Here is a 72,089-nt window from a genome sequence, read left to right on the forward strand (position 1 = left end):
TCAAGTCATTGTTTAGACTGATCAGTTTCCAGTTGAAGTCATGTTAAATCCACTTTTTACAACTCTGTTTGGTGATATCGAATGGTTCTCATTCATAATATACTGCTTTTCCTCGCTTTTAGCTGTTTCTGATCGCATTTACAAGTACCAGTACCAAGCGGTCCCAATAATGTGGTTACTTCACTATTCTTCGAAATTTCAATGAAATGTCGGTCTTGGCCGTCTGGATCTCGTGTCATATGACTTGGTGCGAGTCATGCACAACGACCCGAGTCCAAGTCGAGTCAATGCACAGATTGACTCGAGTCGAGTCGAGTCATTTTCGTATTTTGAGAAAATAGTCATGACTCGAGTCATTACAACCCTACTCGCAACCGATCCAAAATTATTTCGTACATCAACATAAAATAGAGGCTTTTCGGGCAGATTCTACTCATCTTGGGAATATTTTCCGCGCTACGCGCGATTACTTGGAACTCGATGTCTTGATTATAATGTGAGAACACCCAATAGATTCATATCTTTGTAAATGGAAAATGTTTTTAAAAGATATGCATAATGTACAGAGATGAGTAAACCGTCTCAGCAGGTATGAAAGAAAGTTATTCGAATATCATATAAAACCATAGTGTCCTATATGGTGTCGACACAAGCAAATCTCACGGCTCACTGAAATTGTATCACGTCACAATTTCCATTTCGCTACAGGCAATTTGACGGTCATTTTTGACCGGCTTGCCGAGCATTAAATTTGGTAAAACGGGTATCAATGGAAAGCTGACTCTGCACTGATTACGAAAATATAAATTTTATTCCGCTCGTGGCCCTGGAACTCCCACAATCAGCATCGAATTTTTCATTGTTATGGAGATTGGCATTGGGACGCAACAATGCTGTCTGGCGAAACGAGAGAGAAGCTCATGACGCAACAATGCTGTCTGGCGAAACGAGAGTGGAGCTCAAGAAAAAAATGTCCAAAAAGCATTGTTGCGTCCCAATGCCAACCTCCATAACAATGAAAAATTTGAGGCTGATTGTGAGGGTTCCAGTGCCGCAAGCGGAGTAAAATTTATATTTTCGTCATTAGTGCAGAGCAGTGATGAGCATCGGACGGACTCGGATAGCATTCGGACCGGATATTAGGCGATTTTGCGGTAGTCGGATAGGACTAGGATATTATCACAGATTTTTTCCCGGATATAGTCGGATAGTTGTAACTTTTGATAGGATATTTCCGGATAGTTGTACCCAGATGTGCGATTTGATTACAGGCCTATAGAAAGAATTCATCAATTCAATAACCAAACATCGACAGCTGACACCTTGCGATATGACTGGTAGCAGTCTAAAAATGTTTGTCAAGAGTCTAAGATAATATAGATCAACTATCGCCAAGATCAGCCATGATATCAAATTTATTAGCTAAAACACATCAAGTATACCATACTTGCCAGTCTAACGATATATAATATGTGAACTGATAAAAGATGGTATGATTGGACATGGGCTCGCCTGACATGGTTTTATCATCAGTGCGGTATTCTCGCAGAACAGTGTCTGAAGTTCGCAAAATTGAAAGTATTGTTTCAACATCAGTCACAGGATTGCATTTGCTTCCCGCCTTGACATGCAGTTTTTGAACCCATTGCTGATGAATGTCACATTTGGGCATACAATTTCTAGAATCCTCAACGTTGTTGTTGTGGCAGTCTTCTGTAGATTAATATACCGGTAAGTCAAATCCCTCTTTGCGTACTTGTAGCATGACTGACTTTCAGGCTGTCACAGTAGTTGTATGATACCTTTTCGATCAGCACTATACAGCGGTGCTTGTGCTATGGCACAATCTTCAGCTACCATCAGCCTTCCAGCAGTTCATGAACGGAATATATCCTGATGACGTTCAACAATGTAATAATTTCATTCTGTGAGAAGGTATTCCCAGTGTGGACATGGACTTTGTGTCAGCTTGGCTGGTTGAGTTAACAGCTATTCACACACTTGCAGCCCGGCCAATCAAATAAGAATATGCATACAAACATGTACAAGTAACTTTCTGGAGTCAGATAATTATATAGAAAATTATGTAAGAAGATATATACACAGATAAAATGTATGATAATTAATATAATGATGCCTTGACCATGACCATACAGTAGCCTACCAGCCTCTTTGAAATCATTCAAGAGACATGCATATAATACTAAGGCAAACTAATAACATATAACAAGGCTATACAAATCCAGAATTCCTATATATACCGTTACAATGAAAGCAAACCTATTCAACTCTCCTGATTACTCTTCCTTCCTTCAGCAGCTATATTTTCTCAAATTTGATTGACGGAATCAATCATCCAGAACCATTGAGCCATACAAGAAAAAGCTGTTAGTTGTTTTTGTCAAGCATTGGTCTGTTCAAGTAAATTTGATTTCAGGTGAAGAATTGTGTAAAAAAGACTTTGGCGTGATTATGGTGCTTTTCCATATGATTTCAACGAGAGACCATGTAAACAGTTTGAAAGTCAACGCCAATGAGTGTTGATCAGTGCGTTAGTGATGCGTCATGTCTCTTGAGTGGAGCTCCATCAACTAGTGTATTGTATTATTTGAAGAGTATGAAGACCTTGAATGTTGTCAAACTCCTTGTCTGAGTGTCGATTTGAGTGAGCTATGATTCCGTACTGTCGTAGTTTCGTTTCTCCATGATAATGGATTGAAGAAAGTAGACGTTTTGAGAGATAGCACAGCAAGAGTGAAGTGTGGAGAGATTGCATCCGGATTTATGGGACACTGGCTCTGCTGAATGCTCTAATTACTATGTTCAAGTGAAACACCCCAAGTTTTCAAGTGGTACAATGAACCTTACAAACCATATCCGAAAGGCCAAGGATACAGCACAGTTGAAGATAAGTTTCTTCTCTTCCAATAAAGAAGTCGGCAAGACAACTACTGGAGAGGAAATTTGGACAGGTAGAGGGACATTCAGGATGGTGCTATTATTGACATTTTGGGTGACTCAACTATAAGCGTCATGCTCGAAGCTTTGAACTGATTGACCAAAGGTATTATAAGCATCAGCAAGTTGCTATTAAACAGGCCTTCACGCCTTGCAGCACTTGTGGGCAAAATGCGCATTATCTGCATCTACTATTGACCATCTCCGGATTGTAAAATTCCATGGTTACAACTTGCTACTATTACTTCTTGATATATATTGGGTAATATGGTTAAATGCCTGATTGTTATATATGGCCATGCCCTAATACTCTTTGTCATTTTTGATTTGCTTTTAATCCGAGATAGCACTTAAATTCGCACACTTACTTCAAATTAGTAGCGTTGTTTCATTGCGTTAACCTTCCTATAATTAAAATTCCAATTTTTGTTCATTCCATAGATACAATTCGTGATCTTCTAGTGCAGAACTGTAACTAAGCTCAGCTGTAAAATTGATATTATGCGATATCATTATTCGATATGGATTTTCCGGATTCTTCTAAGAGATTTCCGGATATATTCGGATAGTTGGACGAGATTATCCGGAGTCGGACGGATAGTTCCGCAGACACCAAAACTGTCGGACGGATTCGGATTCTCAAAATTCAACATCCGCTCATCACTGGTGCAGAGTCAGCTTTCGATTGATACCCGTTTCACGAAATTTAATGCTCGGCAAGCCGGTCAAAAATGACCGTCAAATTGCCTGTGGCCAAATGGAAATTGTGACGTATTACAATTTCACTGAGCCGTGAGATTTGCTTGTGTCGACACCCTATAGGATACTATGATGAAACAATTTGGAGTGTTCATTGTGTAGCCAACTTGAGCGCAAATTATGACCCGCATTCCGGCGGCGGTCATTTTCGCGCTATAGAAGACACGACCTGGACATAAAGGTTTGGACAACATGCGACCACGCGACTCCCGTGCGGTGTATGCGTTGCCAATATGATTGACCTTGAAACAAAATACCCGCCGCTTGCTGGCCAAAATGTTCGTCATTGATATGTCCACTGCCAAGGCGCCGAATTGACCAAGCGCTCAAGAGCACAGCGCCCGCAGCCTGAGTCGCACGTATCAAATGAGACGCGCCGAGGAAAATAATGAGTCCAGTGTCGAAATGCGAATTTGAGATCGTATTCGTCTTTCGGAAGGATATATTGTTTTAGTTTCGTCTAGTGTGCAAGCGATACCAATCAATGTTCCCTCTAAGCTGCGCACGTGCGCAAATGCGCAGTGCTGAAACGGTCTCTGCGCACAGAAAATCTACGCTGCGCACAGAAAATCAGAAATGATGTTTTTTTTATGGTTGTTGCGCACTGTTGTCCAATGGACCACACAGGCGCGCAGATTCGTTAAAATTAAGATGGAACATTGCTAGGGCCAAATAGTGAAGTCTGAAACCGAGGTACAAGTGTGCCCCGCAAAGACTATTGCGCACCGTGAAGAAATGAGAGTTCACAATCACCTGCGCCTCACGAAAGATATTTTTTAGTATGGCCTCGTACACGTGAGCGATACTGATATCATTTCTATAGCGCATTATTTTCTGGGAATGGCGAAATAACATGGAATAACAAAGTTATAAATAACAATGGGCTAGCACGAAGTTAATCTGCGAGAAACTAACGAATGATAGTTTTCTCCGCGTGGCATGAACATTGCGCAAGATTTACTCAGGACTTTCGCTCCCCAAACCCCCCAATTGGAGGGGCCGAGCCCGAAGGGGGTTCAAAATTATTTCGAGAATTAACATAAATCATGGTGTATTTTTTGAAATTTTTCAGGAATTTTTTTCGCGCTACGCGCGTTTTATTATTGTAAGATATCTGATTATTGGGTACCCTTTACCAACAAAAATTAGGCATGAATTATAGAAATGGGCAGTTGGGCGTCGGCCAATACCGCACCACGACGCGCCAAGACATATCAAGTTAAAGGCTATGTAACATGCGAATCCAAGAAGTGCGCCAGAACGATCAGCAGCGAGAAAACCTTGGGCGAAAAAGACTGCCTGCTGACCGAAAACCTCGATATATACAAATATATGTGTAATTGTCCATGTCCATGGGCGCCTGAATGGCTGGCGCCGAATGTTCCTGTCCTGGCAATCCGAGTCCCACAACAAGACAAATGCCATATCGAGGGAACATTATTTTCCAGTTAAGAAATACCAATTTGAAATCGTGCACGTTTTTTACTTTAGTACGTTTTGGCGATTTCAATATCTTTTGACATAGCAGATACGGGGTCACGAAATAGCATCATGTAACGAAGTCATTATATCAACGGGGACGACCGAAGATGTATTATTATTATTTAGAGGGCCTATCTATTCCCACACGCCTCACTGGATCAGCTCTACCGGTCAATCTGATTATGTGAGCAGGGAGAGGATAAAAATTGATAGCAATATATATGCAATCCCCGATCATATTGGCCGATGCAATCATGAATTATAGAAATAAAACGCGCTTGTGATGAGTGGCATTCTACAAAATCGGTTCTTATTGAATACACTTGGAATGGGGACTTCGCCGTAGTTATTCTCTCACGCTCCGTCTCAGATGCTTTCACTTTCGCCAGTTTGAAAACCTCTTCTCAAGTACCATACTTGTATTAAACGGTTGCATATACTTTCATCGTACTTTCTCGTCCCTAGATCAATGATGCCTGTTTCATCCTTTCTCTCCGAAAGCATCACTCTCCTAAGAATCAGTCACGCACCCGTTTGAAAAATGCCTGCGCAAGAAGATTAACGCTAACTTGGATACACTGTCTTGCTACATGCGGTGACTATACCCGTACCTCTGTTCTCGGCTCTGACATATGAATGGATCAATTCACATCGACTGATTTTTGAAATTGCATACAATATTAACATCATAAAATAAAGAAAGCAATGCAGTTGTCAAGCTTGTAGTTGTCCGGTAGCTGAGGGCTAGTTTCAGAGACGTGGCAGATATCACTGAAAGACACATATCTTTTTAAATGCGAATCCATTACATTCGGAATGAATACTGTATACGAAACGTGACGTGGCAAAAATTCTAATTACCGATCAAGTGTCAAATCCTTAGCCTATGAATTGCTTTATCACATGCGGCACATTAAGCCAAGACCCCTCACCTGCTTTTATTATTCTTGAATGGTATCTGGCTTTTTGCAGCACAACTCTCCAACGCCGTCACATTCTTTGCCTGGAGGAGAAAGAACAATACCTTTTCGCACCGCTAGTACAATACTCCGTTGGTCACCAACGACAGAATGGTCGGTAATTGGGATTGGGCACATTGGCCGTTTACACTTCGTTCGCTCTGGGTATGCTACTCACAAAAAATTGGAAATGCATCGTGTTTTGTTTTAATGACGATCGATATGCATTTGATATGCATTACGCTTGATTCGCCGTTCAGGTTGAAAGGTGCAAGGAAGGTGATATCTCCATTGGATTCAGATTGTACCATTCAGCAATCACTCTCATCTCTGACTCGCAAGCTGACAGTTACATTTCAGAATAAAACGTTTCCTTAGCCCAGCATCGCACTCTTGCGCAGCCTTGTAATACGCCCGACTAAATTTAAGGCATATGCAAAGCTTTGAATTAGTACAATCATCTCAATTCGCCACCGGGACTTCAGGTAACTTCACGCCGAATTATTTTATTTTATGAGCACTTTGTTTTTCATATTTAAAAAAGTAAGTTCAATCGCTTGTTGATAACATTTACGAACACGTTTTTAGGGTATTATTGTCTAAAATCTAGATAGATCAACACGGAAGTTGTTATTGGATGGGTATTGTGCGAATAAAATATCGGGAGTGGGAGCTGGAGTTTGTGGTAAAGGAAGACTACACTGAGCCCTGCTGCAAACTCACCGACGCCGTTTATCCATCCTTCGTTACATTTTGAGGTAGCGGCTTTGCAGGTTCCATGTCCATTTGCCTCGCAATTCGGTGTGGCGGATACTGAAAAGATGAATATCGACAGATATGTACGTTGTCGAACCTACTTCACATACGTCGTCACGACGAATGCACAATTATATTTACCTTGGTTGAACACGATCGACACGACCACGAGAAAGACAAAAATCTTGCAGTTCATGTTGCTCAAGTTGTCTCGACTATTTACTCAACAGAAGTAGAATACAGACGATGGGAAGTCAACGGCTTATATAGCACTCTGATTCATCCGATTTTAATCGGAGACAATGCAGCTAGCAGTAAGACGTGCATCACTGCAAGAACAGTTCTTCGTATCAACGCTAATTTTCGATAACTGACTTATTGAAACAATACATGAACACTGAAGTCATTGTTGTACGTTGTTATTCGTTGTGTTGCATTGTGTTCTGTTCTTTGCAGCATGTTTTACCGCCCTATTATGGAAGTTCGCAGAAATAGATGAAGATGCTAGCAAGGATTGGTGGATTTTCAAACATGTATGGTTATGTGGTAGCTGTTCACCTGAGCGCGTAGTGGTATTGGAAGGAAGCATCCGTCGAAATGATTCTGAAAACATCAATTATAATTTAATCCGGAAATTGGAACCAGTCTGAAATCACCGATGTACTCGAAGGTCAGCTTTGATCCGAAGAATCCAACTGTCCAACATGTCATATTTAGGGTCATTGTGTTGCAAACAACAAATAACAACAAACCTGTATCGAACAGTGCCGACTGCGGATTTTACGGTCAACAAAACCTAAAAAGCATTGGGCAAAACATCTAGGAGTCGTTTACGGGGTTTTCGAGACCCCTGATTACAAATATGAAATCGGTTTTGCCCGATTGTCTCTACTTTAGAAGATACGTATGCCGCCAAAAAGACCAAATTACTGCATTTACTCCCTAAATAATTCATTTGATAAAAAGTATATCGTGTGTTTTACTTTTATACCTAGCATGAATAGATAGTTGACTATGAAGAGCTCTCATGTCGTCCTCGGTTATTCTGTCAATATTAGCATGATCAGATGTGAGATCTTTGTTTGTGAAAAAGCAGTCTGTGAAGCCTAAAAATTGTGTATTTCCACAACGGAAATATATTTTCTCCGCCACCATATGGTCATTCCATCAAGATGAAAGAGGAGTGTAAAGCTATCAAATATGTCCTTGTGAAGCTTAACTAAAATACTCATATGCGTCTCTGCATTTTTGTCTTGTGAATGGAAAATTTTCTGCTCAGTCAACAAAGTGGGTAACACCCCACTGGGTATACCTATATCCCTATCAAACGAGAAGCTTAAAGCTGGTATCTTTGATGTACCTCAGATTCGATTACGTACGAAAGATTCCAATTTCATATCAAGGAGCTCATGGAATGGATTTTATACCAGGATGTAGTTAATACAACTTTTTTGAAGATCACAAAGCATCCTGCTACAAATAGTTGGTCCGAAAATTCGCACCTGCTTAGGGAGAATTTGGAGCATTAAAGCTCACTTCTTGCTCAGTCGTCTTGATATATTTCCTGATCATCTTTATGATTAAGGTGAAGAAGACGGGGAAGGTTCCGCAAAGACATCAAAACATCAACAAAAATGATAGCAGTATCGATGAGATGAACAGATTAACCTTTCGAGACACTGCACTAAATTGCTTAAAAGCGAAAATCATACGAGACACAATAAATTGTTTATATTCCAATTGATTATTTTGATTTTACAGTAGGTGTTTGACGTAAAACTGATTGAATTGATGCTATGTTATTTGGGTATTTAGATAGATAGTTATATCTATGATTGGAGTTTATTTATTTACATAATATATGTGAACGTCTCCGACTATGATAAATCTGATAACCCTAAATATAATGACGTTGCTGTATTTAGATTTGGGACAGTCTTCAGCGTGTAAAAATAACAAGTAGATTGACGGAGCCATTCTTTTATTTGGTCCTTTCAGCGAAAATGTGAGATTTTAGTCAAAGTAGCCCCATGGGTTATCTTGAAAAGCAGAGCCAATTTGAGCCAATGTTACGGAGTCATACTGAAGGGCCCTACAGTTTCCAAGACACCTCACTCAACTTTGCCGGTAAATCTGATTACGTGAGCAGAGAGGACAAGAAATTGATGGCGATAGATATGCAATTCCCTCTCTGTTTGACCGATTTCATCATGATTTATTGAAAATATTCGCGCCTCGCGCTGGCTCACTACACTACGGCTAATTTCGTGGCAAAAGCGAACAACGTGATTTGGGGTAGGTTTATCACCCTATGGTCGCCCAAGACCCAAGTTTTTTTTGGGGGGGGGGGGCTGACGAAGTTCTGTTTTGTTCCTACCAACGGGTATACGCCCGAAGGTGTTTAGGCTAATTATTATTGAGGGGCCCTACCTTTTCAAACACACCCCACCTGTAAATCTGATTACGTAAGCAGTGCGGGGATAAAAATTAATAGCAATATATATGCAATTCCCGATCATATTGGCCGATTCAATCATGAATTATAAAAAAAATCGCGTTCGTTTCATCATCATTATGTGGGGGCCAATGACCCACGTTTTGGGGGTGGCCTGACAAAGTGCTATTACGGCCCTGACTGCACCAAGTTAGTAAATTTAACATGAACGTATTCTAAACGAAGCTTGCATTTTATATAACGGTCACGTGAGCCAATACGGGTCATAGCACTTAACAGTATCATACTTTATGACACGAGGAAGAAATATTCTGATGATTTAATTTTGTAGCTCTCAAATAGAAGTATATTTACTTGATCATTTTGACCGAAAACCTTTAAAGCATCTTAAATGTACAAAAGGTTCTCACTCTCAAAAGTAGTAGGCTACAGTTCCTCGTTCTTCGAATTCGACACGCTTTGCGCTACGGGATGAAATAGGGGAGATGTGGTACCGATGGCTCAAAAATTGGAAAATGATCGCTGGCCCCAACATGCTCAGCCGAAAACAGCAGATCTTTTGCTGGCTCAGCACTTTGATACAAGCTCTACCTATCGCGCACATATACATGAATATCCGTCTTTTCAAAAAATATTTGTGGACGTTCAAAATTTGTTGCTCGAACGTATCATCGGTCCCCACCCGGTGGGTCCAATGGCACACGACCCGGGGACCTATGACACATATACTCTAAAAACTCAGATGTGACAACTTTTCTTGCTCAGTATTATAATCTAAGCTACAGCAAGCCAAAGAAGAATGTTTGGACGCAACCGTCAAAAAATAGAATAAATATTAACTCAAATGTTGTCATAAAATCACGTTTCGATTTAGGATCGAACTTATAAATTTGAGGGTACATACATATTGCCCGAAAATCGACAGTGTGACTTCCAAATACCTCGTTATAGCGATAAAACATCATATGCAGTTATTACATGAAGATTTTCTGTACGTAGGCATGTTTCATTTGTTTCATGATTAGTATGCTTGATTATTTTGCTTGATTTGGCTATTTTATCATCGGTCACCACCCTACTAATTTTATACATGAATCGAAAAAAATTCCACTCAAGGAAGGTAATGAAAAAAATAATAGGTGCCATTATATAGCCTGATACAAGCCCTACACTTCACAATCAAAACGATTGCTGGTTTGTTCGTGTTGAAGGTTACAAAGAAAAATGTATATGTCGATCTAAATTTAGTTTACACCCCCCAAAACAAAAAACATCTGTGAGATACCCCATAGCTCGCGCACGTTGAATTTTTTTGTATGTGAGGAAAGATTTTGCCAGCATGCAACTGTAGACAAGTTCACGGAATGTAATCATGGAATTATCATAGAGAATTTTTAAAGTATTTTCGGTCCCAGTGATCCATCGGTACCACATCTCCCCTACCTAGTTCGAAACATTTTGCGCTTTACTGCGAATCAATTTTTTCAGCTTCCCCCATATCGCTCCTCTGAGCTCAGCGCCCCTCATGTCGCCCACTGAGCGTTTTCGCCCCTTCAAAATCTCAAACGACCCTTGGGGACGCTGGGGACCGGCTTAAGAAAGACTGCTCTAAAATGTGATTTTTGATAAAATCAAATTTCTTTTCAAAGAATTGTGCTGATAATGCTGGCTGAATAGTATCATGAATTAGACGTTTGCATAGTAGTTGAGTATCCATAAAATGCTACCAATTGAAATTTTCCAATGCTTCTTCTTTGCATTTGCAGACCTGATTCGGAACACCGATGCGAACATGGACTGAAAAGAACAATTTCATTGGTCATGCTGCAACACGCAATTTGGTGTTTTCATAATATATTCAGATGGATGTTCATAACTTGAGATCAGTATTTAGGACATAAAATTGATCAAGCAGAATTCAAAGGCAGGAAACGAATGTGACATGACCTATACCAACTTCCTGTTACGCGTAATTATGTATAAATGAACCAGAGCGTCGGGACGTAACTTCTTCGGTATAAGAATCAACGAAGTCGTTACGTCACGCTGTTTTTCTTCTCCAAATACCTTGCTATAGTTGAGCGTCTGCGCCTATAATTCGTTTGAAGTAGTGACACGTCACTTATGACGACCACCGCAGTCACGATTTGACTACCGATCGGGCCTTTTAAGGTTGTAACCAATTCACCAGGTTTCGAGTCACAAGTCAATCTCACTTTTATAGTTTTGACTCGAGTCAAGTCGATTCAGTTGCCATTCACTTCCCACTCAAGTCCGATTCCAAGTCAGCGAGCAGAGGGTCGACTCCGAGTCATGGAGTCCGAGTTCAAGTCATTGTTTAGACTGATCAGTTTCCAGTTGAAGTCATGTTAAATCCACTTTTTACAACTCTGTTTGGTGATATCGAATGGTTCTCATTCATAATATACTGCTTTTCCTCGCTTTTAGCTGTTTCTGATCGCATTTACAAGTACCAGTACCAAGCGGTCCCAATAATGTGGTTACTTCACTATTCTTCGAAATTTCAATGAAATGTCGGTCTTGGCCGTCTGGATCTCGTGTCATATGACTTGGTGCGAGTCATGCACAACGACCCGAGTCCAAGTCGAGTCAATGCACAGATTGACTCGAGTCGAGTCGAGTCATTTTCGTATTTTGAGAAAATAGTCATGACTCGAGTCATTACAACCCTACTCGCAACCGATCCAAAATTATTTCGTACATCAACATAAAATAGAGGCTTTTCGGGCAGATTCTACTCATCTTGGGAATATTTTCCGCGCTACGCGCGATTACTTGGAACTCGATGTCTTGATTATAATGTGAGAACACCCAATAGATTCATATCTTTGTAAATGGAAAATGTTTTTAAAAGATATGCATAATGTACAGAGATGAGTAAACCGTCTCAGCAGGTATGAAAGAAAGTTATTCGAATATCATATAAAACCATAGTGTCCTATATGGTGTCGACACAAGCAAATCTCACGGCTCACTGAAATTGTATCACGTCACAATTTCCATTTCGCTACAGGCAATTTGACGGTCATTTTTGACCGGCTTGCCGAGCATTAAATTTGGTAAAACGGGTATCAATGGAAAGCTGACTCTGCACTGATTACGAAAATATAAATTTTATTCCGCTCGTGGCCCTGGAACTCCCACAATCAGCATCGAATTTTTCATTGTTATGGAGATTGGCATTGGGACGCAACAATGCTGTCTGGCGAAACGAGAGAGAAGCTCATGACGCAACAATGCTGTCTGGCGAAACGAGAGTGGAGCTCAAGAAAAAAATGTCCAAAAAGCATTGTTGCGTCCCAATGCCAACCTCCATAACAATGAAAAATTTGAGGCTGATTGTGAGGGTTCCAGTGCCGCAAGCGGAGTAAAATTTATATTTTCGTCATTAGTGCAGACTGCAGAGTCAGCTTTCGATTGATACCCGTTTCACGAAATTTAATGCTCGGCAAGCCGGTCAAAAATGACCGTCAAATTGCCTGTGGCCAAATGGAAATTGTGACGTATTACAATTTCACTGAGCCGTGAGATTTGCTTGTGTCGACACCCTATAGGATACTATGATGAAACAATTTGGAGTGTTCATTGTGTAGCCAACTTGAGCGCAAATTATGACCCGCATTCCGGCGGCGGTCATTTTCGCGCTATAGAAGACACGACCTGGACATAAAGGTTTGGACAACATGCGACCACGCGACTCCCGTGCGGTGTATGCGTTGCCAATATGATTGACCTTGAAACAAAATACCCGCCGCTTGCTGGCCAAAATGTTCGTCATTGATATGTCCACTGCCAAGGCGCCGAATTGACCAAGCGCTCAAGAGCACAGCGCCCGCAGCCTGAGTCGCACGTATCAAATGAGACGCGCCGAGGAAAATAATGAGTCCAGTGTCGAAATGCGAATTTGAGATCGTATTCGTCTTTCGGAAGGATATATTGTTTTAGTTTCGTCTAGTGTGCAAGCGATACCAATCAATGTTCCCTCTAAGCTGCGCACGTGCGCAAATGCGCAGTGCTGAAACGGTCTCTGCGCACAGAAAATCTACGCTGCGCACAGAAAATCAGAAATGATGTTTTTTTTATGGTTGTTGCGCACTGTTGTCCAATGGACCACACAGGCGCGCAGATTCGTTAAAATTAAGATGGAACATTGCTAGGGCCAAATAGTGAAGTCTGAAACCGAGGTACAAGTGTGCCCCGCAAAGACTATTGCGCTCCGTGAAGAAATGAGAGTTCACAATCACCTGCGCCTCACGAAAGATATTTTTTAGTATGGCCTCGTACACGTGAGCGATACTGATATCATTTCTATAGCGCATTATTTTCTGGGAATGGCGAAATAACATGGAATAACAAAGTTATAAATAACAATGGGCTAGCACGAAGTTAATCTGCGAGAAACTAACGAATGATAGTTTTCTCCGCGTGGCATGAACATTGCGTAAGATTTACTCAGGACTTTCGCTCCCCAAACCCCCCAATTGGAGGGGCCGAGCCCGAAGGGGGTTCAAAATTATTTCGAGAATTAACATAAATCATGGTGTATTTTTTGAAATTTTTCAGGAATTTTTTTCGCGCTACGCGCGTTTTATTATTGTAAGATATCTGATTATTGGGTACCCTTTACCAACAAAAATTAGGCATGATTTATAGAAATGGGCAGTTGGGCGTCGGCCAATACCGCACCACGACGCGCCAAGACATATCAAGTTAAAGGCTATGTAACATGCGAATCCAAGAAGTGCGCCAGAACGATCAGCAGCGAGAAAACCTTGGGCGAAAAAGACTGCCTGCTGACCGAAAACCTCGATATATACAAATATATGTGTAATTGTCCATGTCCATGGGCGCCTGAATGGCTGGCGCCGAATGTTCCTGTCCTGGCAATCCGAGTCCCACAACAAGACAAATGCCATATCGAGGGAACATTATTTTCCAGTTAAGAAATACCAATTTGAAATCGTGCACGTTTTTTACTTTAGTACGTTTTGGCGATTTCAATATCTTTTGACATAGCAGATACGGGGTCACGAAATAGCATCATGTAACGAAGTCATTATATCAACGGGGACGACCGAAGATGTATTATTATTATTTAGAGGGCCTATCTATTCCCACACGCCTCACTGGATCAGCTCTACCGGTCAATCTGATTATGTGAGCAGGGAGAGGATAAAAATTGATAGCAATATATATGCAATCCCCGATCATATTGGCCGATGCAATCATGAATTATAGAAATAAAACGCGCTTGTGATGAGTGGCATTCTACAAAATCGGTTCTTATTGAATACACTTGGAATGGGGACTTCGCCGTAGTTATTCTCTCACGCTCCGTCTCAGATGCTTTCACTTTCGCAAGTTTGAAAACCTCTTCTCAAGTACCATACTTGTATTAAACGGTTGCATATACTTTCATCGTACTTTCTCGTCCCTAGATCAATGATGCCTGTTTCATCCTTTCTCTCCGAAAGCATCACTCTCCTAAGAATCAGTCACGCACCCGTTTGAAAAATGCCTGCGCAAGAAGATTAACGCTAACTTGGATACACTGTCTTGCTACATGCGGTGACTATACCCGTACCTCTGTTCTCGGCTCTGACATATGAATGGATCAATTCACATCGACTGATTTTTGAAATTGCATACAATATTAACATCATAAAATAAAGAAAGCAATGCAGTTGTCAAGCTTGTAGTTGTCCGGTAGCTGAGGGCTAGTTTCAGAGACGTGGCAGATATCACTGAAAGACACATATCTTTTTAAATGCGAATCCATTACATTCGGAATGAATACTGTATACGAAACGTGACGTGGCAAAAATTCTAATTACCGATCAAGTGTCAAATCCTTAGCCTATGAATTGCTTTATCACATGCGGCACATTAAGCCAAGACCCCTCACCTGCTTTTATTATTCTTGAATGGTATCTGGCTTTTTGCAGCACAACTCTCCAACGCCGTCACATTCTTTGCCTGGAGGAGAAAGAACAATACCTTTTCGCACCGCTAGTACAATACTCCGTTGGTCACCAACGACAGAATGGTCGGTAATTGGGATTGGGCACATTGGCCGTTTACACTTCGTTCGCTCTGGGTATGCTACTCACAAAAAATTGGAAATGCATCGTGTTTTGTTTTAATGACGATCGATATGCATTTGATATGCATTACGCTTGATTCGCCGTTCAGGTTGAAAGGTGCAAGGAAGGTGATATCTCCATTGGATTCAGATTGTACCATTCAGCAATCACTCTCATCTCTGACTCGCAAGCTGACAGTTACATTTCAGAATAAAACGTTTCCTTAGCCCAGCATCGCACTCTTGCGCAGCCTTGTAATACGCCCGACTAAATTTAAGGCATATGCAAAGCTCTGAATTAGTACAATCATCTCAATTCGCCACCGGGACTTCAGGTAACTTCACGCCGAATTATTTTATTTTATGAGCACTTTGTTTTTCATATTTAAAAAAGTAAGTTCAATCGCTTGTTGATAACATTTACGAACACGTTTTTAGGGTATTATTGTCTAAAATCTAGATAGATCAACACGGAAGTTGTTATTGGATGGGTATTGTGCGAATAAAATATCGGGAGTGGGAGCTGGAGTTTGTGGTAAAGGAAGACTACACTGAGCCCTGCTGCAAACTCACCGACGCCGTCTATCCATCCTTCGTTACATTTTGAGGTAGCGGCTTTGCAGGTTCCATGTCCATTTGCCTCGCAATTCGGTGTGGCGGATACTGAAAAGATGAATATCGACAGATATGTACGTTGTCGAACCTACTTCACATACGTCGTCACGACGAATGCACAATTATATTTACCTTGGTTGAACACGATCGACACGACCACGAGAAAGACAAAAATCTTGTAGTTCATGTTGCTCAAGTTGTCTCGACTATTTACTCAACAGAAGTAGAATACAGACGATGGGAAGTCAACGGCTTATATAGCACTCTGATTCATCCGATTTTAATCGGAGACAATGCAGCTAGCAGTAAGACGTGCATCACTGCAAGAACAGTTCTTCGTATCAACGCTAATTTTCGATAACTGACTTATTGAAACAATACATGAACACTGAAGTCATTGTTGTACGTTGTTATTCGTTGTGTTGCATTGTGTTCTGTTCTTTGCAGCATGTTTTACCGCCCTATTATGGAAGTTCGCAGAAATAGATGAAGATGCTAGCAAGGATTGGTGGATTTTCAAACATGTATGGTTATGTGGTAGCTGTTCACCTGAGCGCGTAGTGGTATTGGAAGGAAGCATCCGTCGAAATGATTCTGAAAACATCAATTATAATTTAATCCGGAAATTGGAACCAGTCTGAAATCACCGATGTACTCGAAGGTCAGCTTTGATCCGAAGAATCCAACTGTCCAACATGTCATATTTAGGGTCATTGTGTTGCAAACAACAAATAACAACAAACCTGTATCGAACAGTGCCGACTGCGGATTTTACGGTCAACAAAACCTAAAAAGCATTGGGCAAAACATCTAGGAGTCGTTTACGGGGTTTTCGAGACCCCTGATTACAAATATGAAATCGGTTTTGCCCGATTGTCTCTACTTTAGAAGATACGTATGCCGCCAAAAAGACCAAATTACTGCATTTACTCCCTAAATAATTCATTTGATAAAAAGTATATCGTGTGTTTTACTTTTATACCTAACATGAATAGATAGTTGACTATGAAGAGCTCTCATGTCGTCCTCGGTTATTCTGTCAATATTAGCATGATCAGATGTGAGATCTTTGTTTGTGAAAAAGCAGTCTGTGAAGCCTAAAAATTGTGTATTTCCACAACGGAAATATATTTTCTTCGCCACCATATGGTCATTCCATCAAGATGAAAGAGGAGTGTAAAGCTATCAATTATGTCCTTGTGAAGCTTAACTAAAATACTCATATGCGTCTCTGCATTTTTGTCTTGTGAATGGAAAATTTTCTGCTCAGCCAACAAAGTGGGTAACACCCCACTGGGTATACCTATATCCCTATCAAACGAGAAGCTTAAAGCTGGTATCTTTGATGTACCTCAGATTCGATTACGTACGAAAGATTCCAATTTCATATCAAGGAGCTCATGGAATGGATTTTATACCAGGATGTAGTTAATACAACTTTTTTGAAGATCACAAAGCATCCTGCTACAAATAGTTGGTCCGAAAATTCGCACCTGCTTAGGGAGAATTTGGAGCATTAAAGCTCACTTCTTGCTCAGTCGTCTTGATATATTTCCTGATCATCTTTATGATTAAGGTGAAGAAGACGGGGAAGGTTCCGCAAAGACATCAAAACATCAACAAAAATGATAGCAGTATCGATGAGATGAACAGATTAACCTTTCGAGACACTGCACTAAATTGCTTAAAAGCGAAAATCATACGAGATACAATAAATTGTTTATATTCCAATTGATCATTTTGATTTTACAGTAGGTGTTTGACGTAAAACTGATTGAATTGATGCTATGTTATTTGGGTATTTAGATAGATAGTTATATCTATGATTGAAGTTTATTTATTTACATAATATATGTGAACGTCTCCGACTATGATAAATCTGATAACCCTAAATATAATGACGTTGCTGTATTTAGATTTGGGACAGTCTTCAGCGTGTAAAAATAACAAGTAGATTGACGGAGCCATTCTTTTATTTGGTCCTTTCAGCGAAAATGTGAGATTTTAGTCAAAGTAGCCCCATGGGTTATCTTGAAAAGCAGAGCCAATTTGAAAAAACTATAAGGTCATATTCGGAATCAGTGCCAATCAGAATTCCCAAGACCACTCATACTTTATCTGCCTAAAAATATGAACTGACCAGTGTAAGTTTGTATTATTTCGACCATGCCTATTTCATGGATAATAGTTTTAAAAAACACACAGTATATCAGGCACAAGATACTGCGGAAGTCCGTAAACCTCGATTGGTCGTATTCAGGGCTGTGGAGTCGGTTTAAGTCGGAGTCCCTTTTTTAGAACGCCTTGGAGTAGGAGTCGTGAAAATATTTCTGGCTGGAGTCGGAGTCGCAGTTTGTGAAAATGTTCCTGACTCCGGCTCCGACTCAACTTCTTTAGTATGAAAACAAAAAGATAAAATCGGATTTTTATGTATCAACAAATCATTGATATATTGGACATTTACTGCAAATAGCTTTAGAGGAAGAAAATTTCAATCAAATCTCGACCAACACAAAACTACTGATGTAGTCACAAATTGGTGGATTTTTCTGGACTTATAAGTTATAACATGATATTATACGAATGAGTAAATATGTCTTCTGGTTTTGTAAGTGGCAACATCACTTGTGAAATTGATGCAAAATATAACCAAATGCATCCCACTTGACAAAATCGAAAATATTTTCATCAAGTATAGCTCAGCCGTTTGGGTCGAACAAATGTGTAAAAAGAGTGCAAGCTTGCTATATGCTATTCAACTACTCCCTAAATTTACTTTCTGATCACCGTTTACTAGCATGTCATCAGTATAGTGTGTAATGATAGAATTTGTACATCTCTGTATTAGTTGTTGGCTCATACACTAGCTAGACCAGAGGTTTCCAACCTTTTTGTCTTTCTTCCCCACTTCAGATTTATTCCGAGCCTTAATCCCCCACCTGGACCGTAACAGCACTTCGTCACTCCCCCCCCCCAAAAAAAAAATAAAATTTTGGTCTTGGGCCCCTCACAGATTTATAAACCAACTTGTGGGGACCATGCCCCCTAGAACCCCCTCAGCCCTCCTTAGCCTGTACGCTTTCCCCCCGTTACTTATCAGCTACAGTTGGTCTACTGTTTCGAGCGTCGTCTTATTTCGACTAAAGCGCGAAAAATTTATATAATTCATCTTTGAATCGGTCAATATGATCGGGAATTGCAATTATTTTGCTATCGATTTTTATCCCCTCTCTGCTCGCGTAATCGAATTTACCGGTAGAGCTGAGTGAGGTGTGTGGGAAAAGGTAAGTCCCCTGCTGTAAGTCCCTGCTGTTCCCATATAATAATCGGGCATTTGAAATCTAGAGTCGAAAAGGTCTGGTACACAACAACATATGCTGTTCCCATAATCCAAGTTTAACACGACATTCGAAGCAAGTCTTAAATTCGAATCTTCAAACCCCTGCATATTATATACTCGACATTTTCTAAGCAATGCAATTTCAAGAATTACAGTGCGGGGTCACAAACGATTACTAACATGGCATCAAATTGTTCAAAAATTTGCTACTATGACTATATTCATCATACGCAGAAGCCATGGGTGTACACCAGGGTTGTAACCACGTCACAATGCTCCGAGTCACAAGTCAATCTCAGTTTTATAGTTTTGACTCGAGTCAAGTCGAGTCATTTTCAATTCACCACCGAGTCAAGTCCGAGTCCAAGTCACCGATCAGAGGGTCGAGTCCGAGTCATGGTATTATGACTCGAGTCGAGTCAAAGTCATTGTGCTGACTGCCCAGTTTCCAGTTGAAGGCTTGTTAAATCCACTTTTTGTAACTCTGTTTGGTGATATCGAATGGTTCGCATTTATAATATACTAATTTTCGTCATTTTTAGAAGTTTCTGGACGCATTTTCAAGTACCAGTACCAATAGACGAAATCCCAATAGTGTGATTACTTTATTATTCCTCGAAATTACAATGAAAGGTCGGTCTTGGCCGTCTGAGGCTCGAGTCATATGACGTGGTTCGAGTCATGCGCAATGACTCGAGTCCAAGTCGAGTCAATACACAAATTGACTCGAGTCGAGTCGAGTCATTTCAGTAATTGGAGAAATTGACTCGAGTCAAGTCGAGTCATCTGAAAAACGCGACTCGAGTCGAGTCATGACTCGAGTCATTACAACCCTGGTGTACACTGTACAATTCACAACTCATACCTCAATATAGTTTTTACGATTTTGATATAACGGGAAAGAGAACACGCAATACCAACCTGATATGAGTAATGGATAATCACCATATTGGCTCCAACTATTACCTTCGTCCAGTTCCGCGAAATCCCACGACACGTTGGCTGCAAAGAACATAACCGGTTACTAGTAAAAAGATCATATAATTCTTGGAAAATGTACTAAACAATAAGCTGGATTAGCTGTTCATATGTTGTTCTAATTTGTTGGTTATCAAACAAGAGTATTTACGCAGAACTGTTCATTAGGGCTGTTCAAAAATAACTTTTTTCCTCGGATTCCAGCCATTCACTGATTAAATTGTCAGGTTACCCTAAAAAACGCTGCACACCAAATTTGGTTCGATTCTAACAAGTATAGGACTCCGCAGATCCAATTAAAATTTTTAATTTATTATGGAAAATTAAAACAAAAATTTCCCAATTTTCCTGCCAACCCCATGAAATTGTTGAGCTGTCTTCAAAGACGTTGCAAAACAAATTTGAGTCAATTCCGACCAGTAGAAGCGGGTTTATGTGAGTTTTTCGTTGATAAATCGCGGATTATCCACCAATCAAGGATAATCCGAGAAATTTCAACGAAAAACTCCAATAACTCCGTTTCTACTGGTCGGAATTGACTCAAATTTGTTTTGCAACGTCTTTGAAGACAGCTCAACAATTTCATGGGGTTGGCAGAAAAATTTGGAAAATTTTTTTTTTAATTTTCCATAATAAATTAAAAATTTTAATTGGATCTGCGGAGGCCTTTACTGGTTGGAATCGAGTGAAATTTGGTGAGCAAGGTTTTCTACTGCAACCTGACGATTTAAGAGGTGACCGGCTTGAATCGGGCAAAAAAAGTTATTTTTGAACAGCCCTACTGTTCATACGCCAACGAGCGTCTGGCGTTTGGCTTCTAATGATATTGTTTTGTATTTAAATCGGAGTCAGCAGGTCACTATATAAAGCCGGTGACTTACGATCGCCTGTATTAGAGGCTATTTCTACTCAGTAAATAGTCGATCTAGGTTGAGCACCATGAGCTCCAGGATTATCGTCTTTCTCGTCGTGGTATCAATCGTGTTCAACCAAGGTAAATATCTTTCTTTCATTGACATGACCACCCTACCTTGTGTTAGGCCCATGTTAGTCGTTTTTCATCATTTTAGTATCGGCCAATCCGAACTGCGTGGCGAATGGACACGGGACCTGCAAGAGATATTCGGCCGGCTGTATGCAGGGATGGTTAGGCGGTATCGGTGAGTTTATATTATTATAGTCTAATGCCCAGTATAGCTTTATAGTCGAGACGTATAGTCTATTCCAGAGGTCTCAAGCACGCGGCGCGCGGCCAGCTTTCTTCTACCTTTCAGTCTGAATACCAAAGCAACTGTGATGCATGTCGGCTGCCCTAGTTCTTCAGAAGACAAATTACGATACATATCCGATCCAGATTTAGAAATCCCCGTCGTCGCTGGCAGAGGTGGTCAGTAACGAAGTACTTCTACTTTTTCTAAGTACTCAAGTAGTTTTCCTCTACTTCTGTTACTTACTCAAGTAGATCCGATTTTCGCTACTTCGACTTCTACTTCGTAAGATTTTGTGATCTACTTTGTGATCCTGATTGGAAGATAGCCTGATAAATTTTGGGGCTGTTTTCATGGAATATCAACATTTAATTTTCACAAAAGTTGAGTAAAGCCAAGAATTTTCGTCGCGCTTCGCGCCGAGTGGTTACGGGGTCACCAGTATGATTTTATGAAAGTATCGGTGAATATAATTTAGGTCGCGGGTTGGCGTGGTTTAGTTTACACCACATTGTTGCCCTTCGCCCATATGAAATAATTCATCACAGTAGATATGGCTCATCATAACGTTTGAAACTGATGTTTCGCAATCTAGCATTTACTTGTCATATCGTAATCTAGCATGTCCATGGCGTGTCCTAATCTGGAAACGTTGACTCTGACTTTTATTTTAGAGCTGTTTTAGCACACCACCTTTAAAACTTCCTGGACTAAAGGCATGAAATACAAGCTCCACCTTTAGAAGTAGTAGGCCCTATTTATATTTCACTTTTAATTCCTAGTATCATATACTTTGAGTCAAAATTAATATATGTTCTTTTGTCTGGATAACATACATTGTTGAAGTATAAAAGCAAGTGTAGTAATGCCTTTAATATCCGGAAATAATGCCAAACGATATGGCATTTTTACGGTCCACCATATTTTTTATTAACGTTTACTGATCGCAAAAAGTGTTTACACCGTATCCTATGCGACTTCTCCGTATTGCTCTTCGGCTAAACTACGGGCCTTACAATATGGGGGATGGCGTCGTACCATGGTATTTTCTAAAACATGCTATTCGAGAAAACAGAGGATTAGTATCGCATTTTCACAATACTATCATGATGTTGATGAATGCTTATTGCTTATGCTATCGAAATTTGGATACCTGTTGGTATGCATCAATATGAATCGAGCTCGTCACCTTTCGCATAGCTCAATTTGCACCTTTTTACAATCCATGTGAACGAATTAGGATCGTTTTCTCAACTACTTACTTACTTGAGTACTTTTAAAGTCAGTCAATTATACTTCTACTTCAAGTAGTTTAAAGTTGCTTATGGAAGAAGGACTTCTACTCGTACTTGAGTAGATTTTTTCGTCGCTACTTCTACTTCTACTTGAGTAGCTTTCTTGACTACTTTGACCACCTCTGGTCGCTGGATAATAGTCACTTCCAACCCGAACAAACGAAGGAAAGCGCGTACCGTTTCCCGTTCCCAATCGCCGGTTATTCAAATAGTGACCAGCACCGCATTGTACACGCGGCTCAATGAGTTTATTTTCCCTGTTTTCCAGGCCAAGAATGTCCACAACCGCTGCTGTGCTGCAGACATCTACCTACCATTGCCGAAGACGCAGAAAAGGTGCGAGGTCCTAGCTCAGTGGTTCTCAAACTTTTTTGAACACACCCCCCGTATCGTCGTATCACAAAATGCTACGAGAACGCTGGCAGTCCCAACGGATAGTTTGATGGCATGGGTTATGACTGTTGATAAGAGTTCTTAAATATGAAATTCGGACTAAACACACAGTAATAACTATAAATTAGAGGGAAATCGCGCCGGGCACGGAAACTTTTTCAGTAGATCGTAGCTTCGCCCCCCCCCCCCCCCTTCAGATGATTTCACGCCCCCAAGGGGGGGGCGCCCCCAGTTTGAGAAGCACTGTCCTAGCTTAATGTATCACATGTGACAAACCAATTTATAAAGATAGCGCTGCATGGTTGCCTATTGCTTATATACTTTGAATTTTGTAGTGGGGTGGTGCCGTATCGTAACGAATGCTCAATTTAGATGCAATTGAGTCATGTTTTGCAGCGTCTGTGTCTTTCAGTGATAACGGCCATGTCTCTGAAACCAGCCGTCAACTTTCGGACACCTTCACGCCTGACAAAGACAATATGTATACAACGTTATTTCAAGTTATTATTAAATGAAATTTCGAAAATCAAGCAAACTGAACTCATAATTACAAATATCAGAACAGAAAGAACACGGATGGTTAGTCACTACATGTCGCGGGAAAAAATATCCAGTTCAGGTTGATCTTTCTATGCCGTGGTTGTTAGAATAGGCAATGACCAACATTTATTTGGGGGGGGGGTCGGGTGGAAGGTGGGTGTATGGCGAAGCTATTGAAGATAATGATGAAACAGGCATTTTTGATCTGAACGAATTGTATAGTTGTGCTGAAGCTTCATTGTTCAACAGCGGCAATAATCATTATTTTAGTCAGATTTCAAGCCTAGTTCAAATGTTCCAGTATTCAAATTTGCCGATGCCTCATTTGACTACCATACCAACCCTTTTAAATCTGGAGCCATTGTTGGCGTCAAACACTGTTGGTGATTTATTTGCATTTCTACACGTCGTAGACAATTGGTTCGAATTATTATAAAAATCTGAGATTTTCTATTTCATTTGATAGACCTACCTTATTCATACTTACTAGTACACAGGCAAATTTTACGGAATTTTAAAAAGAGTGGTAATAATCTTAAATAAACGGTTATTTTCCGATTATAATGTAAATCTTTGCCTATTTACATGCGAGGATATATCGCAATTTTTCTGGCGCAAGTTTACAGACGTCAGCATCATTCATTAAATATCAACTATATCGACCGAAAAACTTTGGCTCAATCTGAAGAGTTTTACATGCTGATTCCAAAAATATACCTCATACCTTCTAAAATTAAGCAATACACCACAAGATTGCGATATAATGAAAAGATAGCGGCTGCCGTAACGACTTGGAGTAGTCCTTTAATCAGACACCCACTTTGGCCTACGGGATGTAAATAAGAGGTATGCACATTGGATTTCAGAAAGTCTAACACAAAGGGATGCGACAAAAGTGAATGCTGCATGTGTCGGTAGGCGAGGTTGATATGTTAGATTTTGGTCCGGTAATCTTCAGATCTGACTAGTATTCATTCAGTAAAAACTGCTTGTATTTCGATTTGAATGTGGTCACTGGTCATTGGACAATGGACATGTTCGATGACTGTCGGATAGCGCGCAAGATGCTGTTCGACACAGCAGGTTTGGCATACATAGATAGAGCAAGGCGTTTTATTGTGTTCCGTCCCGCCCCGTCCTTGTTCCATCAGCCTTGCGCATCTTGATTGTTGTGTATTATTTCAATGATATTTCGTGCTACCTAAACAATTTTGCGAAATCGTTCAAATTTATCATTCCTTATTGGATAAAGTTAAGGGACTGCAGAGCACTCATAAGCTGAGTCTGGAAATTAGGTATGATTTTTCTGCTTTTTGTAACATTCGCTTTGCTTTGTTTTTCTATCTTGTGCCTGCAACTACCAATGAAATTATTATCATCGTCACAAAAATCAAACCCAATCGTTTCTACTTTCCGAAAATAATGTCCTCGTTTGGGTGCTGAGAATATGGTAGGCGTAACCTAATGTCCAATGACTATCAAAAGAACGCGACGCCTACATTGACTCTACACTCTAGAGCAGGGGTCACCAACCCGGTGCCCGCGGGCACCAGGTAGCCCGCGAGGACTAGATGAGTAGCCCGCGAGCCCATTTTAAAAATAGGTGGAATAGCAGCATTTACCAATATTCGTCAGATTATTACCATTGAGCTTGTAATATATAGATTGATTGATTCAGCAATTCTTGTTTAAAACACACTAACATGTAACTTACACATATAAACACTTAAATATATCTTCAATTACAAATAGTAATATATAGATGTATGTGATAGAATCACCATAAACTCAAGATACGGCGCATTGCCTATACAGGTGACATGACGGAATGCCGTCCACGGTCTTCTTGAAATGGTGGGGGGTTCCGTTACGATAGCTCGACGACCAGGACAATGCCAAAGTAGTAAACAATATTTACTATTCGGACTCAGATAGCCGTGAAGTACTAGCAGATTTTCAGTATCTGTATACCCATTACGTATTGCATCTTTTGGCACAGCTTGTTTCTGTTACACTCAACGCAGTTTAATATACCATGTTTCTAACTTTCTGTAATCGTTGCTGCTGTCTGGTATAATGAAATCTTGTCATTTCTGGATGCTGAACAGTAGGAGATTGAAATTGTAACTCTGCAAAATGACCCCCACCTCACCGTGCAGCAAACGTTTGGTGCATTGTTGATACGGAAAGGTACAGTGGTGTATGCGCAGCAACTATGAAGGTTGCAAGCGTCTATGGTTCAACTTATCGTTGTGAATCAGCCTTTTCGGACATGAACTCCATCAAAAACAAACACAAAACACGCTTAATTATTGCACATCTGGAACACTCACTCAGAATTACAGTGTCAAGTTAAATACCAGAGTACAGCGCACTAGTTGATATCATACAATGTCAGGCTTCCCACTGACTGCTATAGAAACAGATAACATGATGTCCAGTCCTGCCCAGTGCTATAAATATCAAAGCGGAAATTCAGTGTGGTACGGGTAAACGGCGGGAGTAAATAGTAGCCCGCCGCCTCAATCATTACGCAAAAGTAGCCCTCAGTTGCAAAAAGGTTGGTGACCCCTGCTCTAGAGTCTAGACTCTGGACTCCAGATTAATTTTATTAAAAGCGGAAAATGAGTCGACTCGACTTGAGTCATTTAGTGCATTGACTCGAACAAATCATATGAATCGAAACATTCTCTATGAATTGATACAAGTCTCGAGTGGCAGGGCAGATACTTGAAAAATAGATTTCTACAGAGTTTCAAAAAGGTGAATTGAACCTGACTGGACTCGATAATGAACAGTGAAATTGGACTCGGACTCGAGTCTCAAACCATGACTCGGACCCGACCTGTTGTTTCCTGACTTGGACTCGGACTCTATTCGGTGGTGATTTGAACTTGACTCGAGTCAAGACTACAAAAAGAAGATTAGTTTAATCGTCGGTTCCGCCATTCCACGATCCTTCTCACAAATTCAAGCGCAGTCCGCTTACACTGTAGTGATGATCAGTCGCTGATAAATCATGTTCGCTTATGAGCTTTAGACCTTTGAACTGTGGGTTTAAAGATGGCGATGATCCGGAACCGACCACCGAAAAGGTTAAGAAAAAGTATACTGGCGGGAAGCAGTAGGCCGTGCGCATAGTCAAGGTGTTTATTGGAATCATCGGGACCCTTATAATTGGCGCCGCTGTGCTCGTCATTATAGAGGTCTTTCGTTCGCGTGGGATTGCTTTCTCGTATATCCGGGAAGAGAGAGAGAGAGACGATATTCTTTTTCGCCGGCACCATCGAGATGCTTTGACGACGGAGTTGCGATACGGCCGTGAGGTCATCTAGTCTGCGCCCCCGTTTTTTCTCCTCCATGCTATCTGTGATTGCTGAGCGCCTAGCGGATACCAATTTTCGAGGCTTTGGTATGACCCGGCCGATCGAACCCACGACCTACCGCTCGAGAAGCCGGCAGAGGTGGTCAGTAACGAAGTACTTCTACTTTTTCGAAGTACTCAAGTAGTTTTCCACTACTTCTGGTACTTACTCAAGTAGATCTGATTCTCGGTAGTTCTACTTCTACTTCGTAATATTTTGTGAACTACTTACTTACTTTTCGCTATTTTCAGTTTATCAAGTAGAAGTAGTTTAATCCCCTAATCAGGAAGATAGCCTGAGGAGTTTTGGGGCTGTTTTTACGGAGTATCAACATTTAGTTTGCATAAAAGTTGATTAAAGCCCAGACTTTTCGTCGCGCTTCGCGCGCAGTGGTTACGGGGTGACTAGTGTGGCTTCATGAAAATATCGGTGAATATAATTTAGGTAACGGGTTGGCTTGGTTCCGTTCACACCGCATTGTCGCCCTTCGTCCATATGAAATATTTCATCACAGTATAAATGGATCATCATAATGCTTGAAAATGATGTTTCGCAATCTAGCAGTCCGTGGCGTGTCCTAATCTGGACAAGAGGACTCTTACTTTTTTAGTTTCAGAGATGTTTTTTTCATCAAAGTATGGTCATATATGAATACAAATGCCACTGTGACAGTCGGTACGTGGGACGCACATCCCAACGCTTGCTAAAACGTATCAAACAGCATGTTCCCAAGGGGATAAGATCGGCATCGCAGTCTCCTGATTCTGAAAATGTCACTCAGCAACAGGGCTGTGGAGTCGGTAAATTTTACTACCGACTCCGGCTCCGACTCCGACTCTACACATTTTCAATATACCGACTCCGACTCCGACTCCTGAGTCTTTAAACGTACCGACTCCGACTCCGACTCCGACTCCGACTCCAACTCCTGGGTCTTTAAACGTACCGACTCCGACTCCGAGTCCCGACTCCGACTCCAGCATTATTACCAATATACTTCGAAAATTGTATGCCACATTGTCGGTTGAATGACTATCATACAACCATTAAACATATGCAAACATATGATTAACGGCGGCATGCTAAATTGTTTCATTGTGGAACAGCTCGAATTATCCACTATGCAAGTTTTTATAACATGGAATATCTAATATCCAGAAATGCATGATTCATTCAAATATGGCAGATATACAATCCTGTATAATAAAAAATGTAGATAAAAAATCCAAGTGTAGCTCTTGTGTATGAGTCAGCAACTAATAAAGAGATTGAACTTACTAATTTTGTCATTGCACACTATCCTGATTACAAGTGCACACACTCTTACTACTAAGACCCATTGGTCATAAATGGAATTTAGTTAAGTATCCAAAGACCATAGCCTATGTCTAGTCTACATGTACTTAATCAAGTATTCAAGGATTGGCACTTGCAGTCTTTCTTAATCATTTGTTCGACCCAAACAGCTAAGCTACACTACAAATATTTTTAATTTTATCAAGTGGAAAGCATCGTTTGGTCATATATACATCATTTTTACAATTTTACAAAACCAGCCGATGCATTTGCTCTGTCACAGTATCATGGTATAATTCCAAAAATTGCATCAATTTTGACTGCATCGCGAAAACGCATATTGCGATTTTCTTCCCCTGTGCAACTGAGTTGTAAGTTGCAAGTAATGTATAATTTTATCTATATCAGGGGTGGGCAACTTTTTCGGCCAAAGGGACACATGAGATTTACGAACCATTGCGCGGGCAACTGGAATGTTGATAACCTCTTTTCAGTCGTCCGATAGGAGCGAACCGAATTAGGTAACATTGCAAGCAAGACTTATATTAATACGCTCTAAAAGTGATAACGATATGTCATGCAACTGTGCAACGCGCAATCAGGTCCTGGTCGCGCCAAGCGCGAAATTTTTTTGCAAGATAATGACTGAATTATATCAATAAATATGTTGCTAACATACATCGGGGGTCGCATCTGTATACCAATGGGCTCATTTGGCAAGGACAGGATTATTCGACGTTTAGACATAGCAAAATCGACGGTATCAGTGAACAACTGAACATGCCTCTGTCATTTTGTGCAAATGTTTTGTCGACGATCTCGCTGCGAGTGCACAAGCAAGCCGCATGTTGGACGACACGTTACCTCCTATTGCGAATATAGTTAGACTCAATTCTGTGAATAATATGTATTTATAATTTTCAGAAGGGGCCTCAAATACTGAATGCAAGAAATCTAGTGACAATTAATCATGCGAAGTACCGAGCAAAAATTTCAAGTCAAACAAATCTGCTATGAAATATTCTACTTCATGGTCATATACGAAGATCTGGGATAAATGTGGCTGGCCCCTGGATACGTCAATGCGTCAGAACTGTTGTTTTAGTCATCATCAAATTTCGCGGTCATGCTAATCAAATTTTGGTTGGCCTTGCAATTGTACCTGATGTCATAAATAATTTCGAGAATTACCTCGCAGGCCACACCTAACCTTCTCGTGTGCCAAATTTGGCCTGCGTGCCACGGGCTGGCCGCACCTGATCTGTATGGTTATTATTAACAGTGATTGGTGGTACATAAAAATTCTATTGAAAATTCTTTGAAAGCAAATGTTTTCATGATAGAAAAGTTGGAGTTGAAGTCGGAGTCGGAGTCGAAGTCAGGGTCATTCCCACAAACTCCGACTCCGACTCCAGTCAGTATTTTCCCACCGACTCCGACTCCAGCTATTATAGTTTTCACGACTCCGACTCCGACTCCAACTCCATCAAGCGAAAATTACCCAGACTCCGACTCCACCGACTCCGACTCCGACTCCACAGCCCTGCTCAGCAATGTAAACAGAAACAAGCATCAAAATCCCAATCGTACAGCCAAGTGTTAGCATGCAGTTCTTCAATTGGCCAGCATTTGATCGACAACCCGTCTTGCGCCTCAAACTATTCAGACGACATGTTTTCAGTTTTATCCAAGGGTAGATCCATATTTCATTTAACAGCTTTGGAATCCACTTTCATCAAACTAAACAACCCGGTCCTTTGTCGCCAGAAAGAATTTTTGTATAATCTTAAAATCTCACACTAGTTGTCGTTGCTTAGCTGTTCGTCCGTATTTCTGTACAATTTCTTTTTCTGTGTTGCTGCATTGTCTCATTGTATTTGTATGTTATCCCTCACGGGCACTACTTCTTCAAGTTGCTTGTTGCTATATACGCCGCATTGTTGCTATGGTTGAATTTCCATTCATGTTATTTATAAATTTTCATTATTGCGTCACAATTCGCCATTTGGTTTTGAATCCATCTCTGTTCGTGCCGGTTGCTCTTGATAAGAGGCACGAGAAAAGTTCTTCGAGCCAATAAATATAAATTTACTGTTCAAAGCCGTGCTCAAGAGATGTTTTAGCATACCAAACTTCGAAACTTTCTGGACTAAAGACATGAAATGCATGTTTCGCTTTTAGAAGTAGTGATTATATTTCACTTTCAATTCCCAGTGTCTCATACTTTGAATTTTAATTAATATCAGTTTTTTTGTCTGGATAACATACATGTTGAAGCGTAAGAGCAAGTGAAGTAATGCCTTTAATTTCCGGAAATACAGCTACACAATATGGCATTTTTAGGATCCGCCATCTTTTTATTAACGTGTACTAATCGCACAAAGCGGTTACACCGTATCCTATAAAACTTATCCGTATTGCTCTTCGACTAAACTACGGGCCTTATAATAAGGGGGAGGGCGCCATACCATGATATTTTCTAAAACGTGCTGTTGGACTAAACATATAGGATTAGTAGCGCATTTCCATTCCAATACTATCATTTGCATCCCATGATGTGGGCGAATGCTTATGCTGTCGAAAATTGGATACCTCCTGGTATGCATCAATATGAATCAAGCTCGGCACATTTCGCATAGCTCGATTTGCACCTTTTGACAGTCCATGTGAACGAATTACGATCGTTTTCACAACTACTTTCGTACTTGAGTAGATTTAAAGTCAGTCAATTCTACTTTTACTTCAAGTAGTTTTAGGTTGCTTATGGAAGAAGTACTTCTACTCGTACTTGAGTAGATTTTTTCATCGCTACTTCTACTTCTATTTGAGTAGCTTTCTTGGCTACTTTGACCACCTATGGAAGCCGGACGCATCACCATTATACTATCTCCATCGGAAGACCCGTTCAAAGAAGGCAGTGACAATGCCGATCTGCTTTTGCTGCTCGACCAAGCCCCGGAAAGTGGCTGAGAGCACGGAACATGATTGAAGGGAATGCACAACGTTTCATACGGAATCGTTGATTTCTATCGACCTCCAATAAACGTGTGCGGGCTGCATTCTGGTGTAGCCTATGACTTGGCTTGTGGAAAGGCGTCATAATTAGATATGGGTAGCGATCGAGTGTAACATCCTGGTATATTCTGGCATTTTCTTGAAACCATCCATCTCTTCAGATGGCGCTTTGTAACAAAAAATGTCCCAGGAAAATAGTTGCTATATCATATTTGTCCACGCTTAAAATACGTGAAATATTTTAGTAGCTGTAGTACGTGCAACTGGGACTTTGTGCAATCAATCAACAAATAGATTTGAGTCTCCATCAAATTTGAGATATGCCTAAAAAATTGTCTTAAAAGATGGAAGTCTGAGTAAGTTTCAATTGAATCAATCAAATTAATTACAAAATTATTTTTCTAGTTGGCGCATGATAGAAAAACTATTTTCTGCTCACTCAACCGTGAGACTGAAGGGATTTTCAAAGCAGATTTGAAATGGTGTTTAAATGAGATATAAATTGATCCATTCTATCATCCAAGTGAAAATCAGTGATTCTTGTATGTAGTTCAAGCATTTGGTTCAAGTTAAAGGTCTTTACCTTCCAGTGATTTTTCCACTAAGTTCTCGTCGATATATATTACTATATATATCATAATTGAACTAGTAGCGAGGAGGAGAGCTGTCAATTTTTTAATATAGCCTGTAACAACACATTGACAAGGGGTTTTACGATTCGAGAATCTAGATATATTCTGCCCCGCTCGAATATTTTGAATTAGAAGTCGAAAAGATCCGCGAACACAAAAAGTTCGTGTATGTTACCGTAGATTAACCCAGGTTTCACACGACGTTCACAGTACGTCGAAATTCTAATCCCCATTATACCCATATATTTTATATCAGGTCCGCACCTGGTATGGGCGATGAATCTTCAATAAAGCAGCACGTCTGTCCCAGTCAACAAAACTGTGTACATTCAATGCCGAAACAGGCTAAGAAAGTGCAGGAGAGAGGTGAACGCAACCGTCTTGACACTACAGTGAGGCGGCACCTTTGATGTATAAAAACTGATCGCTTTCGAACAGGGCTGTGGAGTCGGTAAATTTTACCACCGACTCCGGCTCCGACTCCGACTCCACACATTTTCAATATACCGACTCCGACTCCGACTCCGACTCCTGAGTCTTTAAATGTACCGACTCCGACTCCGACTCCTGGGTCTTTAAACGTACCGACTCCGACTCCGACTCCCGACTCCGACTCCAGAATTATTACCAATTTACTTCGAAAATTATATGCCACATTGTCGGTTGAATGACTATCATACAACCATTAAACATATGCAAACATATGATTAACTGTGGCATGCTAAATTGTTTCATTGTGGCACAGCTCGAATTATCCACTATGCAATTAACATGAAATAAAGATTTGCTAAATATCCTTCCTCATTCAAGTTTTTATAACATGGACTATCTAATATCCTGAAATGTATGAATCATTCAAATATGGCAGATATCCAATCCTGTATAATAAAAATGTAGATAAAAATCCAAGTGTAGCTCTTGTGTATGACTCAGCAACTAATAAAGAAATTGAACTTACTAATTTTGTTATTGCACACTATCCTGATTACAAGCACAAACACTCTTACAACTAATAATAGACATTGATCATAAATGGAATTTAGTTAAGTAGTCAAAGACCATAGCCTATGTCTAGTCTACATGTACTGAATCAAGTATTCAAGGATTGGGACTTGCAGTCTTTCTTAATCATTTGTTCGACCCAAACAGCTAAGCTACACTACAAATAATTTTAATTTTGTCAAGTGGGAACCATCGTTTGGTCATATTTACATCATTTTTACAATTTTACAAAACCAGCCGACGCATTTTCTCTGTCACAGTATCACGGTATAATTCCCAAAATTGCATCAATTTTGACTGCATCGCGAAAACGCATCTTGCGATTTTCTTCCCCTCTGCAACTGAGTTGTAATTTGCAAGTAATGTCTAATTTTATCTATATCAGGGGTAGGCAACTTTTTCGACGAAAGGGACACCTGAGATTTTTAAACCATTGCGCGGGCAACTGGAATGTTGATAACCTTTTTTAGTCGTCGATAGGAGCGAACCGAACTAGGTAACATTGCAAACAAGACTTATATCTAATATCTAATCATACGCTCTAAAATTGATAGCAATATGTCATGTAACTGTGCAGTGCGCAATCAGGCCCTGGTCGCGCGAAGCGCGAAATTTTTTTTGCAAGATAACGACTGAATTAGGCTATAGATATATCAATAAATATGTCGCTAACATAAATTGGGGGTCGCATCTGTATACCACTGGGCTCATTTGGCAAGGACAGGATTATTCGACGTTTAGTCATAGCAAAATCGACTGTATCAGTGAACTTGAACATGCCTCTATCATTTTGTGCAAATGTTTTGTCGACGATCTCGCTGCGAGAGCACAAGCGAAGCCGTATCTCCTAATAGCAAATATAGTTAGACTCAATTCTGTGAATAATATGTATTTATAATTTTCAGAAGGGGGCTCAAATACTGATTGCAAGAAATCTAGTGACAATGAATCATGCGAAGTACCGACAAAAAATTCAAGTCAAATAAATCTGCTATGAAATATTCTACTTCATGGTCATATACGAAGATCTGAGATAAATGTGGCTGACCCCTGGATACGTCAATGCGTCAGAACTGTTGTTTTAGTCATCATCAAATTTCGCGGTTATGCTAATCAAATTTTGGTTGGCCTTGCAATTGTTCTTGATGTCATAAATAATTTCGAGAATTATCTCGCAGGCCACACCTAACCTTCTCGTGTGCCAAATTTGGCCTGCGTGCCACGGGCTGGCCGCACCTGATCTGTATGGTTAATAATAACAGTGATTGGTGGTACATAAAAATTCTATTGAAAATTCTTTGAAAGCAAATGTTTTCATGATAGAGAAGTTGGAGTCGGAGTCGGAGTCGAAGTCATAGTCTTTCTCACAAACTCCGACTCCGACTCCAGTCAGTATTTTCCCACCGACTCCGACTCCGACTCCGACTCCAGCTATTATAGTTTTCACGACTCCGACTCCGACTCCGACTCCATCAAGCGAAAATTACCCCGACTCCGACTCCGACTCCACCGACTCCGACTCCGACTTCACAGCCCTGATCTGCACCCTCAATTGACGTCAATTTTCATGGCATTCTTGATTTTTGGAACGCCTTCCAAACATAGCTCATAGTACATAACATGCTGATCCCCTGCTTGAGACTTTGGCAGATTTGACAGTAGTGTATCCAAAAGTACACCCAACCACGCAGCACTTAAGAACCATCGCCTATTAACTACACTAGAAAATGAATATTAACAAATTTGCCTATATATCACTTTAAAATAGTATTCCGACACAGCACCATATCCAAGCCTTGCAACAATTAATGAAATTCTATCGAAACAGTTACAATGAACATGCCTTCGTCATCATAAATGCCTTAGAACCAAAGCTACCAGTTATACAATTAGTCAAATAGACTATACCGTATCCAAGACTATGTTTGCGAGAAAGCAGATTATGATACTACAATGGAGCCGTTCAAACACGACGTTCTTCGCGTCAACTTGAACCGCTGGCACTGTCGAGGAACCGTAACCTGATTGCCAACTAGCCTATCAAATGATAATACTGACCCTTAGCTCGTGAATATACTCTAGACAGCGAAAGAAACAAGTGCAATGCGACGAACAGCAACACACGGCGCAACCCGCACAACTGCAAATGTCTTGACTTCTTCAACAACAACAACTACAACTGTATTCATCCGCACGAGTTTTTGCAGTGATATCAGTGGGTTATCCACCTGACTAGCAGCTCTTTTAGGACTAAAATGATTGTTTCCGTGTTAAAACGATATTCCATCATCTTAACACAATAAACCCTGGTCAGAATCCACTTGTGGTTTTGACTTGCGCGCTACTTACCATCTGCGTAAGTATAACCGTGAGATTTACACTGTTTCAGAGCTGGCCTCTTAATTTTCAGGTCAATAGGCAGACTGTAAGGCCGTGTTTTTAGTAGGCCATGCCCTAACATATATCAATAGCATTTTTGCGTAAAATCCGTTCTATTTCACCTCGCATCTATACAATGTACATAGTCGATTCGAAAAATTCTATGTAAAATTGTCCGACTTGTTAATAAAATTGGTATTTATTTTACAAAAACCCAAGTGTAAAAGTAGTTTCTATATCTACTTTACAAAATTTGGTGTTAAGTGTCCGACGATTTAATAAAATTGCTATTCATTTTACAAAATTCTCTGTGTAAAAGTATATACCAAATCTACTTAGGTACTATGAAAAGCAGAAGTACTTCGTTACCAACCACATCCGCCTAGATTGTTAAATCCATATGAATGCGATGGTCGGGTTTTCAAGTAAATCAACTTCATAATCTTCCCCCGTTATGCTGGTTCTTGGATGTCATTTACGACTGTCACACCAAAGAGATTTAAAATTTTATTTGTCTCCCATTGAATATTGGTTTGGCAGTGATGGGGAGACAACAGAAAATGACTTTCAGGTGCACCTGCTTAGTATACCAGACATTTACCGGCCTAATGAATATTACATGCAAGTTCAGGTTAAGAATTGCGTGCATTCTACCTTTATTTTTCACATGATAAGTGATCTCATTTCAAACTCTTTCGTCAATCACTCCATTTCTATACTACGTCTTTACGATACCAGTTACGCGGCCAAATATTAGAGTATGATAAATCGTTTTGTATTACTGTACAAGAGGCCGATATTTTATATTTTTCGATTCCGTAGCTGCCCACTTGTAGCACGGCCCACCTCTGGGCTTTTGAAGACGCCACTTACTCGGATTAGATGAAGAGGAGAAACCTAGATAAACCTCCAACACTTAGGTAGGAATTCTGGAGTCGACCTCAGTCGGACTCGAACCCGCAACCCAATGGTGTTGTAGTTGTGGATCACAATAGTACGCTATCTCGCCACATTGTGTTCTGTGTGACTGCAGGGAATTATTCTCGCATATCGAATCGACTCTATTTGGGTTGGATATTGTAGGAGCAGTTGGTCTGTCGTTGTTGTAGGGGATGAACCGACTTTTAAACACCGTCGTCAATCCGGTTTTTACTCTTGCTGTTTGATGATTGATACCAGACATGGGGTAATCGCGATTAGTAATCGTAATCGATTACGACGATTACAGCATTTTCAAGTAATCGTAATCGCAATCGATTACATTTGAAAAAAATCCAAAGTAATCGTAATCGTAATCGACTACTTCGCATTTCCAATCGATTTCTTTGTGAAAGAACGATTACTTTTTATTTGTACAATGAATTTGACATAACCGAACATTTGTGAACAAGGAAAAGATATTCTACTAGGTTATTGATAGCGCAAACGGTTGATTTTCAAACGCCATTGCTCATTATTACGTCAGAAGTATTAGCTTTGCTCGACCTGGCGTAAGACATATCCACACGTAGTAAATATATATCCGATGTCATTGTTGTGTCATTGTTGTGTCGCGTCATGTACGCCATGACGTGTATCAGGTTATCAATACGCTCCAGACGCCACTACCTCGCAGCAAGATAATAATCACCACTCTGCCTAGTTTCTAATAGTAACTTATGTATTGATGTTTGGTTATGCTTAGTTAAACGCAGTTTGGCCGTTGCTGCTTGGCGAGCAAGCAGTAGGCCTAGCTATGTACGTAATCTGTTATATCATTAGACCTTATTTGCATCGAAATCCTTATATTGTCTTCCAATATCTCTTCCATTATATTAGTTATAAGAAGCAAAACAAATGTAATCGTGAGTAATCGTGATTACTTTTGAAATGTAATCGTAATCGTAATCGACTACTTCCTGATTTTGCTGTAATCGTAATCGTAATCGCGGGATTCACAAGTAATCGTAATCGCAATCGATTACATTCGTGAAGTAATCACCCCATGTCTGATGGATACACAGTGGGTACTCCACGTTTTGTGACTTTCGTTTGATAATAAAGAATAAACTATACAGAGTTTTACATCGAAAATTCGAGTGTACAAATATGCAATCCTAGCAATGACAAAACTGCTAAAAATGAAATCTAAAAATGCAAAAAATATGTTTGTTTGTTTTTATATTCTTGGGATATTCCAATAATAACACTGCCTGCTAATAAGTAGTCTCGTCTAGACAATGATATCTCCGGTGCATAGACGATCGAGGCTCAGATTCATGTGCTCAGATGTCGCAATTTCGCCAGCTTGTTAACGGCCTCGTTACCGTTGATGAATTTGTGGCCTGAGATCCAAATAAAAGTAACTGCGATACCATAAACGTAAGATCTTGGTAGCTTTCACACTCTATTTGACGTCCACTTGCGAATGAATATAACTTTATTAGTTACTCGAGCTTTCGGAGCGCCGCTCCTTCATCAGGTGTCAAAGCCATAGAAAGATGGTACTTGCACTCTCAATAACATTTGTTTACGCCCCGTTGACCTACTACAAGAATTAAGCATTTTGAAACACGCGGTCGATTACTGGGTTGCGTAGTCGCTTCATTTGAATTACTGACACATTATAGCTTATTAATATGTAAGCGCACAGCACAGCTTAAACACGCCGCTAGCTCAGCAATGCGTGTTTATTCATTTGTCTCCGAGTCCTTTAACAATCTTTCACGCACTTATTTTAAGAATCACTGCCCGAGAAGATTAACCTTACGTTGGATAAATTGCCTTGCTTAGTGCAGTGGCTAAGCGTTCCTCATGCTTTCTGCCCTGATATGTGTATCAATGAATTTAGCTCTACTGATTTTTTATATTGCATTTAATAATAACATCAAATGAACTGGGCAATGACGCTGTCGCGCTTGCAGCTGTTCGGTAGCTGAAGGCTGGTTCCAGAGACTTGGCAGGTATCACTGAAAGACACAGATGTTTCCAAATATGAATCAATTACATATCTAATGCGTCACGACATCAATGGCAGTGGTTCGAATCCCGGTTCGGACCTACTTCTATGTGTCGGTGGTTTATCTGGGCTCCTCGTCGCTGACCCCGCTGCATATGCGGTGTCGCATGGAAAGCCCAGATGAATCAAATAAAGTCTAGCTTTCAGAATCGATTTCAATAGACTCTGGCGAGGGAGATGTGAGTGAATTCGTGACCGCAAGTCGTCCGCAAAGCGTACCGAAAGCAAAGACATACAGACATTACAATATTCGTGATCTGGCGCAAATGACCGTATCGGCGATAAGCGCCAAAGCTTTTCAATAAAAACATACAAACAAACATATAAAATGAGTACTGTATACGCCACGTCATCACAAGCAAATTAAAAAGACGCATCATGCAGTAACCTGCTCATCCGTACGGATTAAACTATGACCTCTCACCTGTTCCTGGTCTTCGGCAATCGTATCCGGACTTTTGCAGCAACTCTCTCCAACTGGACATTCACGGCCTGTATCAAATAAAAAAAGAAATTCGTTGCACAACCGGTTGTACAACATTCTGCTTCAAAGCATTAAGAAGAAGCACTGGCAAATATAAGCTTGCGGAAACTGGAGGTTCACTCCGCTTGTTATAGTTAGTAATGACCGTGACCTCGGGCGGCGGTGAGTTTTTATTCTAGATTCAATATGTAGTGAGTTATGCCTTCTGGAGATCTTGGGCATTTGACATGCGTTACACCTGATTTCTGATTCAGGTTTAAAGCTACAACGAAACTTATATGGTCATGAGATTGGGATTGTGCCATACACTGATCACTCTCGTATCTCATTTGCAATATACCAGCTACAATATGCCTATATAATTGGAAGGGATTCGAATGCAATATGCGTATTAATGACAACATGCTGCGCTAATCGCATGCAAAATATAGGGATGTGGAGTTGGAGTCAGAGCTTCGTTGAACCTTCCTTATTGATACACCCGGTGGAGTCCCTGGAATTGTAGTATGACGAGACATCATACTAATTTGAGTAGGAGCATGGGTTTGTTGCGATGATTCGACTTCCACTCCAAATACTTTATCATAGAACTAAATTTTACATTAAAGTACCGGTGTAGTTGAAGAGATTATCAAGCTTTTTACGTCGTCAGGCACCGTAAAAGACCGTTGACATTACTGAAATTGATGTACTGGTTGCAAATGACCTTATAGGCGATAAGCGCCAATGTTGTGCGAATAAAACAAACAAACAAACGTCGTCAGGCATTCAAACTCTCAATTTCCTTTTCCGAGCACATTGTTTTCCAAATGCAAAAAGTAAGTTAATTCACTTGGTGACAATAACAACTCAAATATAATAGACATATGGTTTTCTTGGCAGACTTATAAGGATGATTATATCGCAGTTGAGGTTGCGTAAAAGAATACTAGTAGTCGGAGTTGGAGTCGGTGGTAAAGTGAGACGACAGAGCGGCCCAGCTCGAAACTTACCAGCGCCGCCTATCCATCCTTCCACGCAAGTAGTGTTGTCATCCTTTTTTCGTGCAGGCCAATCAAATTTCGCCACGTCGCCCTAATTGCCACGCCTATATGACGCCCATTGCCGCACCTATAGGACACCCCTTGCCACATCATCCACCCATTGCCGCACCTATAGGACACCCCTTGTCACATCATCCACAATTGCTGCGTCAAAACTTACCTTGGCTAGAATCGACAGATTTTCTATTATGTGTATTTAGGAATATGTATTTAAATTCCTATTCAGATTATACATAAATGCGAAAACTATGATGTCTATGTAAGGCTATATTCTCCGGATAATATTATTAATATCAAAAATCTACACATCATCACTAATTACTTAATATAAAATGCGATTTTGAGCGCTGCGACTTGATAATATGAGCCCCTACGCTTCTGATGCATGATTTTTTGTGATAAGGACCTAGGTAACATTCAGAGTCTGCAACGATTGTTTGGATATACATTATACCAATACCCCACTAAACTATAGGCGGTTATATTACTCTATTGCTCAGAGATAACTCATCCGTCCATATTTTTAAACTCGATTTTATGTATACAAGTTACTGTCTCTCTGCAGCCTCCCCATTTTACGACTTATTTTCATTAGACGCAGGCAAGCGATTCTCCAGTTCGGAGCTACGGAAACAAATCACTCGCATGTGCGCGTTCCGAATAGTCTTGTAGAATTTTCTAAAGTCGTAACAGCTTAGTAGCATATACGCGAATCCCAAGGTGAAAATAATCGAACGAACTATAGCCGTAGGCGTGCGATTCGCAGGGCTTTATTTATACAAACTCATTCGATGCCTGTACGCGAACCCCAGCGTTAAAACGATTAGGTCTAATTAACACGTTCTGAAGCCGAAAATTTAGTCAACATCATTGAGATAGCCATGATTTGAAGATGGTGATCGAGTGTGACAATAGCACTCGCCAAGGTTAGACAAACATAACCTTAAACTACTCTCTACTTCACAAAATATAAAGTTATAAAAGTAAGCAGATTTTGTCGATATTGCTTTGTGATGATTTTGATGTTGTTCCATAGCGATTGGGAAGATAGGACTCGTAATTCCTTAACTAACTACATAATCCCTAGTAACGTAGTCAGACGCATAACGGAATTTACGCAAATCGATATTGCTCTGCGATAATTTTGACCACTATGTTTTGATAATAACTTGCTTCCGAGAAATAGATAACATTCATTATACGTTAGATGATACTTTTCCTTTATATTCTATTATGTGTATTTAGGGCTAATGCGACATCACTATGTTGGCGACAGGCCTGATTTGAACGCGCTAATTTTGCAAATTAAACTTATCACCCAACACGAACACTCAATGAAGAGCACCCTAGAGCACCCACATAAATGCTCCACAATTTGTGACGTATAATATACTGAGCATATAATAAGCTGACAAAACTGATACTTGAGTACTCCGAAATGTACAAGTACTTTACCTTTACACGACGTTTTTGTAAAATGAATACTAATGGTACGCGAATGATCATAGACTAAGCTTGCTTTCAGAGTTGGAAACTAAATGCATATGAAAATTTACCTATGTTTTCCCCTCACGCATCAGATGTAGGCCTACTCAAGTGTTTATGAGGCGGCGAATAGTTCGGAGGTTGTTGGTATGCAAGGACGTCACATAGAATTGTGGAGTTTTCTGTAAACTATATTCCAGTGATCTATTTTCAATCACTATACTTTTATTAATCTAAACTAAGTACTGTTAGTAGGCAAATCCTAGAAAAGTATCCTCTGATAAAAGTAGGAGTAATTCGTTATCTGTGAAATAAATAGATAGCGCGCAATATGAGCGGTGTTACGATGACTGACAAATACTTTGAATTAATGCATAGAAGTAGCGATTTCGAACTACGTAAAAAGTTAGTCGAGCTCACGCATTTTCCATTTTCAAAAGTCGACGTTTTTTGTAAAATGAATACTTATTTTATTAAAAATTAAAAAATAAAGAAAAGAGCGAAAAATTACATTTTATCCTGGAACGCAACAAGAAAAATCGTATGAATTTTAACTACTTATTCATGACATACTAATAACTACTTGTACACTTTTTCACATTTTATAACACTTTAGTAGTACTTAACAGTTTCAGTTTTAAATAAAATTCGGAATCTAAACTAATCAAAAAAATTCGGTAACCAATTTCGCGTAGGCTATGCATACAAATGAGGAAAGTTACATCACGGAAGCGAAAGAGGCCAGAGATCTATTCACTCGATACAGCCATCACGCAAAGATCAGTGTCGTGTTCATATGTCAAAATTTGTTCTATAGGGGTCAAGGCTTTCGGGATATGACCTTGAGCGCGAGCTATATCGTGATATTTAAAAATCCCCGCGATGCGAGTCAAATCAGTTTTCTTTCACGTCAAATGTTCCCGGATAAAGCCGGATTCCTTACGGAGGCTTATAAAAAGGCAACTCGAAAACCGTTCTCGTACATACTGGTTGACGTGACGCAAGAGACAGACGAAAATTATCGTTGATTTCGTGAGCTTTACTTAAGTTTTATAAATTGACGAAAAAGTAGTCATTTCCGAGTAAGTAAAACGTTCGTATTGTAGGTTCATTTCTGCTTAATACTATAATTATCATGGAGTTGAAGCAGTCCAATATCAAAAACACCCGAAAGTATTTGTTGCATATAGCTAAAAACCTAATTGAGTACTCTGAAGAAGTACAAGTGGCACAGTTTGTGGTATTTCTATGACATCGAAATTTAGCTAACCAGAACTTATACTTGAGTACTCCGAAATGTACAAGTACTTTACCTTTACACGACGTTTCTGTAAAATGAATACTGATTTTATTAAAAAATAAAAAAGCACGAAAAATTACATTTTATCCCAAACCATCAGAATACTAAAGTAGCTTATCGCGTATATGGACCTAATACTAAAGTGTTTATGATTTCAGTTCGCTTCAACTTCATGACATTTTCAGTATTAAACAGAAGTATAAGCCTAGAATGCTAACTTTCTTCGTAAATTGCTACTTCTGCCTTAATTTAACGGATTTATCCGAGATCATTGCTTTACTTAATCTCTCCAAAATGTGCATTATACTAGTACGTCACCATCGAATCCCTCTGGCTATAACTACTCGATAGTATAATTGAGCCAAATACTCGAGTACTAATTTTAAAGTAGCTTAGGTATCTAAATGAACCGACGGTCAGTAAACCATTTCGAAGTGCAAGTACAGGAATATCATAGTTCTTGAACCGTGCTCAATGCTCAATAGACCATTTTTGCTATTTTTCATCGCCATAAGTCATTCTGGACCGCGTAAACGCATTGTACGTTATAGATGAAACTTATGCAAATCCCCGGAACGCAACAAGAAAAATCGTATAAATTTGTAAACTACTTATTCATGACATAATAATAATTCTACTTGTACACATTTTCACATTTTATAACACTTCAAGTAGTACTTGAAAGTTTTGTCAAGTTAACAGGTTAAAAACTTATACTTGAGCACTACGAAATGTACAAGTACTTTACCTTTACACGACGTTTTGTAAAATGAATACTAATTAAAAAATAAAAAATAAAAAAGAGCGAAAAATTACATGTTATCCCGGAACGCAACAAGAAAAAATCGTAGGAATTTGTAAACTACTTATTCGGTAAACTACTCTTTACTTCACAAAACAAAGTTACAAAAGTAAGCAGATTTATATGAAAACCCGTTAAATAGAAGTAAAAGTAATAACAATGCATCATACCAAATTTGATCGCAATTTCATGATGCAATACCTTTAAAACTAACGCAGTTCTCTATACACTTTTGCGTAAATCTGTGTTTCGCTAGCGTAGCACGTACCTATACATAGTAAGCTTCAATAACGGAATTACCATGCTAATAATCAAATCCCCACCCTGAAACTCGGTACGCGGTTGTAAGACATTATGAAAATACAACATACCAAATTTCATCAGACATTTCATGATGTAACACCTTTAAAACCAACGCAGTTCTATACCGACTTTTGGCTAAATCTGTTATCCATAGCGCAGCACGTACCTATACATAGTCAACTTTAAAACGGAATTACCATGTTAATAATCGGCTCCCCACCTTGAAACTCGGTACGCAGTTGTAAGACATTATGACAATGTAGCATGTCAAATTTTGTTACGCATTTCATGATTGAACAACTTGAAAACTAACGCAGTTCTATACCGACATTTGCGTGAAACTGTTTTGCGGGAGCTTAGCGCATACCTATGCGTAGTCAACTTTAATGACGGAATTACAGATGTAATTAGGTTTCAACACTTTTACAACGATTCTTCTTGCTTCCTATAACATCGCACTCGAAGCCCTCGTTATTAGGCTATGATCTCAGCCTGAGCTATGTCTTGAAGCCTACGGGACTTTGCAAATTGTTTCGATTTATTCTATACCCGTTTTAATTTAAGGAAGCCCATTTCACTCAATGTATCGATGCCTACAGTATAGAGCAGGGGTTCTCAACCCGCGGCCCGCGGGCCGCATGCGGCCCGCAGACGATTCTTTTGCGGCCCGCGACATATTTCAATATAATCTCTACTGGCCCCATATTGTTATGGAAGACCGATGAGTCACATTTGTCGAAGAACAGTTGTTGTAACAAAGCCTAGAAGCTTGAAATGATAGCACGATAGTTTCATCTGGAGTTATACCTATCAAACGTTGCTAGCTTGGTTTCAAGCCCAGCAATCCATATTTCGAATGATTTTTAAAATTTCCGCCGACGTGACAGACGCATTGTTCAAAATGGCTTGGAATATCGCTAAACCCAATAATCTGCTAGAGAAGGTATGAGGTATGACTTCAATAACGCTTTAACGTACTGTGCGAATATTCGCTGTTTCCGGAATTTAGCAGCAAGTCCTATCACCTGACAAATTTCGAAGCTACAGTTGTCACCAGAAGAGTAACAGCGATAAGGTATGACTTGAATAAAGCTTTAACGTACTGTGCGAATATTCGGTGTTTCCGGAACTTAGTAGCAAGTCCTGTCATCTGACAAATTTCGAAGCTACAGTTGTCACCAGAAGAGTAACAGCGATCTCAGTCGATCTTTTATCGCATGTTCTGTAACACGTTGCCACGTAGACTACGTTAGCCGAGCATTGGACCTATCCATCGATGCACACAGTGCAGACACATTGCATAGCTAATTATCCAGGTGCTTTTTATCGGAGTGGGCATGGGCATATTTCCAGAGGAAATGCTGACGGGACAAACGTGGGAAGGGGACCAGGACATCAATTTGACAAAGCTGACTTCTGTAACTATTGGTGTAGGGCTCCAGTCATGGAAGGAAAGGAGAAGAGTTGATTGATTTGCTCGGAAATGACCCCTAACGTCTCGATTCTTCTCATATCATATCTGAGAGCTCAAGATGATAATGGCCTCAGTAACGAAAAAGTCACCGTAATTTTATACTTGCTCGCTAACGCATTGAAACAGAAAGTTCGGTTCTCTGGTGGTGGAAAGGTTTGATGGTTGCATATACTATATACCGACATGGCAATGGATGGAATGTACGCTCCATGAAGGGATTTACTTGCGCCACTTGAAGATCGATATTCTCACAAAAACAGCAACTGCAAACTTACGAACGCTCTCCATTAATGCTTTAGAATGCATAAGAATGTACTAAATGCCCGAATAAGACTGATAAATAGGCCTAAATTTAATAGTAGCCCACAAATACATGGTGATAATGTTCTGCGGCCCGCGGCGTCTTTTAGTGTGAAAATGCGGCCCGTTATACGAGGGAAGTTGAGAACCCCTGGTATAGAGTATACTCTACAAAATTTTCTGTTTAATTCTCCCTATGTTAATTTACCATAAGACAGACAATTTGACTCCTAAAGTCCGAAATACTTGTTCGCTTGAGCTAAGCCGCAGCGCCCGGAGTGGAATTTTATAGTTCTTGTAAAAAGTTGTTTATACACAATATATGTTTAAGGTAAGTCCTACGCATTCATGATTTCGTCCGAGTTTGTATTTTAGTAATATATACTAATACCGCGTTTGTAACTTGTGCAAGTAGGCCTACAGGAATATCATAGGTAAAGTCTCTGTCTTGCATTTAGTTGCCGGCTCTGAAAGCAAGCAAAGTTTGTGGTATTTGAGCAACAGCGAAATTTGTACACTTCACGCGGGGCCTACGATACTTACGGCCTAATATGGCACATTACACTTGCTGGATATAAGAGGCCGACACTCCCAACCAGACATCACGACTGACTCAATGATTGCTTGCGATCTCACTTCTCGATACCAGACGCCTCGCCATACAAGTCTAATAAAGTATTATAACAGACAAAATTAGTTCTTTCAGATGAAACAACCCAATTAAGAGCCAAGTGATAGCGTCGCAATGTATTTAATCGTTCGGGTAGACTTGAATCGTGATCCGGATCTCGTAACATAGTAAAATCGAGGTATGTAGTTTAATTACTCACTCACTACTCTATATGTTGGTGGTGGTCATACCCTGCAAACTTTTTTGCTGCGAACGTAGTGTTTCACCTTACATCAGTTGGTTCAATGTATGTACCGGGTTGTGAAAACTGTCGCTGTTTTGAGTATGTGTCACAATCAATACTAAATACGAGAATTCGTTACTCGTCGAAACGCCGCAGTCAGACATCGTTAACAGCGAGACGGAGACTATCAAAATATCGAAAGAAGACGTCTATTCTTTTCTGAAATAATCAAGGTTTTATCAGGACTTCCCTTCATATAAACTCCAGCAGAATCACTAATAACCTCTCAAGTTTACTCAATTTACTCTAATTTGATACTCGTGTACCAAATCCCTATTTTCCGCAAGTAGGATAGAGGCTATCGCTCGATACTCAACGATTCGTAATTTTGCTGGAATTTTGGTACAATTAGGGATTGAAAAGTGACTGATACAAGTGGTTATGTTTGTAGGATATTTACACTTCTACTAAGCGGTTTTTCAGGAGAAACTACCTACTTTTAGGACTTTATATTTTAAAGTAGTTTAAGGTTACGGTTGTATCACCTTGAGAAATGCTATGATCAAAAACTGCTTTTGCTAAACTCTTACACATTCACTAAACTTCTACACTGAATCTTGAGCTCCAGGGCATTGTGATTATGCAGCATACCAAATTGCGTCACACATTTACACTTCATGATGGAATAACTGTAAAACTAACCCAGTTCTATAGCAACTTTTGCCTACATCTGTTTTCGGTAGCGTGTACATGTACATATACATAGTCAGCTTTAATAACAGAATTACCATGCTAATATGTAACTCCTCACCTTGAAACTTGGTACGTAGTTGTAGGACATTGTTATTATGCAGCATACGAAATTTTCTTACGCATTTCATAATGGAACAACTTTAAAACTAACGCGGCTCTATATCGACATTTTGCGTGCATCTGTTTTGTGGGGGCGTATAGTACGTACCCATACATAGCCAACTTTAATAACGGAATTACCATGCTTAACATTGAATCCCAACTCTAAACTTGATACGTAGTTGTAGGACATTATGGCAATGCACCATGCTAGATTTCATCCCACATCTAATGATGGAACACCTTTGAAACTATCGCAGTCGAATACCGACTTTTACGCATATCTGTTTTTCGTGAACACAGCATATGCCAATACATAGTCAATTTTAATAACAGAATTAGTATGCTAAACATTAAATTCTCACCTTGAACGTTGGTACGCAGTTGTAGGACATAATAAGAATGCACCATACCAAATTTCGTCAGACATTTCATGATGTAACACCTTTAAAACCAACGCAGTTCTATACAGACTTTTGGCTAAGTCTGTTTTTCCGTAGCGTATAGCACGTACCTATGCATAGTCAACTTTAATAACGGAATTACCATGTTAATAATCGACTCCCAACCTTGAAACTCGCTACACCGTTGTAAGACATTATGACAATGCACCATGTCAAATTTTGTTACGCATTTCATGATTGAACAACTTCAAAACTAATCCAGTTCCATGCCGACTTTTGCGGGGGCGTAGCACGTATATGCATACTCAACTTTAATAACGGAATTACCGAGCTTAACATTGAATGCGCAACTTGAAGATTGGTTCACAGGTGTAGGACATTATGACAATGGAACATACCACTGCGCTAACTTTCAGAATTGTTAAGTATAGTACTCGCACTTTGTGAGAATACCCAAGTAGCTTCTTTGCCTACATGCACCAAATACTCTCAAGTCCTTATGATATTGGAGTACATCAACTTCATGATAGCTAGAGTATTGAACAGAAATAGACCCAGAGTACTAACGTTTTACTTACTCGGAAATGACTACTTCTACCTTATTTTAAAGGATACCTCGTTCGAAGCGAAATTTATGTGGTTTTGGATAATATCCAAGATGTAGGCTCACTTTGAAGGGTACTTCCTAAAACTCAAATATTGCGCAAAAGTACAATTAGGGATCTAAAAGTAACTAATATAGATGGGTATTTTCGTAGATTACTTACCCTCTACTCAAGAGGTTTTTCAGGTGGAACTACCTACTTTTATGACTGTGTATGTCAAAGTAGTTTGAGCTTACGTTTATATCACCTTGACAAGTGACATTATCACACATGAAAATGATATTATCGCGTAATACCAGAAGTTAACACACGTCAATGTGTTTCGGAAGTCACTAGAAATTGGTTACTAAGAAAAGTATTTGTGTACACAATAGCGGAGAGAATATTTAAAATGTAGTAAGCAGGCCGATGGGTATTCATTGAGTTGTATAAGCATAAAAAACATTCCCGCGCGCGTCTTAGGATTAGGTGGTAGGGTTAGGCAGGGTTGGGTTTAGGAGCGCGCGGGAATGAACGATTAAATACATTGCGACGATGTCACTTGGCTCTTAATTGGGTTGTTTCATCTGAAAGAACTAATTTTGTCTGTTATAATACTTTATTAGACTTGTATGGCGAGGCGTCTGGTATCGAGAAGTGAGATCGCAAGCAATCATTGAGTCAGTCGTGATGTCTGGTTGGGAGTGTCGGCCTCTTATATCCAGCAAGTGTAATGTGCCATATTAGGCCGTAAGTATCGTAGGCCCCGCGTGAAGTGTACAAATTTCGCTGTTGCTCAAATACCACAAACTTTGCTTGCTTTCAGAGCCGGCAACTAAATGCAAGACAGAGACTTTACCTATGATATTCCTGTAGGCCTACTTGCACAAGTTACAAACGCGGTATTAGTATATATTACTAAAATACAAACTCGGACGAAATCATGAATGCGTAGGACTTACCTTAAACATATATTGTGTATAAACAACTTTTTACAAGAACTATAAAATTCCACTCCGGGCGCTGCGGCTTAGCTCAAGCGAACAAGTATTTCGGACTTTAGGAGTCAAATTGTCTGTCTTATGGTAAATTAACATAGGGAGAATTAAACAGAAAATTTTTTAGAGTATACTCTATACTGTAGGCATCGATACATTGAGTGAAATGGGCTTCCTTAAATTAAAACGGGTATAGAATAAATCGAAACAATTTGCAAAGTCCCGTAGGCTTCAAGACATAGCTCAGGCTGAGATCATAGCCTAATAACGAGGGCTTCGAGTGCGATGTTATAGGAAGCAAGAAGAATCGTTGTAAAAGTGTTGAAACCTAATTACATCTGTAATTCCGTCATTAAAGTTGACTACGCATAGGTATGCGCTAAGCTCCCGCAAAACAGTTTCACGCAAATGTCGGTATAGAACTGCGTTAGTTTTCAAGTTGTTCAATCATGAAATGCGTAACAAAATTTAACATGCTACATTGTCATAATGTCTTACAACTGCGTACCGACTTTCAAGGTGGGGAGCCGATTATTAACATGGTAATTCCGTTTTAAAGTTGACTATGTATAGGTACGTGCTGCGCTATGGATAACAGATTTAGCCAAAAGTCGGTATAGAACTGCGTTGGTTTTAAAGGTGTTACATCATGAAATGTCTGATGAAATTTGGTATGTTGTATTTTCATAATGTCCTACAACCGCGTACCGAGTTTCAGGGTGGGGATTTGATTATTAGCATGGTAATTCCGTTATTGAAGCTTACTATGTATAGGTACGTGCTACGCTAGCGAAACACAGATTTACGCAAAAGTGTATAGAGAACTGCGTTAGTTTTAAAGGTATTGCATCATGAAATTGCGATCAAATTTGGTATGATGCATTGTTATTACTTTTACTTCTATTTAACGGGTTTTCATATAAATCTGCTTACTTTTGTAACTTTGTTTTGTGAAGTAAAGAGTAGTTTACCGAATAAGTAGTTTACAAATTCCTACGATTTTTTCTTGTTGCGTTCCGGGATAACATGTAATTTTTCGCTCTTTTTTATTTTTTATTTTTTAATTAGTATTCATTTTACAAAACGTCGTGTAAAGGTAAAGTACTTGTACATTTCGTAGTGCTCAAGTATAAGTTTTTAACCTGTTAACTTGACAAAACTTTCAAGTACTACTTGAAGTGTTATAAAATGTGAAAATGTGTACAAGTAGAATTATTATTATGTCATGAATAAGTAGTTTACAAATTTATACGATTTTTCTTGTTGCGTTCCGGGGATTTGCATAAGTTTCATCTATAACGTACAATGCGTTTACGCGGTCCAGAATGACTTATGGCGATGAAAAATAGCAAAAATGGTCTATTGAGCATTGAGCACGGTTCAAGAACTATGATATTCCTGTACTTGCACTTCGAAATGGTTTACTGACCGTCGGTTCATTTAGATACCTAAGCTACTTTAAAATTAGTACTCGAGTATTTGGCTCAATTATACTATCGAGTAGTTATAGCCAGAGGGATTCGATGGTGACGTACTAGTATAATGCACATTTTGGAGAGATTAAGTAAAGCAATGATCTCGGATAAATCCGTTAAATTAAGGCAGAAGTAGCAATTTACGAAGAAAGTTAGCATTCTAGGCTTATACTTCTGTTTAATACTGAAAATGTCATGAAGTTGAAGCGAACTGAAATCATAAACACTTTAGTATTAGGTCCATATACGCGATAAGCTACTTTAGTATTCTGATGGTTTGGGATAAAATGTAATTTTTCGTGCTTTTTTATTTTTTAATAAAATCAGTATTCATTTTACAGAAACGTCGTGTAAAGGTAAAGTACTTGTACATTTCGGAGTACTCAAGTATAAGTTCTGGTTAGCTAAATTTCGATGTCATAGAAATACCACAAACTGTGCCACTTGTACTTCTTCAGAGTACTCAATTAGGTTTTTAGCTATATGCAACAAATACTTTCGGGTGTTTTTGATATTGGACTGCTTCAACTCCATGATAATTATAGTATTAAGCAGAAATGAACCTACAATACGAACGTTTTACTTACTCGGAAATGACTACTTTTACGTCAATTTATAAAACTTAAGTAAAGCTCACGAAATCAACGATAATTTTCGTCTGTCTCTTGCGTCACGTCAACCAGTATGTACGAGAACGGTTTTCGAGTTGCCTTTTTATAAGCCTCCGTAAGGAATCCGGCTTTATCCGGGAACATTTGACGTGAAAGAAAACTGATTTGACTCGCATCGCGGGGATTTTTAAATATCACGATATAGCTCGCGCTCAAGGTCATATCCCGAAAGCCTTGACCCCTATAGAACAAATTTTGACATATGAACACGACACTGATCTTTGCGTGATGGCTGTATCGAGTGAATAGATCTCTGGCCTCTTTCGCTTCCGTGATGTAACTTTCCTCATTTGTATGCATAGCCTACGCGAAATTGGTTACCGAATTTTTTTGATTAGTTTAGATTCCGAATTTTATTTAAAACTGAAACTGTTAAGTACTACTAAAGTGTTATAAAATGTGAAAAAGTGTACAAGTAGTTATTAGTATGTCATGAATAAGTAGTTAAAATTCATACGATTTTTCTTGTTGCGTTCCAGGATAAAATGTAATTTTTCGCTCTTTTCTTTATTTTTTAATTTTTAATAAAATAAGTATTCATTTTACAAAAAACGTCGACTTTTGAAAATGGAAAATGCGTGAGCTCGACTAACTTTTTACGTAGTTCGAAATCGCTACTTCTATGCATTAATTCAAAGTATTTGTCAGTCATCGTAACACCGCTCATATTGCGCGCTATCTATTTATTTCACAGATAACGAATTACTCCTACTTTTATCAGAGGATACTTTTCTAGGATTTGCCTACTAACAGTACTTAGTTTAGATTAATAAAAGTATAGTGATTGAAAATAGATCACTGGAATATAGTTTACAGAAAACTCCACAATTCTATGTGACGTCCTTGCATACCAACAACCTCCGAACTATTCGCCGCCTCATAAACACTTGAGTAGGCCTACATCTGATGCGTGAGGGGAAAACATAGGTAAATTTTCATATGCATTTAGTTTCCAACTCTGAAAGCAAGCTTAGTCTATGATCATTCGCGTACCATTAGTATTCATTTTACAAAAACGTCGTGTAAAGGTAAAGTACTTGTACATTTCGGAGTACTCAAGTATCAGTTTTGTCAGCTTATTATATGCTCAGTATATTATACGTCACAAATTGTGGAGCATTTATGTGGGTGCTCTAGGGTGCTCTTCATTGAGTGTTCGTGTTGGGTGATAAGTTTAATTTGCAAAATTAGCGCGTTCAAATCAGGCCTGTCGCCAACATAGTGATGTCGCATTAGCCCTAAATACACATAATAGAATATAAAGGAAAAGTATCACCTAACGTATAATGAATGTTATCTATTTCTCGGAAGCAAGTTATTATCAAAACATAGTGGTCAAAATTATCGCAGAGCAATATCGATTTGCGTAAATTCCGTTATGCGTCTGACTACGTTACTAGGGATCATGTAGTTAGTTAAGGAATTACGAGTCCTATCTTCCCAATCGCTATGGAACAACATCAAAATCATCACAAAGCAATATCGACAAAATCTGCTTACTTTTATAACTTTATATTTTGTGAAGTAGAGAGTAGTTTAAGGTTATGTTTGTCTAACCTTAGCGAGTGCTATTGTCACACTCGATCACCATCTTCAAATCATGGCTATCTCAATGATGTTGACTAAATTTTCGGCTTCAGAACGTGTTAATTAGACCTAATCGTTTTAACGCTGGGGTTCGCGTACAGGCATCGATAGAGTTTGTATAAATAAAGCCCTGCGAATCGCACGCCTACGGCTATAGTTCGTTCGATTATTTTCACCTTGGGATTCGCGTATATGCTACTAAGCTGTTACGACTTTAGAAAATTCTACAAGACTATTCGGAACGCGCACATGCGAGTGATTTGTTTCCGTAGCTCCGAACTGGAGAATCGCTTGCCTGCGTCTAATGAAAATAAGTCGTAAAATGGGGAGGCTGCAGAGAGACAGTAACTTGTATACATAAAATCGAGTTTAAAAATATGGACGGATGAGTTATCTCTGAGCAATAGAGTAATATAACCGCCTATAGTTTAGTGGGGTATTGGTATAATGTATATCCAAACAATCGTTGCAGACTCTGAATGTTACCTAGGTCCTTATCACAAAAAATCATTCATCAGAAGCGTAGGGGCTCATATTATCAAGTCGCAGCGCTCAAAATCGCATTTTATATTAAGTAATTAGTGATGATGTGTAGAATTTTGATATTAATAATATTATCCGGAGAATATAGCCTTACATAGACATCATAGTTTTCGCATTTATGTATAATCTGAATAGGAATTTAAATACATAGTCCTAAATACACATAATAGAAAATCTGTCGATTCTAGCCAAGGTAAGTTTTGACGCAGCAATTGTGGATGATGTAACAAGGGGTGTCCTATAGGTGCGGCAATGGGCGTCATATAGGCGTGGCAATTAGGGCGACGTGGCGAAATTTGATTGGCCTGCACGAAAAAAGGATGACAACACTACTCACGCACCCGTCGTTAGGGGATTTGCAGTATCCGTGATTATTTGCCTCGCAATTCGGTACGGCGGACACTGAAAAAACGAATAACAGCAAATATATATCTATATATATGCTTTTTAACCTATACTTCACGTACGCCATCATGGTTATGGCAGAAATATATTTACCTTGGTTGAATACGATCGATACCACGACGAGAAAGACGAAAATCTTGGAGTTCATGATGATCAAGCTGTCTCGACTATTTGCTGAATAGAGGTAGAATACAGACGACTGTAAGTCACCAGCTTTATATAAAAATCTGCTGTATCAGAAATGGATTGGAAACAATGCTGCTGGAAGCCACATGTGCATTGACGCAACTACACTTCTGTGTATCAACGTCTTTTTGCGATAACGAACCGATTGCAACAACACAAGAATGACTCAAAGAATTCATTGTTTTTTCTAAATTTGTAAGAACTGTATGTTCTTCTTTCCGGTAATCGGTTTGATGTTTGTGGCCAACCTATCGTGAGGTTCTCAGAAACGTATCAAGATGACAATGTAACGCTCAATAATAATGTCTATACCCATCAGACCAAGCACCATCATATCAGTTTCGAATTACGTACTATTGCGTAAAAACCAGTAATTTTGATCCTCTATACCAGACCTGGGCAAAGTGCGGCCGCGAAGCTATTCTGTGCGGCCCGCGAAAGGTATCTTGGAATTCAAAATATAAAACTTTCTTTTAGAATGACTGAAACCATAGGCTGTATCAGAAGAACAGAGAATTCGTTTAATTTGAAGCCTGTTCATTAATATACCAGGATTACGGTGCCTACCTGACATGCGTAATCCAGATTCAGAATAACTGCAATGTGGCAAAGTATGAGTATCATATCTATCTCCCAAAAAGGATTAACGGACATGCCCCAAAAAAAAAAGCCGAAAACAGAAATTCAAAGAAGGTTTAGGTTCATAATTTAGAGCACTATATTCGTATACTGGATTCAGGGGTAAACCCGTTCTTTCAGTTTTTGCCGAGCATGTCGCCGAGACTAGGGATTTTAATTAAAGTCGGTCTTATGACAAAAACACGAAACACTCGGTCACGGGAGTGCCAAGTTCAGAAAAAAACACAACTCACCAATACCTGATAATACGAATGACTCTATTGCAGTGCTTTTCAACCTGTGTGACGGTTCGCACTTGTGCGAATGAAAAAAATTGCAGTGCGAATGACGATGGTGGTGCGAACGGTGCGAATGAAAATCCCAGATGAGTGCAAATGAGGAAGGTGATACGAATGATGCGAATGAAAATCCCGGATGAGTGCGAATGAAAATCGCGAATAATAATTGTTCATTTTTTTGACCTAGAATAATACAAATAAACCTAATAGGAAATTCAAGGGCAGTGTAACTTTTGTTGTTGCGACGCAATTGTAAAAACTTGTTTAACTTACGACCCACCACTAATCGTAGATTTCACAAGCCATAGTGAAAAATGACGTCAACTTGACTTCCTGCTTTCTTTCGCTAAACAATCTTTCGTAATTATTGTTCGATTAGTGCGAGGCACGGGGATAGTAGTAAATACCAGGGATGGTGTGAACGTGAGGTTCTCGTTCGCGTTCTATGTGTGAACCTCAGAAATTTAGAGGTTCACGTTCACAAACGAACCTTGACAGGTTCTGCACTGTGAAACTTTTTTCATATATTACAATTTTCACTTCAATAAAACATATTTTGTCGAAATTAATTGCATTTCAACTGCGGGCCACTATGCATGGCAGTGGCAGCATAAAAAAATCAACACTAAACGAGCACCCACCTTGACAATCTCAAAAATTTTACTTGCTTTGTTACAAAAGTTTGGTCGAATATTTAGTGACTCTCTGCTGTGAACTTGACCCGCGATCACACAACATCAAGAGCGAAATACTCTACCTGTGGGTAGTCAGCGAATGATGCTTATTCAACCAGTCAATGAAGTTGATATCGTTGTTTGATGTAAAAAATCTAGCAGGCGTACGGGGTCAAACTTGATTTCACTTGTTTATTGTATCCATGCGATTGGGTTGTTGGCTGCTTCTGTATAACTTGTTAATGGGGTAATATCGGTAACAAGTGAAGTAACCCGTTTTACACTTTGCTCGATATCAAAGTAGCAATACTCCGCCGAATACATATTACATTGTGTGTAATATTTGTTAAATTTATTGCAAAAAATCCTGCGATAGTTTTTACAAATCTAAGGTCACGGTGTTGGATACTGAAGCCAATAAGCGAGACACGCATAAAATATGGCTTTATCATGATAAGGTTTGTGCGACCGGTAAACATGGTCGAAGACCGTTGGGAAAAACTAGTGTAGGGACTAGGGATGTGTACCGAGCGGGTTCAGGTCTATGAGACTCATTCATTTCGAGGTCAACCTCTTCTGCGTCGGGGCACATGACGACGTAAAGTTCTGGCCAACAAACCGCCGATATAAATGCGGTGCCAAACATAAGCGCCGACAAAACCTTGGCCAAACATGACCGATGCTGGATGGCCAAACCATTCGATATTAATATGCTCCGTTGTCGACACGGAATAGTCCCGTTCTTGCAATCTGAGTAGAATGCAGTAGTACAACTGCGACAATTCACCCTAATCTGAGATCGCGTTCGTCAGACATATTTTGTAGAGCTGAGTTGGATAGAATTGTGGTGTGCGCGTTCTGTATGTCATACATGTCCGTAAAATCGTAGCATATACTACTGTAATCTTAAAAATTAATTCATTTTCATGGGTGAGGCTCGGGTCGCGAGATGCCACAAAAACTCAGATTTTGGTGGTAGTCTAAAATGCTCCTTTGACGTTATTAAACTGAATTCTCAAGTTAGATTGTGCTAAAAGAGCAGAACACACAATATCGTGAGTTTATTTGCTCTTCCCACATACTCGCGAGACAGAAAATGTGAAATAAATAAAAAAGTTGGAGCAGCTTATCATAAGGTAGCGAGCTCTAATGTGTCTACTCTCCTTCATCGTTTGGACCTTATTTTCTAAGACATAAGGCAAAAGCCTCAACAAAAAAGTGGGTTTCTCAACCTTTCGACATACTGCAGCCTTCTAGACCCTTTTGTCAGCTCTCAAAATCGATTTCTTCCAGCAAGCACTTTTCACTCCTGAAAAAATACGTTGTATTTTGGATAGGTGGGCATAACAAATTTTAGGACCTGGCCATCCAAGCACTAAGAGACGTTCTTGTACAAAACCCAACAACTTGTTTGGCCGAGAAGGGTTTTAGTGAAATTGTTGAAATCAAAACTAGCGAAAATAGTAGCCTTTTTAATGAGACACTTGATAGCTTAAGATTTGTTGCAAATCTGAACAACTAAGTGTTATATTTTCATCTTCTTTTTGTGTAACAATTTTCGGTTAGTTTGTGCGAATGAAATTTATTTTAGAAAAAAAGTGCGAACGAAGCTAAAAAAGGTTGAAAAGCACTGCTAAAAATAAAAATAAGCTAAGGAATATCCGAAAAAAACATTTATATTTCAAAGGGAAGGGATTTCGAGAAGTAAATGGAAGGTGTCCTTACCTCAAACACCAACGCCCTGGCTGCGCGACTATTGGTATTGGTGTCTAGGACCTAGCAATTTCTACAAGAGCATCGCGCGACAGAATAATGGCATGAGGATTCATGCCAAATAGCGACACGAGCTTTCTAGTTGTTTTGCAATAAAATTATTTTTAAATGTTCAGATAGAACTAAAACTAGAACGAAACAAAACAGTGGTTAGTTGACCGCCAAGGTCAGGGGTCGCCAACTCAAAACGGGTCGAGGCCCACTTCTCAAAATTCGTAGAGGCCGCGGGCCACATGACTTCAATATCCAGATAAAAATAAGCGACGCAGTTTACCAATCATGTTTTGATGACTCTTCTTCAGTACAACGCTGTGATTCCTAACGTGATCATCACTTCCATTCTATTTTGAACCATGAGCTGCGCACGATTCCTGACAACACTCTTCAGGAATTGAAGCAGTGGGGTGGGTATTTGTGATGAGTGGTGCTTAGCTGCTAAGGCTTTGTGCACCAGAACCGCGTTTACTGCTTATTCCTTAAACCCCTTGTTATATGTCTCTTCCGGTCAATATAACATAGTCGATTAACGGTTGAATCGTTCTCTGATTAACTATCAGAGAAAATACTGTATAAGGTGTTCGATACTTCTGTACGTCTCTGCTCAGATGGGTCCGTTCTACGGAATATTTATTACAGAATAGCACGAAATGGTCCACCGTTTCCGGCACACCACATTCCGCACAGACTCCACTTTCGTGTAAGCCGAGTTTGTGCAGGTGTTTGTTTAGCCTGCAATGACCGGTGTACAATCGGGTCAAGATCGAATTCTCTCTTCGGTTTCGATTGGTTTGCTTATGAAAAGTTACTTGGAGCGACTCCATCTCCTGATTGCCGAGTTCGAGTATTTGTTGAGTGGTATTACGTCGTATGTCCCTGTAATATTCTGCTACGATGGCTTGACATTCTTTTGCTGTAAGAGGGACCATGTTTGGATGATCGACGGGTTCCCTGGATGCTTCCTTTGCCAAATTATCGGCGGTTTCGTTATATGCAAGTCCTTTGTGTGCGGGAATCCAAACAAACGTGACTGTTGATCCTCTTGCCGATAAATGGATGGTTTGTAAGTGAATGTCCCTGATTAAGTCATTGTCTTTAGATCGGTTGTCGATTGCTTTTATTGAGCTACTACTGTCCGAGAAAATTGCTAATTGTATGTTAGGTTCGCAATTGTTACAAGCCCATGCTAGACTGTCTCTGATAGCCGTCAGCTCCGCCGTAAATATACTCACAAGTCTGTTCAGTGATTTTTTATACGAAAATTCAAAACTGGGTACATAGAATGCTGATCCACATCCTGCGTCAGTTTTCGAGCCGTCTGTATAAATAGCACAATAGTTTTTGTATCGCTCTACTATTACTTCCCTGCATTCGATATTCATAGCTTGGGGATTATTGAGTTCGCGTAATTTCATTTCTAGATCAAGGTCACAAGTGCTATTTACCGACGTCCAAGGGGGAATTTGTGAATATTGTATGCATTCTATTGCTATGTCCTTTAAGCACCCAACCTTTGAAACCATATTAAAGGTTTCAAATTGTATAGAGTCTGGAAATATTTCGTGCCAAGAGTCCTGGACGATCGAAGTACAGGGGTGATCTCTTTGTGATCTTATGATACACCGGTAATTTGCACACGCCTGTTTGTAACGCATTTCTACGGGCGGCTCGTTGCAAAGAAATTGTAGTGCATGTATCGGAGTGCTCCTCATTGCTCCGCTGCAGAGTCTCAACGCGTTATTTTGTAGCGTCTGAAGTCCTTTGGAGACATATTTCGGTGAAGCGAAATATGCTTCGATGCCATATTCGATGATCGAGCGTATCAGTGCCCTATACAGTACTAACATGCATTCTTTGGAGGCCCCCCATGTAGTTCCACTCAGACAACGAAGAATATTCATCCTGGATGTGCATTTTTTGACCACAGATTGTAGGTGTGGTTTATATGAGAGTCTCGAATCAAATATTATGCCGAGATATGTGTATTCTTTTAGGAAGGGTATGGGATCACTTCCAGACAAAATCTCAAGGGAAGGTAACTTGCGACGTCTCGTGAACAAAATGGCGGCAGATTTTGCGCTATTTATCTTCATGCCTCATTTCAAGCACCAATTTGTGATCGCCGTGAGAGTCGTCTGTGTATCATTGCGTACCGTGTCGATGTTTAGCCCGGACTCGTAAAAACAAATGTCATCAGCGTATATGTTAAGTTTTGAGGCGATTTTATCAGGAAGGTCGTTCATCATCACAGCGAATAATAATGGCGAGAGAATACTTCCCTGGGCAATTCCATTGTCAGTATGGAAGATTTCGGACAGGGTTGTACCCACGCGCACTCGAAATGTTCTCTGTTTCAGGAATGAGTGTATCCATCGTATTGCATTTCCTGAGATACCCATTTTGCGCAATTTAAATAAGATAGCTCCTTGCCACGCCATGTCGTAGGCTTTCTCTAAATCGAGGAAGACCGATATTGTGTATCTCTTATTTGCGATAGCTTTGTAGACTTCGTCGTGTAGCGATAAGATGCAGTCTCGGGTACCGCGTCCTTTTCGAAACCCACTCTGTGCAGGGTGGAGGAGATTGTTACTTTCCAGATACCAAGTCAACCGATTGCTAATCATACGCTCAAAGATTTTACATAAATCGCTTGTGAGCGAGATTGGTCTGTAACTGCTAACTTCGGAAGCGGGTTTTGCTTTTTTGTGAATCGGAACTACCACTGCGTGCTTCCAAGAAGGAGGGCATATGCCATCGCTCCAGGACTTGTTGATTATTCGGAGATATTCAATTGCGGTTCGTTGGGACACGTTTCGCATCATCTGGTGGCATATTCCATCATGGCCGGGCGACGCACCTTTTCTTTGACGGATTACCGTCATCAGTTCGTCCATTGTATACGGCGCGTTTATTCCAGTGTTCGACCCTATTTCCTGTAACAGCGGGGTCAGCTTATCAGCTTCAAACAAGTTGCGTCTAGTTTGCTCTACTTGTCCAAGGTTTTGGTTCCCACATACCGATGCGAAGTGCTTTCCAAGTGCGTTTGCTATCTGTTTTTCGTCAGTGAAAACGAGATTGTCGCTTTTCAGCGCAGTAATCACATTCCAGGATTGACTACCCCAGTAGTGAGGGTTGATCAAATTGGTACGCACCAATCACAGAACGCCACGTCATCCTAATTGCCACGCCTATATGACGCCCATTGTCACGCCTACAGGATGCCCATTGCCACGTCACCTACCACTGCCACATCGTGTGTATTTATGAGCAAATTTCATTGTTTTGTGAATTTCAATACCGGTTTTCCATGTATATTTAGCAATATGTATTGAATAACTTGAAATGTATCATCACTAATTAATTAATATAAAATGCGATTTTAAGCGCTGCGACTTGAAAATATTAATATAATAACTTACTTTTTTGGATATAAATAACATTCAGATTACACATAAATTTCTAAAACTATGACGTCAATAGAATACTATATTTGCCAGATATTCACAGATAACACTCATCAACGTTGAACTAGGCGCGGGGTTCTATGATGATATATCAAAATTCTACACATCATCACTAATTAATTAATTCATATAAAATGCGATTTTGAGCGCAGACAGATCGCGGTTTCGATTGCCGAGGTCTCCGCATTTCATGACCTTATATGAGCGCACACTACAACTGAATTCATTCCAATACCTGCAAATTTACTTTGCATGTCGAGTATAAGGATAATTTAATCAGCACTAAACGCCAACGGACTAGCCGTAGGCGCACAATTCTCGGCGTTACAATTAAACAAACTTTTCGCGGCAGGTACGCGATTCCCGACGTTATAATGATAGTGACAAATTAGCCGCATGAAAGCGAGTCTAATGAATATAACGACAGACAACAAGTTAGTTGAAAAGTAAAACTAATCGTGACCGATGCAAGACGACGTAAAACAGCGCTTTCGCTCGATTCTTGTAGTGACCACATTTCATACGATTCAGTCCTTTTCATGTCACTAGAATAAGGGTGATTAAACCAACAGTGAAACGCCGCCGACGTCTTATAACGTAATAATGTAAGCTGCGTCGGGTGCTGCTATAATGTTAGGAGCGAATATAGTAGAAAGTCCACGTCTGGACACCTATAAGCAAGTGTGCATACTACCGTAGTAAACGCATAACAGAATTCATGCAAAAGTCTATATTGCTTTGTGATGATTTTGATGTTGTTCCATACCGATTGGGAAGATAGGACTCCTAATTTCCTTATCCCGGAACGTAGCAAGAAAAATCGTATAAATTTTGTAAAGTAGATAGAAAACTACACTATTCCGATGCAGTAAAGACTCTTACATGCTGGATTTTGTGCAGTATATACTAATTTTACATTGCGGAGTATTCCATAAACGTTAATCCAGTGATCCTCCTTCTATTTTCAATCACGATCCGCTTATTATTCTAGGCTTCGAACCCCACACCCAGTACATTTTATGGGGATTAATATTTTTAGATTAAATATAGCGTATCGAGACTTCGTGAAACTTACTCGGAAATAGTTATTTCTACCCTAATTTAATAGATTTCTCAGATATCGTAGCAACGGAACTGGCTTCAGCGAGCGGTTAAGGCGTTGGACTTAAGTTTCAATGAACAAGTGTTCACATAGGTTCGAATCCCACACCCACTACGTTTACGAGAATTAATATTTTTAGATTCAAATTTAGCGTATTGAGTACTTTTTCTGCCTTTTTCAGCGCATTAGAGACGTTTACACTATTGATTTCATGAGCTTTACTTAAGTTTTATAAATTAACGTAAAAGTAGTCATTTCCGAGTAAGTAAAACGTTCGTATTGTAGGTTCATTTCTGCTTAATACTATAATTATCATGGAGTTGAAGCAGTCCAATATCAAAAACACCCGAAAGTATTTGTTGCATATAGCTAAAATCCTAATTGAGTACTCTGAAGAAGTACAAGTAGCACAGTTTGTGGTATTTCTATGACATCGAAATTTAGCTAACCAGAACTTATACTTGAGTAGTCCGAAATGTACAAGTACTTTACCTTTACACGACGTTTCTGTAAAATGAATACTGATTTTATTAAAAATAAAAAAGCACGAAAAATTACATTTTATCCCAAACCATCAGAATACTAAAGTAGCTTATCGCGTATATGGAGCTAATACTAAAGTGTTTATGATTTCAGTTCGCTTCAACTTCATGACATTTTCAGTATTAAACAGAAGTATAGGCCTAGAATGCTAACTTTCTTCGTAAATTGCTACTTCTACCTTAATTTAACGGATTTATCTGAGATCATTGCTTTACTTAATCTCTCCAAAATGTGCATTATACTAGTACGTCACCATCGAATCCCTCTGGCTATAACTACCCGATAGTATAATTGAGCCAAATACTCGAGTACTAATTTTAAAGTAGCTTAGGTATCTAAATGAACCGACGGTCAGTAAACCATTTCGAAGTGCAAGTACAGGAATATCATAGTTCTTGAACCGTGCTCAATGCTCAATAGACCATTTTTGCTATTTTTCATCGCCATAAGTCATTCTGGACCGCGTAAACGCATTGTACGTTATAGATGAAACTTATGCAAATCCCCGGAACGCAACAAGAAAAATCGTATGAATTTGTAAACTACTTATTCATGACATAATAATAATTCTACTTGTACACATTTTCACATTTTATAACACTTTAAGTAGTACTTGAAAGTTTTGTCAAGTTAACAGGTTAAAAACTTATACTTGAGCACTACGAAATGTACAAGTACTTTACCTTTACACGACGTTTTGTAAAATGAATACTAATTAAAAAATAAAAAATAAAAAAGAGCGAAAAATTACATGTTATCCCGGAACGCAACAAGAAAAATCGTAGGAATTTGTAAACTACTTATTCGGTAAACTACTCTTTCCTTCACAAAACAAAGTTACAAAAGTAAGCAGATTTATATGAAAACCCGTTAAATAGAAGTAAAAGTAATAACAATGCATCATACCAAATTTGATCGCAATTTCATGATGCAATACCTTTAAAACTAACGCAGTTCTCTATACACTTTTGCGTAAATCTGTGTTTCGCTAGCGTAGCACGTACCTATACATAGTAAGCTTCAATAACGGAATTACCATGCTAATAATCAAATCCCCCACCCTGAAACTCGGTACGCGGTTGTAGGACATTATGAAAATACAACATACCAAATTTCATCAGACATTTCATGATGTAACACCTTTAAAACCAACGCAGTTCTATACCGACTTTTGGCTAAATCTGTTATCCATAGCGCAGCACGTACCTATACATAGTCAACTTTAAAACGGAATTACCATGTTAATAATCGGCTCCCCACCTCGAAACTCGGTACGCAGTTGTAAGACATTATGACAATGTACCATGTCAAATTTTGTTACGCATTTCATGATTGAACAACTTGAAAACTAACGCAGTTCTATACCGACATTTGCGTGAAACTGTTTTGCGGGAGCTTAGCGCATACCTATGCGTAGTCAACTTTAATGACGGAATTACAGATGTAATTAGGTTTCAACACTTTTACAACGATTCTTCTTGCTTCCTATAACATCACACTCGAAGCCCTCGTTATTAGGCTATGATCTCAGCCTGAGCTATGTCTTGAAGCCTACGGACAATTTCATGATGCAATACCTTTAAAACTAACGCAGTTCTCTACACACTGATTAATTCTCCCTATGTTAATTTACCATAAGACAGACAATTTGACTCCTAAAGTCCGAAATACTTGTTCGCTTGAGCTAAGCCGCAGCGCCTGGAGTGGAATTTTATAGTTCTTGTAAAAAGTTGTTTATACACAATATATGTTTAAGGTAAGTCCTACGCATTCATGATTTCGTCCGAGTTTGTATTTTAGTAATATATACTAATACCGCGTTTGTAACTTGTGCAAGTAGGCCTACAGGAATATCATAGGTAAAGTCTCTGTCTTGCATTTAGTTGCCGGCTCTGAAAGCAAGCAAAGTTTGTGGTATTTGCGCAACATCGAAATTTGTACACTTCACGCGGGGCCTACGATACTTACGGCCTAATATGGCACATTACACTTGCTGGATATAAGAGGCCGACACTCCCAACCAGACATCACGACTGACTCAATGATTGCTTGCGATCTCACTTCTCGATACCAGACGCCTCGCCATACAAGTCTAATAAAGTATTATAACAGACAAAATTAGTTCTTTCAGATGAAACAACCCAATTAAGAGCCAAGTGACAGCGTCGCAATGTATTTAATCGTTCAGGTAGACTTGAATCGTGATCCGGATCTCGTAACATAGTAAAATCGAGGTATGTAGTTTAATTACTCACTCACTACTCTATATGTTGGTGGTGGTCATACCCTGCAAACTTTTTTGCTGCGAACGTAGTGTTTCACCTTACATCAGTTGGTTCAATGTATGTACCGGGTTGTGAAAACTGTCGCTGTTTTGACTATGTGTCACAATCAATACTAAATACGAGAATTCGTTACTCGTCGAAACGCCGCAGTCAGACATCGTTAACAGCGATTCCGTGTATGGCAATCTTGAGTTCAATTGCGGTTTTGTGATGTTAACCAAGCGGCTGTGTTTCTGCGGTGTGAAGACTGAATTCGTGTTGTTTCCCTGCAAGAGTGCGATGTCTATTTCACACCTAGAGCAATTATAAAACGCATCTTCGAAACTTTTGGTCTAGTTCATCCGCTTGCATTTCGAAACGGACCATCACGACAAGACTCTAACCCACCACATCCGAGGTTTCAGTTGATCATATCGAAGAATATCATGTCCATCCGTGTTACCACCCACAGATTTCGCCATCCTCACACGGTAGTGCTAAGACACAGACAAGATGCGGTGGTGGAAATATTGAAAATGAGAAAGCAGACCTTGGTGTCATTTGATTTGGATTTTACACCCGATGAACCCACCATTCGAACTGCGCATTGGGATGAGGATTCTATCATTGATGTCGAGGGAAAGGAGATGTACAGATTTGTTGGTGTCGTGAATATTCAACGAAAGTCGGGGTATATGCTTGTGCATGGTTCGCGTATTTGACTGTGAAGATATCGCTATACATAACGTGCTGTTCACCGTATCGATAGCACCAACGAATATCCGTGAAAGGGTTGTAATCTCGGTGAAATAGTGTGCGACACATTTTTCCACAATTCGAATGCATGTCGGTTCATACTAAGACCATGTTACGGTCAAATATGTGTGTTTTTCTGTCTCCAAGTCAGCTACCCCTCACATTGAATGTACAGAGTCGGTGCATGTATGAGACTTCAGAACATGAATTTGTAATCCATGATGCTTGTAATGCCGGCCATGATGTTATCCATGATGTATGTAATGTCACACACCTCGTTTACGCGAATACTTGGTATCTATGAACAATCGTGAAGTATACTGGATGTGTAATGTCTTGTTATTTTCATGGAAACACGAGGGTGTAACATGTTTGAATATTGTTCATTGGTTTGTCGATTCAGAGTTAAAATACGTATTGACCAATAAAGAGTGACACAATATAGTAAACATGTGTGAGAAAACTCACAAGTAACCCGGATTTGTTAGCGCGACGGGGACATAAATTCAACCATTATCCGTGTACCAAGCAGTTACCAAAGTCATGGAGGTTGCTAATTTCAACATATTGACTCTGTGGGAGGCTAAAGCACGAACCGGGACACACACAGACACACACACCAGGACACACAATATCCGTCGATTTCCAAAGCATACATTTCGATATACAAGAGCATATTGTTATTTCATGTGGTTAACCGTTGATATAGATGCGATGCGATCGACGCGGGTATACTCTGAAACCGGTTGTCCGTTTATATGAGAAAAGATGCTGTGAAGGACTTTAAAAAGCGGCAATTGAGCATAGTTGTGTCGAGTTACCGAATGATTTTTTCCTTACATCAAAACAACTAGAATGTGTAACTACATTAAACACGTATCTAAATGAGCTCCAGGGCTTTGTGATTATGCAGCATACCAAATTGCATCACACATTTACATTTCATGATGGAATAACTTTAAAACTAACGCAGTTCTATAGCAACTTTTGCCTACATCTGTTTCGCTAGCGTGTACATGTACATATACATAGTCAGCTTTAATACCAGAATTACCATGCTAATATGTGAATCCTCACCTTGAAACTTGGTACGTAGTTGTAGGACATTGTGATTATGCAGCATACGAAATTTCCTCACGCATTTCATAATGGAACAACTTTAAAACTAACGCGGCTCTACATCGACATTTTGCGTACATCTGTTTTGTGAGGGGCGTATAGTACGTACCCAACTTTAATAACGGAATTACCATGCTTAACATTGAATCCCAACTCTAAACTTGATACGTAGTTGTAGGAGATTATGGCAATGCACCATGCTAGATTTCATCATCACACATCTAATGATGGAACACCTTTGAAACTATCGCAGTCGAATACCGACTTTTACGCATATCTGCTTTTCGTGAACACAGCATATACCCATACATAGTCAATTTTAATACCAGAATTAGTATGCTAAACATCAAATTCTCGCCTTGAACGTTGGTACGCAGTTGTAGGACATAATAAGAATGAACCATACCAAATTTCGTCACACATTTCATGATGTAACACCTTTAAAACCAACGCAGTTCTATACAGACTTTTGGTTAAGTCTGTTTTTCCGTAGCGTAGCACGTACCTATGCATAGTCAACTTTAATAACGGAATTACCATGTTAATAATCGACTCCCAACCTTGAAACTCGCTACACCGTTGTAAGACATTATGAAAATGCACCATGTCAAATTTTGTTACGCATTTCATGATTGAACAACTTTAAAACTAATCCAGTTCCATGCCGACTTTTGCGGGGGCGTAGCACGTACCTATGCATACTCAACTTTAATAACGGAATTACCGAGCTTAACATTGAATGCGCAACTTGAAGATCGGTTCACAGGTGTAGGACATTATGACAATGGAACATACCACTGCGCTAACTTTCAGAATTGTTAAGTATAGTACTCGCACTTTGTGAGAATACCCAAGTAGGTTTTTTGCCTACATGCACCAAATACTCTCAAGTCCTTATGATATTGGAGTACATCAACTTCATGATAGCTAGAGTATTGAACAGAAATGGACCTAGAGTACTAACGTTTTACTTACTCGGAAATGACTACTTCTACCTTATTTTAAAGGATACCTCGTTCGAAGCGAAATTTATGTGGTTTTGGATAATATCCAAGATGTTGGCTCGCTTTGAAGGGTACTTCCTAAAACTCAAATATTGCGCAAAAGTACAATTAGGGATCTAAAAGTAACTAATATAGATGGTTATTTCCGTAGATAACTTACCCTCTACTCAAGAGGTTTTTCAGGTGGAACTACCTACTTTTAGGACTGTGTATGTCAAAGTAGTTTGAGCTTACGTTTATATCACCTTGACAAGTGACATTATCAGACATGAAAATGATATTATCACGTAATACCAGAAGTTAACACACGTCAATGTGTTTCGTAATTCAAGAGAAATTGGTTACTAAGAGAAGTATATTCTTGTGTACACAATAGCGGAGAGAATATTTAAAATGTAGTAAGCAGGCCGATGGGTATTCATTGAGTTGTATAAGCATAAAAACATTCCCGCGCGCTTCTAAACCCTGCCTAACCCTACCACCTAATCCTAAGACGCACGCGGGAATGTTTTTATGCTTATACAACTCAATGAATACCCATCGGCCTGCTTACTACATTTTAAATATTCTCTCCGCTATTGTGTACACAAGAATATACTTCTCTTAGTAACCAATTTCTCTTGAATTCCGAAACACATTGACGTGTGTTAACTTCTGGTATTACGTGATAATATCATTTTCATGTCTGATAATGTCACTTGTCAAGGTGATATAAACGTAAGCTCAAACTACTTTGACATACACAGTCCTAAAAGTAGGTAGTTCCACCTGAAAAACCTCTTGAGTAGAGGGTAAGTTATCTACGGAAATAACCATCTATATTAGTTACTTTTAGATCCCTAATTGTACTTTTGCGCAATATTTGAGTTTTAGGAAGTACCCTTCAAAGCGAGCCAACATCTTGGATATTATCCAAAACCACATAAATTTCGCTTCGAACGAGGTATCCTTTAAAATAAGGTAGAAGTAGTCATTTCCGAGTAAGTAAAACGTTAGTACTCTAGGTCCATTTCTGTTCAATACTCTAGCTATCATGAAGTTGATGTACTCCAATATCATAAGGACTTGAGAGTATTTGGTGCATGTAGGCAAAAAAACCTACTTGGGTATTCTCACAAAGTGCGAGTACTATACTTAACAATTCTGAAAGTTAGCGCAGTGGTATGTTCCATTGTCATAATGTCCTACACCTGTGAACCGATCTTCAAGTTGCTCATTCAATGTTAAGCTCGGTAATTCCGTTATTAAAGTTGAGTATGCATAGGTACGTGCTACGCCCCCGCAAAAGTCGGCATGGAACTGGATTAGTTTTAAAGTTGTTCAATCATGAAATGCGTAACAAAATTTGACATGGTGCATTTTCATAATGTCTTACAACGGTGTAGCGAGTTTCAAGGTTGGGAGTCGATTATTAACATGGTAATTCCGTTATTAAAGTTGACTATGCATAGGTACGTGCTACGCTACGGAAAAACAGACTTAACCAAAAGTCTGTATAGAACTGCGTTGGTTTTAAAGGTGTTACATCATGAAATGTGTGACGAAATTTGGTATGGTTCATTCTTATTATGTCCTACAACTGCGTACCAACGTTCAAGGCGAGAATTTGATGTTTAGCATACTAATTCTGGTATTAAAATTGACTATGTATGGGTATATGCTGTGTTCACGAAAAGCAGATATGCGTAAAAGTCGGTATTCGACTGCGATAGTTTCAAAGGTGTTCCATCATTAGATGTGTGATGATGAAATCTAGCATGGTGCATTGCCATAATCTCCTACAACTACGTATCAAGTTTAGAGTTGGGATTCAATGTTAAGCATGGTAATTCCGTTATTAAAGTTGGGTACGTACTATACGCCCCTCACAAAACAGATGTACGCAAAATGTCGATGTAGAGCCGCGTTAGTTTTAAAGTTGTTCCATTATGAAATGCGTGAGGAAATTTCGTATGCTGCATAATCACAATGTCCTACAACTACGTACCAAGTTTCAAGGTGAGGATTCACATATTAGCATGGTAATTCTGGTATTAAAGCTGACTATGTATATGTACATGTACACGCTAGCGAAACAGATGTAGGCAAAAGTTGCTATAGAACTGCGTTAGTTTTAAAGTTATTCCATCATGAAATGTAAATGTGTGATGCAATTTGGTATGCTGCATAATCACAAAGCCCTGGAGCTCATTTAGATACGTGCTTAATGTAGTTACACATTCTAGTTGTTTTGATGTAAGGAAAAAATCATTCGGTAACTCGACACAACTATGCTCAATTGCCGCTTTTTAAAGTCCTTCACAGCATCTTTTCTCATATAAACGGACAACCGGTTTCAGAGTATACCCGCGTCGATCGCATCGCATCTATATCAACGGTTAACCACATGAAATAACAATATGCTCTTGTATATCGAAATGTATGCTTTGGAAATCGACGGATATTGTGTGTCCTGGTGTGTGTGTCTGTGTGTGTCCCGGTTCGTGCTTTAGCCTCCCACAGAGTCAATATGTTGAAATTAGCAACCTCCATGACTTTGGTAACTGCTTGGTACACGGATAATGGTTGAATTTATGTCCCCGTCGCGCTAACAAATCCGGGTTACTTGTGAGTTTTCTCACACATGTTTACTATATTGTGTCACTCTTTATTGGTCAATACGTATTTCAACTCTGAATCGACAAACCAATGAACAATATTTAAACATGTTACACCCTCGTGTTTCCATGAAAATAACAAGACATTACACATCCAGTATACTTCACGATTGTTCATAGATACCAAGTATTCGCGTAAACGAGGTGTGTGACATTACATACATCATGGATAACATCATGGCCGGCATTACAAGCATCATGGATTACAAATTCATGTTCTGAAGTCTCATACATGCACCGACTCTGTACATTCAATGTGAGGGGTAGCTGACTTGGAGACAGAAAAACACACATATTTGACCGTAACATGGTCTTAGTATGAACCGACATGCATTCGAATTGTGGAAAAATGTGTCGCACACTATTTCACCGAGATTACAACCCTTTCACGGATATTCGTTGGTGCTATCGATACGGTGAACAGCACGTTATGTATAGCGATATCTTCACAGTCAAATACGCGAACCATGCACAAGCATATACCCCGACTTTCGTTGAATATTCACGACACCAACAAATCTGTACATCTCCTTTCCCTCGACATCAATGATAGAATCCTCATCCCAATGCGCAGTTCGAATGGTGGGTTCATCGGGTGTAAAATCCAAATCAAATGACACCAAGGTCTGCTTTCTCATTTTCAATATTTCCACCACCACATCTTGTCTGTGTCTTAGCACTACCGTGTGAGGATGGCGAAATCTGTGGGTGGTAACACGGATGGACATGATATTCTTCGATATGATCAACTGAAACCTCGGATGTGGTGGGTTAGAGTCTTGTCGTGATGGTCCGTTTCGAAATGCAAGCGGATGAACTAGACCAAAAGTTTCGAAGATGCGTTTTATAATTGCTCTAGGTGTGAAATAGACATCGCACTCTTGCAGGGAAACAACACGAATTCAGTCTTCACACCGCAGAAACACAGCCGCTTGGTTAACATCACAAAACCGCAATTGAACTCAAGATTGCCATACACGGAATCGCTGTTAACGATGTCTGACTGCGGCGTTTCGACGAGTAACGAATTCTCGTATTTAGTATTGATTGTGACACATAGTCAAAACAGCGACAGTTTTCACAACCCGGTACATACATTGAACCAACTGATGTAAGGTGAAACACTACGTTCGCAGCAAAAAAGTTTGCAGGGTATGACCACCACCAACATATAGAGTAGTGAGTGAGTAATTAAACTACATACCTCGATTTTACTATGTTACGAGATCCGGATCACGATTCAAGTCTACCTGAACGATTAAATACATTGCGACGCTGTCACTTGGCTCTTAATTGGGTTGTTTCATCTGAAAGAACTAATTTTGTCTGTTATAATACTTTATTAGACTTGTATGGCGAGGCGTCTGGTATCGAGAAGTGAGATCGCAAGCAATCATTGAGTCAGTCGTGATGTCTGGTTGGGAGTGTCGGCCTCTTTTATCCAGCAAGTGTAATGTGCCATATTAGGCCGTAAGTATCGTAGGCCCCGCGTGAAGTGTACAAATTTCGATGTTGCGCAAATACCACAAACTTTGCTTGCT

The 72,089-nt window shown here is 39.6% G+C and overlaps 5 long non-coding RNA genes across 5 annotated transcripts; 1 reads left to right on the top strand and 4 right to left on the bottom strand.

Moving 5' to 3' along the window:
* Nucleotides 1-5,844: 5,844 nt before the first annotated feature.
* On the bottom strand, nucleotides 5,845-7,201 carry LOC145448757 (uncharacterized). Its single transcript, XR_013918014.1, has 4 exons — nucleotides 7,056-7,201; nucleotides 6,882-6,971; nucleotides 6,132-6,202; nucleotides 5,845-5,970 (listed from the first exon to the last, which is right to left on the bottom strand). It is a non-coding gene; the product is annotated as an uncharacterized LOC145448757 (long non-coding RNA).
* A 7,807-nt stretch (nucleotides 7,202-15,008) lies between these two features.
* Nucleotides 15,009-16,378, bottom strand: LOC145448765 (uncharacterized). The gene is made up of 4 exons (XR_013918017.1): nucleotides 16,220-16,378; nucleotides 16,046-16,135; nucleotides 15,296-15,366; nucleotides 15,009-15,134 (listed from the first exon to the last, which is right to left on the bottom strand). It is a non-coding gene; the product is annotated as an uncharacterized LOC145448765 (long non-coding RNA).
* Nucleotides 16,379-21,249: 4,871 nt separating this feature from the next.
* On the top strand, nucleotides 21,250-23,836 carry LOC145436313 (uncharacterized). Its single transcript, XR_013914262.1, has 4 exons — nucleotides 21,250-21,399; nucleotides 21,476-21,565; nucleotides 23,177-23,244; nucleotides 23,714-23,836. It is a non-coding gene; the product is annotated as an uncharacterized LOC145436313 (long non-coding RNA).
* A 4,862-nt stretch (nucleotides 23,837-28,698) lies between these two features.
* On the bottom strand, nucleotides 28,699-35,556 carry LOC145448774 (uncharacterized). The gene is made up of 2 exons (XR_013918020.1): nucleotides 34,210-35,556; nucleotides 28,699-29,286 (listed from the first exon to the last, which is right to left on the bottom strand). It is a non-coding gene; the product is annotated as an uncharacterized LOC145448774 (long non-coding RNA).
* Nucleotides 35,557-38,348: 2,792 nt separating this feature from the next.
* LOC145439290 (uncharacterized) lies at nucleotides 38,349-54,297 on the bottom strand. The gene is made up of 5 exons (XR_013915133.1): nucleotides 54,186-54,297; nucleotides 54,022-54,089; nucleotides 40,005-40,026; nucleotides 38,953-39,020; nucleotides 38,349-38,478 (listed from the first exon to the last, which is right to left on the bottom strand). It is a non-coding gene; the product is annotated as an uncharacterized LOC145439290 (long non-coding RNA).
* Between the last annotated feature and the right edge of the window lie 17,792 nt (nucleotides 54,298-72,089).

The sequence above is a fragment of the Botryllus schlosseri genome, chromosome 1 (genome assembly GCF_051294905.1).
Source record: "Botryllus schlosseri isolate E-star chromosome 1, Bs_hap1, whole genome shotgun sequence".
Classification (NCBI taxonomy): domain Eukaryota; kingdom Metazoa; phylum Chordata; class Ascidiacea; order Stolidobranchia; family Styelidae; genus Botryllus; species Botryllus schlosseri.